General features: G+C 48.4%; 2 protein-coding genes across 5 annotated transcripts in view; both read left to right on the top strand.

The window, feature by feature from the left end:
- Positions 1–301: 301 nt before the first annotated feature.
- MXRA7 (matrix remodeling associated 7) lies at positions 302–32,874 on the top strand. 2 transcript variants are annotated; one of them, XM_043461821.1, is made up of 5 exons: positions 302–648; positions 18,459–18,522; positions 23,494–23,590; positions 24,643–24,723; positions 28,534–29,855. In XM_043461821.1, the coding sequence occupies exons 1-4, from the start codon at positions 358–360 to the stop codon at positions 24,674–24,676; spliced, it is 486 nt and encodes a 161-aa protein (XP_043317756.1). In that variant the 5' UTR covers positions 302–357; the 3' UTR covers positions 24,677–24,723; positions 28,534–29,855. The 2 variants fall into 2 exon arrangements, with proteins under 2 accessions (XP_043317756.1, XP_043317745.1); XM_043461810.1 differs by lacking the exons at positions 24,643–24,723; positions 28,534–29,855 and adding an exon at positions 31,512–32,874.
- A 26,792-nt stretch (positions 32,875–59,666) lies between these two features.
- Positions 59,667–60,948, top strand: part of ST6GALNAC1 (ST6 N-acetylgalactosaminide alpha-2,6-sialyltransferase 1) — an 18,701-nt gene continuing 17,419 nt past the window's right edge. The window contains exons 1-2 of one of the 3 annotated variants that reach the window (XM_043461762.1): positions 59,667–59,766; positions 60,071–60,948. The exon at positions 60,071–60,948 is cut by the window's right edge and continues 617 nt beyond it. The gene's annotated coding sequence lies outside the window, so the exon portion shown is untranslated. Of the gene's footprint in view, positions 59,767–59,799; positions 59,926–60,070 lie in introns of those variants that run through there. The other 2 variants (XM_043461769.1, XM_043461754.1) reach the window with 2 other exon arrangements.

The following is a 60,948-nucleotide window of genomic DNA, read 5'->3' as shown; positions in this document are numbered from 1 at the left end:
GGTCTTCCGCATTGCAGGCAGATTTTTTTTTTTTTTTACCGTCTGAGCCACCAGGGAAGCCCTGGCAATTCTAAAATGCTCAAAGATGACTTGTGCGGGGCTAAAATGATGCCAAAAGGACCCCGGAGTGCTGGGTATTTACCCTAGTTTTCAAAGGGAGTCGGGCCTACCTGGGATTCAAGGGCGCTTCCCAAGGGGCTCTTGTCCCCAGCATCTTGAGTCACCGGGGGCCGGGAAGGTCGGGGGCGGGCCGGGGGCGTGGCGCGGCGGGGACTCCGCCCCGGGGCGGGGCGAGGGCGGGGCGAGGCGGGCTCCCTCGGGGTCCCCGCGGGCGGGCACTCGGGTTGCCGCGGCGCGATGGAGGCGCCGGCCGAACTGCTGGCCGCGCTGCCCGCGCTGGCCACTGCGCTGGCCCTGCTGCTCGCCTGGCTGCTGGTGAGGCGCGGGGCGGCCGCGAGCCCGGACCCCCCGGAGCCCGCGCCCCCGGAGCCCGCGCCTCCGGCCGAGGCCAGCGTGAAGCCCGCGCCGCCCGGCCCCTGCGCCGCGGAGCCAGCGGCCGCGCCCGAGGGGCCGGGGGAGCCGGCGCCGCCCGACGAGCCCGAGGCGGCGCCGGCGGAGGCGGAGGAGCAGGCCGCCGAGGAGAGGCAGGTACGGACCCGCCCTCCCGGGCGCCCCTTCCCACCCCTGGGCCCGGTTCCCCCCGCCACTCGGCGCCCCCTGGCGCCCCCGGCCGAGCCGAGAACCGGGCCCCCAACCTCGGGCCGGGCTGCCCCGAGGAGGGCAGAGCCCTCGATCGGCAGGAAGCGAAGGTCCCGGCGTGCCGACTCTCAGCCCTCCCTCGAAGTGTGGCCGAGCCTCGGAGTTGCGGGTTGTCGCCTGGCTGGCTTTCCTCTGCTTGGCCTCTCCTCTGGCACGGGACACACCCACCCCCCTCCCACACACACACACACCCCTCCCCCCACACACACCCCCCTCACCCTCCAGCCCACGGGATTCCAAATGCACGTGTCTGTGGCTTGTTTCCAGGGCTTCAAGGATGGCGGTTGTCCTGAGAGTAATATAATAAAATAGAATACTTAAAGAAGGAAAACTGCGTTTTCTTTTTAGGCCTATTTGGAATCCGGATTCCTGAGTCATTTATGTGTGAAACCCATGGGGTGGGGCTGAAAGAAAAGTACTGGACCATTGCAATCCTTTTTGTTGTCCTTTTCAAACTGCATGGTGCTCTGCACACCTCACCTGGGGCTGCAGATAAGCCTGGCCAGTGTGCAGTGGGCAAGCAGGATAAAGCCTTCCTGCAGTGCAGCTGAGCATCCCCCAAGCCCACCCTCCTGCTTCTGCTGTCCTGCAGCTCTGTCCTGACCCCTCAGTCTTGCTTCAGGATAGCCAGAGAGGTAGTCCTTAGTAGAACTAAGAGCTTCAGGATCTTAGTTCCCCAACCAGGGATCGAACCTGGGCCCCCAGGAGTGAAAGCGCACAGAGTGCTAACCACTGGACCACCAGGGAATTCCCCGATGTACGTCTTTACATTGGAAATCTATTTGCTAGCTGCACATTCCCAGGATTTCAGCGCCCTTGGACCCTCGGGGCCAGCACCAAGGGCCCAGACCCTGATCAGAACGCCTTTTTCTGACTCACCGGCTCCTTTCCTTGCGAGGGAGGCTGGCTGGGATGGTGGAAACCATGAGCAAGAGGTTTTGGTGCGTTGTCAGCGTGCCTGCAACGCCCACTCTGAATTTTGCTGGACACAATGGTTTATACTGGAGAGAACCCTTTGACAGGAGGAGGAGGCAGCAAGGCTGGGCGGAGGCATGCTGAGTAATTGTTCCAGACCCCCTGTGAGCAGGCGCTTTGCTTGACAAGAGGGTGATGAATTGTGTCATTAGAGTGTATTCTAACCAGCTTGAGCAGAGTTGCTGTATTCTTCCCAAGGAGCACCGAGGCCCTGCTGTTCTTGCTGCCTTCACCTGTGGTGTTGGCAGGTAGGGTTTGGACGCATGCTGATGTGTTAGCTTTGCTCTCCGAGTTTAGGATTCTCTTGGGAACAGGAAACGTGTAGGGGCTATTCTCAGGCTGCCACTTGCTCTCAATCAGCCCTGGTCGTACAGTGAATACATTGGCCCCTTTTCATCCAGAGGCAGGTTCTGGACTGAAATTTAAAATGTCCTTTATGGACTTCCCTGGTGGTCCAGTGGTTAAGACTCCACATTTCCGCTGCAGGAGCCTGGATTCAATCTCTGGTCAAGGAGCCAAGATCCCGCATGCCAGGCAGTGCACTCGTGCGGTGCAGCCAAAAATTAATTAATGAAAAATTTAAAAAGTCCTTTAGTAGTGCTCAGTCATCTCCTGATCGTCCAGATTACAGCACTTCTGAAAGAAGTTTCTACAAGGCCTCTAGGCTGTCAGTAATATATCTAGGTAACGGGTTTCGTGGTGGCTTAAAAAGCAGCCCTATCTGCCTCTGTCCTGTGAGGGTGAGTAGAGGCTTTGAAGGACGAGACGCCTCATGGAGGCTCACGTGTTGGGCACAGACTTGGAGCTGAACCCAATGCACTGCCCGAGCGGATGACCGTGACAGCTGAGGCTGTGTGTCTGTCCTTCGTCTCCATGTCCTGACCTGACATGACCCAGGCAACAGGAGAATTAAGTCTGTTTTCCTCCCTTGGAGGTCTTGCCCTTCCCTTTCGGGTTCAGGTCTCCAGCCTCTTCTAAGCTATCAAGCCCCTGTCGACTCCAACTGTGCATAACGCCCGGGGCCAGGTGCTGGAGACACAGATATCAGCTGTTCCCTCTCCTCTGCCTTGCCGCCAGTGGGATTACCCTGGAAGAAGCTTCTAAGAAACTGTCCCGAAGTGGACTTGGGCATTTTCAAGAACGGGTCCCAGGGACTTCCCTGGTGAACCAGTAGCTGGGACTCCAACTCCCAATGCAGGGGGCCTGGGTTCGATCCCTGGTCAGAGAACTGGATCCCACATGCTGCAACTAGGAGTTCAAATGCTGCAACTAAGACCCAGTGCAGTCAAATAAATAAATATTAGGGGAAAAAAGAGCAGGTCCTGGCGCTTTCTTCTGATGACCATGCTGCCCCGTCTTAGAGAGCAGGCCAGAAGGCCCGCCGGGAAAAGTAACTCACGTCTGGGTTTGGGGCTGCCGTCAGCCAGCCTTGGGTCTGTCTGTCACTAAGGGAACGGCAGCAGTGGGAGAGCAGGCGGGCCCAGCCCCAGCCCAGCAGAGCAGCACTTAACTCACCTCTCCCCTCCCCCCTGCTTTTTCCGTTAACCGAGCCCCTTCTAATCCAATCATCTTCCCTCCCGGCGAGGCCTGGGAGGCCCAGGGGCAGCTGCGGCCCAGGCTCACAAAGCTGATTATTGAGAAGCATCCAGAGCCCAGGGAAGCTGCCTTCCGCTGTGGCTGTGGGTCACGGGGAAGCGACCCCGGGGTGCAGGAGAATCAAGTCGCTTGAAGGCCCTCGATGGGCTGGGAGGCTGAGCAACTGCTGAGGGAAAGGGGGTTAGATCAGGCAGGCCGGGGAGGCTGAGTGGAGAGCTGTGTCGTATTATTAAACAGCCTGTCATTTCTCTGAGGAATTAGTGTGGAAGTGGGCAGGGATGGAGGCGGCATGCCCACCCTCACAAAGAATTACGGAGAATGATGTCAAGAACAAAAGCTGGTCCCGTGTAAGGCCAGGAAGCAGCGCTTTGCGGTGCTGAGGTCGTTGTTGTCGTTTAGTTGCGTCAGTCGTGTCCAACTCTTTGCAACCCCATGAACAGTAGCCCACCAGGCTTCTCTGTCCATTGGATTTTCCAGGCAAGAATACTGGAGTGGGTTGCCATTTCCTTCTCCAGGGGATCTTCCTGTCCCAAGGATTGAACCCGTGTCTCCTGCATTGGCAGGCAAATTCTTCACCAATGAGCCACCTGGAAGCCCACAAGGTCCAGGTTAGGATTTAGGATTTGCAGACCTCTCACCTAATGGAGGCGTGGATTCCAGCAGGGCTGTATCATAGGATGCCAAACAGTGGTCATGGACAGAGGATCAATGTCACTCAGTAGAGGTGGAGTCGAATCGCTCTGTCTGAGCCAGGACTCAGACATCCTGGTGCTCAGGCCCTCAATCTGCTCAGAAATGGAGAAGGGACTTCCTCTAAGGCTGCTGGCCAATGCAGCAGGCAGGGAGATGCTTAGAGATTGAAGGAGACTAAAGAGACAGGAAAGACAAATGAAATACCTGGTCCTTGATTGGATTCTGGATGGGGTGGGAAGCTATAAAGAATATTTTAGAGATAACTGGATCATGTTTCAAATGAATGATTTATTAGATCATTTTATTGAATCAATGCTCACTTTCTTGAGCATGATGCTGGCATTGTGATTATATAGAAACATGTTCTTAGGAAGATGCACGCTGAAACATCTAGGGAGAACATGTCATGATTCAGATAGTTACACACACACACACACACGTCATGGATGTGTATGGAGAGAGAGTACAGAGATGGAAAAATGTTAACAATTGGTGAATCTAAGTGAAAGGGTGTAGGAGAGTTCATTGTATTATTCTTCTCTGTAGGTTTGGGACTTTCCAACATCCAGGGCTGGGAAAGAGGAACCTGATGGGGAATTTCTCAGGAAAGGGCTTGGTGTTTCGGGCAGTCCGCGGTGCCGATTTGATTGAGCTGCACAGCCTCCTCTGTCTGCCCTTACCATGTGGCTGGGCCCCTGTTCACCTTCCTGACATTATCTTGCTCTTAGGCCCATCTTGATAGCAGCCTTGTCACCACAGGTCTGTCCCCCAGGGAGCTGCAGAGCCCCTAGCCTTCTCAGAATGACCACGAAGGTAAATCCCATCCCCCATCATCTGCCCTGACCTTCATTAATTTTTTTTCTTTATTGTATTTTCTTTTCTTTTTTTCTCTTTTGTGTCCTGAGCTTCGTGATGTCAATGTAGCCCCACTTTCTGTTCTCCTAACAGAAGTCCGTTTAGTGGACGGCCAAACAACTGGCAGTTGTTCATACCACTTTGAGTCTTGTCCTTTGGTCCTCTCAGGCTCCTATAACACAAAGAGTACTGCTATAGATTGGCTGGCAGTCCATAGTACTACTATAGATTGGACTTCACTGGCAGTCCATTGGCTAAGAATCCATGTTTCCACCACAGGCAGTATAGGTTCGATCCCTAGTCAGGGAACTAAAACCCCGAATGCCCTGTGGAGTGGCAAAAAAAAAAAAAAATCATTAAACAACAGACATTTATTTCTGCCAGTTCTGAAGTTTGAGGAGTCCAAGATCAAGGTACCAGCAGATTCGGTTCTGGATGAGAACCCACTTCCGACCGCTGTGTCCTCACACAGCATGGAGAACACTCAGGTGTCTTCCTCTTCTTCTAAGGGCCCTAATCTCATCATGGGGGCCCCAAGGTCATGACCCCAGTAAACCTCATTGCCTCTCCTCCAAGTACCTCTCCTCTAAGTACCATCACACTGGGGGTTCAGCATATGAATTCTGGGGAATACAAAAAAAATGTGCAACAGATCTAGTGATTTTCTGGGGGTGGAGGGACAGAAATAATCCAAATGTTAGCAAATTGGTAGAAGTAAGTAAGGGAAAAAAGCTGAACACAAAACAGGAATAGTGGGACTTCCCTAGTGGTCCAGTGGCTAAGACTCCACATTCCCAATGCAGGGGGCCCAGTTTCCATCCTTGGTCAGGGAACTAGATTTACCGTGCACAACGAAGATCAAAGATCCAGCATGCCACACGCAACTAAGACCCAGCACAGCCAAATAAATAAACATAAATATTAAAAAAAAAAGGGGGGGGGGAATATTTTCTTCACAATAACTACAACAATGTACATCAACAGAGGATGAGGTGGTTGGATGGCATCACCAACTCAGTGGACATGAGTTTGAGTCAACTCCGGGAGTTGGTGATGGACAGGGAAGCTTGGAATGCTGCAGTCCATGGGCTCACAAAGAGTTGGACACGACTGAGCAACTGAACTGAACATCAACTAAACAAGATGACGAAAAGGGCTGCAAGCAGAGTTCAGCATTTAGTCATGTCAAAGGGTATGTTTTGCAAAGTTCTTTGAAAGTGAAAGTGAAAGTCGCTCAGTCCCGTTGGACTCTTTACAACCTCACAGACCGCAGCAGGCCAGGCTCCTCTGTCCATGGGATTCTCCAGGCAAGAATACTGGAGTGGGTAGCCATTCCCTTCTCCAGGGGATCTTCCAGACCCAGGGATCAAACCCAGGTCTTCTGCATTGCAAGTGGATTCTTTACTGTCTGAGCCACCAGGGAAACCCAAAGTTCTTTAAGCCCATAATTTAATTTTTTTCTTATGAGAAAGAAATTGGGGCTTTCCTAATAGCTAAATTTTGCTCTTTCTTTCAGTGATAGAGTTTTGTTTGCATGTGGAAAATGTAGCTGTCAGTTAAAATTTTTCTGCTTAGTGGGAAAAGGAAATTCCTAAAGAACATACCCTAAGGGGAAAAAAAAGTGCCTGGTTTCAGAGAGTTAGAAATAAAACACTGAGCGTGCTCACTTTTAGACAGCTTCTCTTCTGTAGCCCTTTCCTTCCCAGACCACAACGTGGGAGGGCTGAGACCAACTTAGACCTCCGGTGGACATTTTTTTCTGAGAAATGCCAAGTCCCTGGTGGCCAGAGCATTTCTGGAACAACCTGACTCTGACCGCACTCGGTTTTGCCCTTGTTGAGAACAGATAAATGAAACAGGAGTCCGGAAACCTCCTCCTATCAGGCCCTGATGCACAGACAGAGCTGCTGGCTGCCCTTCTGATAGCTCAATGCTTGGTCCAAACCAAAAAGGAAGGCTGGAATGCTAATAGCAATCATTCCTTGTCTCTCTCCAGGGAGGTGGGTGCATGGGTCCCTTTCTCCTTACAGTGAATAGCTAAAGAATAGCCAATGAGATTGAATGGTCTGAAGGAAGTCCAAATGTAAGAATTCAGGGAACTTGCTTATCTAAGATTTTTGCCTCTGAATAGCCTTGGAGACTTGGGGAAGCCATTTAACTTTGGGTCTGAGTTTTCCCATCTACAAAACGGAGGGATTGAGCTAAAAGGAGGTCTGCAATCCGGGACTATTTGCTTTCTAGCCATCAGCTCTTGTTTCATGACCTGGGTAGCGAGCATGTGTGTGTGTGCACACATGTGTTTATTTGGCAGTGTTGAGTCTTAGTTCTGGCATTCAGAGTCTTCGTTAGTCACGTGGGATCTTTCGTTGCGGCACGCAGACTCTCTAGTCGTGGCGTGTGGGCTCACTAGTTGTGGCACTCGGGCTTGCTTACTCTGCTACTTGTGGGATCTTAGTTCCCCGACCAAGGATGGAACCCAAGTCCCCTGGCATTGCACGGCAGATTCTTAACCACTGGACCACCAGTGGTGGTCCCTGTTTAGTATTCTCAAGTTAGAAATCCTTGCAGACATTGCTAACCATCTGGTCGAGACAGCCCTGAGCCTGGTCTCAGCAAGGGCCTAATTCTGTGACCTTGGCATTAACACTCTCCCGGCCAAGTTCTTATTTGCTGAACACTCAGAGTCTGAGATCAATCTCATGACAAGAATATCCCTCCGGCCCAGTGGCCTCCTATGAAAATCAATAAGCCTACTCTAGGGTCAGACCGTCCTTTATCTTTATTCCTCATGATCTAAAACTGGTTTCCCTTCCTTGGGTAGAGATCTTAAATTCTGGCCATCTGTGTTCTGTTATTATCCTTGGAGTTAGTCATGCTCAAAATTCTTCAGCCTGGCTTTCCCCAACACAATGATCTCATTTCTTCTGACCCTCTCAGATTTGGTCAGTCTGATTTAGTCAGACGGATTTGATCAGTCCCTTGGTTTTCCTCCCTGTCCTTGACCTTCTCTGTTAATCCTGAAATGTAGAGAGGAGAATTCAACCTAATTCTCACTGATTGAGGGTCTAGTAGATGCCTGATTGCTGCCTCAGGGTTTTTTTTTTTTTTTTTTAATGAAGCTTTTGATGTCCTCTAAATCCTATTTGTAGGAACAGTGCCAAAACCCGTTAATCTGATAGGATTGAATCTGGCAGGCTGATGTCTGAGCCAGACAGAGTGGCTTAGGGTTAGGGTTTGGGGCTTGTGAATGTGCCCTCAATTGGGATCTAAGGTCAGAGTCCAGGATGGTCCTTTTAGTCTGGACGTTTGACCACACCATCCTGCGGGCTGACTCCTGGTGCCCTGGGGCGATGTGCAAGTTCTCAATCTCTCTCCCCTCTCCTCCAACCCCTGCCCCTTGAGTCCGAGGATTACCAGGTGCTTTCCTTTTGCTAGAAAAGCTCATGCTCATAGTATCAAGTGGAGGACTCACATCTGGGCCCAGGCCACCCCTGCCGCCTCCCAGAACACATTGTCCAACATGGGCTTCCCGGTCAATAACGCTGATGCAGGACTTCCCTGGTGTTCCAGTGGTTCAGAATCCACCTTCCACTGCACGGGGGGCTTGTGTTCTGTCCTTGGTCAGGGAACTAAGATCCCACATATGCCACAGGCAACTAGAGAACTCATGTGTGTGTGTGTGCGCGTGCTCACTCAGTCATGTCTGACTCTTTGCGACCCTATGGACTCTAGCCCGCCAGGCTACTCTGTCCTTGGTGATTCTGCAGACAAGAATACTGGAGTGGGTTCCTGTTTCCTTCTCCAGGGGATCTTCCTGACCCAGGGATCGAACCCGAGTGTCTTGTGTCTCCTGCGTTGGCAGGCTGATTCTTTACCACTGTGCCGCCCCCCCCCCGACACCGCAGCAAAGACCCAGTGCAGTCAAAAATTAAAGTTAATTAATTAATTTTAAAATAGCTAAGGATATCAAAATATATGCACCCAGCCCAGCACCATCCCAGCAGTTTCTTGGACATCTCCCTTGCCCTCTCTAATGAGCACCGCAGATAGCAAATCCGTTCTCCTGCATAAAGCCCCTCAGTGGCTGATAGAGTAAACCTCACCCTCTTACCCAGGCCCCTGAGGCCCAGCAGGACCCCACTTCAGCCTTTTCTTCAGCCGCCCCCCTCTGCCCAGCCCACACGCCAGGCCTGGCGGACCCTCCCCGGCCTACATCTTCACAATTGCTCCTCCTCCCCATCAAGTCTCTGTGTCCTTGACCACCTTGGTGGATATGAAATCCCCCAACACGTCGTACCCTCTGGGCTGACTTCCTTCTCAGCTCTCAGCATGGGCTGAGGTCATCTTTTGTTTCAGCCTGCGCTGTTGGCTGCGGCAGAATGTCAGTGCGTGAGAACAGGGTCCTTGCCTGCCACGTCCAGGGCCACATCCGCAGCTCCTAAACAGACTTGGCGGACACTGGCACCACCAAAGTACCTGCTGAATGAATAAGCTGCAATAATAACAAAAAGACAGGAAAACTCTGTCAGTTCCTGCTGACAGGCAGGCTCTGCCTCCCGGCAGAACCGCCCTGGGCAGCAGGAGTCTACTTCTCTATGTGCCCAAGGCCTTGCGTGTTGCCCGCCTGCAGAGCATCCCTAAAGTCGCGTATTATGCTCCAAAGAGGCAGGCGGCTCTGTAAACTAGTGATCTCTCCGACGTAAGATGAGTTCAAACACAGACTGGATAACTGGCAATTCATCAAAGATTTGATCAGCGGGCGTTTTCTACTGGGTAGAAGCCACATTAAATCAGTGGCCTCCTAACATTTTTGAAAAAGAGTTATTCATTTACTTTTGGCTATGCTAGGTCTTCCTTGCTGCACGCGGGCTTCCTCTAGTTGTAGGGAGTGGGGGCTTCTCTCCGTGGCAGTGCGCAGGCTTCTCTTGCTATGGAGCACAGGCCCTAGAGCTGGAGGGCTTCTGTAGTTGCGGCTCGTGGGCTTTAGAGCTTGGGCTCATTAGTTGTGATGCATGACAGGCTTAGTTACGCCATGGCTTGTGGGATCTTCCTGGACCAGGGTTCGAACCCTTGTCCCCTGCATTGGTAGGGGGACTCTTAACCACTAGGCCACCAGCGAAGCCTGCCTTCTAAGGTTTTTTAAAAGCCTTGATACCTTTTACCCTCTTCAGTCTTCTGCAGAAGGAAATCCAGTGCATGGAGGAAAAGTGGAACTGCTCTGGGTTGGGGCGGGGTGGGGAGGGGGCGGTGGTCTCAGCCCCTTGGCTCCTCCCTCTCCCCTTGCAGTGGTCCCTGCAGCAGTTTCACATGGCTCCAGGGCTCAACCGACTGAGGGTAGAATAACTGAGCTCAAGATCATCCAAGTTGGATCCAGTGATCTCAGAAGACCCTGTTCAGAGGAAGGAGGGGGGCTCAGGGGTGAACAGCCAAGGACAGATCTGTGCCTGAGGCTGTGGTCCCAAGGATGACCCTGTGTTCCAGCCCACCCTCTCCCCACCAGCCATGCATGGTGGGTGGGAGGGGACAGCACTTCCCAGGAAGCTCTTAGACACTGACCTCACTGAGTCTGGAAGCCAGAGAGCTTCAAAAGCCAGGGGATTTTTGGATTGAACGTGGCAACCACCATTATGGGGCTTTGAGAAGGAAAAGCATGATAAAGTCATCATTTTAAGATATCCTCAGAAGAGATGATTGCAGGAGAGTGGAATGCCTCTGGTGCCTATGAAGGTACTGAGTGATTGAGGCAGGAGCAGGGAGAAGGAAGGGGTGGATCCCAGACGGCTTTCAAAAGCAGGGAGAACGGGTTCAATCCCTGGTTAGGGAACTAAGATCCCACTTGCCACGTGTCATGGCCCAATAGAAAGGAAACGGCAGGTTGGCATCAACATTCCCAGGCCATGATGAAGAGTCAAGATGCTGTGACCGCAGGGGAAAATTGGACAGGTTGAGAAGGGCCAGTTTGAAACATGAGATGTAAGTTCCTTGTCACAGGGGATGAGCCTTTTCCAGCTGCACCTGTGGAGCTGGCCTGAGTGGCCTCAGCTTGGAGCTCTCATCTGGAGGCAGGGATGGCAGAGTTGTTTTGATGGTGCAAGCAGAGAGCAGTCTGGCTATGACCTCTGCCGGCCCATCCTCCCCACCCAGTACCCGCCCAGCACCAACGCCCCGGGCACTGGCGCCGGCTTGGCTCACCCCACAGCCAACGCTCCCCTCTGAGTGCCGAAGATGAGCAGCCTGACTGCCTGATGAAATCCTCCTGCAAGGACTGCCAGCAGTGTCGAATCCACTCCAGCCTGAGTGGGAGCCGGGAGGCAGCCCCTGAGCCTTGCCTGTTCGCGGGGCCCCTCTCAGAAACCTTCTCCAGAGACCGGGCCATTGATTGGCCTGTCCCAGGCTGCGGGTGTGGGCAAGGGATGCTGTGGGCCCCTGAGAGCTTCCTGTTATCTCCGTCTTTGCCTCCGCAGGGGAGCTGGGCCTCCTAGATGCCTGCCTGGTGGAGCCCTGGTCCTCCAGGTTTAAAATCAGTCTGGAGGGCATATCAGTAGACCTCACCTTGCTATGTCTTGGCTTGGTGAGGGGGACAGCATATGCCAGAGGAAATGTGGAGAATGTGGAATGACTGTCAGATGCAGCCAGCAGAATAAGTGGTTTTGGCTGAACTGTCTTACTCCCACATCCTTCCCCAGGGATCATTGGATTTGAACCTCTCCTTTATCTGTTTGGGGTTGGGGATCTCTTCAGCAGTTTGGGCATTGCCTCCTATTGCCCTGGGTCACACAGGGTCGGTATATCTTTTGTTGTTTTAAAATTTTTGTTGTTTTTCCTTTGGGTTGTGTACATTATGTTAATCCTTCTGTTAACTTGCAGAATTTCTCTGAAAGAAATTGGTTGGCAAAAATTAAACTGAGTCAGTGTACTAACCTAAAAAAAAAAATCAGTCTGGATTAACTGGGAGGGGGGTGGGGATGGGGGTGTTGGTGCAGCTCAGGTGGGTGGTCTCAGGGTCCAACCGACCCTGTTTGCAGGACCCCAAGGCAGACTCACCTCCTTAGGCAGAAAGACAGACAGACAGACCAAAAAACACCTGTCTCGGCAGCCATTTCTTCCCATCTCTGCTCCACTTCAGCCTGTGTATCAGCCAGGGCAGCCATAAATGGCAATGAGCTGTCTGCAGCGTGTGCCTCTGGCTCCTGGGGGCTCCAAGAAGCCTCCTTCCGAGCCCCTCTGTGCCCTGCAGCCTCCTACCTGCCCCCTCTGACACCCCTCCCCTCTTGGCCTCTGGGGGACCCCCGTCTTGGGCTCCTGGCCTTGGCGAGACTGTCAGGAGGCCATCCCTCCACTCACCTCCACTGATGGAAAAGCTGAATTAGATAAGTAGCCCAGGGACTTCTCTGGTGGTCCAGTGGTTAAGACTGCATGCTCCCAAAGCAGGGGGCATGGGTTCAATGCCTGGTTCGGGAACTAGATATATAGGCTTTGGTATTTGGTCACCTGATGCAAACAGCTGACTCATTGGAAAAGTCCCTGATGCTGGGAAGGATTGAGGGTAGAAAGAAAAGAGGGTGTCAGAGGATGAGATGGCTGGATGTTATCACTGATGCCCTGGACATGAACTTGGGTAAATTCTAGGAGATGGTGAGGGACACGGAGGCCTGGCGTGCTGCAGTCCATCGGCATGGGGTCACAAAAAGTCGGACATGACTAAGCGACTGAACAACAACTATATATATATAAACTAGTCTCTAAGACACTGGTTGGTGAGCTGACTGGGGTGTGGTCTCAGCCTCGGGCGTGCTGTGGGGGACCAGCATGGATGAACCTCTGCACTCAGTCCTTCCTGCCTCCTGTCTTGCCAGCGCGTTCCCATATACTGCTCCCAACTGCAGCTCTTATCTTCTTTCTCCCCATTTTTAAATTCCTGGTGGCTCCTCAGTACCTTGTCCCATGTGAGTTCTCTGGTCCCGGCCCTGCTTTCCTGGCCTCCCACACCCTCCCTGCGGTCACAGCAGATGCCAAGGAGTCACTGAAAAAGCCGTGATGTTCCAGGCCTGGCCAGCTCTTCTCAGACCCAGCTTAGGATTCTCATCCCTCCTGGGGCCTCCCCCCGCACCACTCCGGCTCAGCTGAGCTCTGCTCCTTAGCCCCCACCCAGGGATCAAACTTGGGCCCAGAAGTGAGCGTGCTGAGTCTCAACCGCTGGACCACCGGGGAATTCCCAATAAAATCCTTACTGAAACAAAACCCTCGACAGTTTGCACACGGTCTCACATTATTCTTTTCATTCGCTGTTAGGCACACAGCTCACCATCTTGAAGCGCAGAGCTCTGGACTGAGGCTAAGAACTCCCACCTCCAGAAGGGCTTCCATCCTTGTCTCAATCGCTCTCTTTCTGAAACCTACCCCTCTTATTGTCTGTATCAGCTCTTTTGGTTTTTTGGGTTTGCTCTGTTTGTTTGGGGTTATTTTTTGGCCACACGGCATGGTTTGCAGGATCTTAAGTTTTCCAACCAGGAATTGAACCTGCACCCTCCGCAGTGAAAGCGCTGAGTTCTAACTGTTGGACCACTTGGGAAGGCCCCAGCACTTTTGTTTTTCTGCTGGGTACACACTTTTTATAAACTAAGGGCAAAATGCAACTGAATGGTATTTTTTTAACTTTTCTTTTTTTTTTTAAATAATGGAAGCCTTTCCATTATTCTGTTATCTAAAAGTCCAGTAAGTAACCACCTCCCGGAGCAACCCCCCACTCCCCATCCCCGGCTGCTGAGCAGCTGGTATGTCAAACAGGCAACAGCCTCCTGGCAGAACTTGAGATGTTCTGGGCTTGCAGAGCAGGATGTGAGTGGACAGTGATAGTGGTCAGGACTTTGGCTGTTGGTGACAGAAATGCAGCTCAGGTGAGCTTTCGGGGAACCAGGATTTGAGTCCCTCACATACAGGGGAGGCTGGGGTAGAATGACCTTGGGGCAAATCACAGCCAGGGACTCTCCACCCGGTGACCCTGGGTCACCCCCAGCTCCCAAGCTCTCAGCTCTGGGACCAGAGGTTCCTTGTGCCCAAGCTGAAATCGGGCCCATGGTTCATATCCGCCTGTCAAATCCATCACAGGGCATGGAGGGGGTGGGGTGGTCTGACTGCCTCTCTAGCAGTTCCCACCAGGACCACAGGCTTCAAGGAACACCTTTTGAAAGAAGAGGGTTTTTGTGCAGGCAGAAAACAGTAAATGGCCAATTCAGCAGTGTTTTCCAAACGTCAAGTCTCACCATAAGAAATCTATTTAAATTGCACCCACGTTTATACAGTCACAGAAGATTTTTAAAACGGTATCTACCTCTACCACACATACACACACACCACTATTTGTCTTTAATTTAATTCTGGGATACAGGGTGCCCCCAAAGTCTTGTACAGTTTTAAGTCTTAATAACTTAAGAAGTGTAAATGCTACAAACCTACAAAACACATTGGTTGAGTATTTACTTATTTAAATTCCTTTTATACTTAGTTTCCTGACATTTGAATGCTGTGTTTTTCATTTTAAGTCTTTGTAAGTGGCAGAATCCAGACAGACAGGGCAGCTAGAGGAGTCTCCTCTGGGCACCTCAGACACCAGGTCAACCTCCCTTGAGGTCACATCCAAACTGTCACGTGTGCATCCAATCCCATAAGATCACAGGGCTGAAATCACAAAGGCAATCCCATTAGTCACTGATCATCCGCCCATGAATGTTTTTTCAAAGTCTGGAAATCAACTAGAGCCACTGGATGGTGGTATTATATGAGTTTGGATAAGAAACATCAATATATTTTAAATGTAAATAACTTTTCAAATGTCATTTTGGGATATGTTTGGAGCACTTGTGCTCCTAAAGTTATTAAATTTTAAAACCACACTGAGACACTGGCTGCACATTTTTAAAATACTAGTAGCAACCTCTAAATTGCTTTCATGACCCACCAATGGGTCACAGCCAGTTTTTTTTAGATTTTTTTTTTTTTTTTACATGGGCCATTTTTAACGCCTTTATTGAATATGTTACAGTATTGCTTCTGTTGTTTATGTTCTGGCTTTTTGGTCGTGGAGCATGTGGGATCTTAGGTCCCCAACCAGGGATTGAACCCGCACCCCTTGCATTGGAAGATGAAGTCTTAACCACTGAACTGCCAGGGAAGTCCAGTTTTGAAAAGCAGCACACTTCAAAAGTCAAGAGCAAAATTCAAATGTAGACCAGCCTTTCCCTAAGGGAGTGTTGGCAGGTCAAGTGACGCTGCGTCCCTTTGGACTAAAGAGGTCTGCATCAGTTCTTGAATTTCCCCTCTTGCATGGCAATTATCTAGGTTTATATCTTTCCTACTGGATGGTGAGTTCCTTCACAAAGGGAGTGTGCTTGCTTTTTTGTTGTTTTTCCTTTAACCTTCGTGTCCTTCTCACACAATAGGAGAATTGGCCTCCTCTCTAGTCTTGATATTGGGCTTATTTCTGGGCTCCAGCTCTTAGATTCATCGTTTTTTTTTTCTTTTTCCCTTCTTTCTTTTCTTAGAGGAAAATATAGGTATAATAGCCTCAAGCTCACTGTTCAGCGATCCCTATGTAGCATTTTTAAAGTGCAGTTCATGTGTATTATTAGAAAATCCAAATTATACCGAAATGGGTAAGATGGAAGGAAAGGCTGCCCCCACCAGCTCCTCTCTCCAGAGGCAGTCTCAGTTAATGGCATCTTGCATGTGCTTCTGGAAAACATTTTCTCCGCATTTATGAGTGTATGTATGTGTGTCAGTCACGTCTGACTCTTTGCGACCTCATGGACTGTACCCGGCCAGGCTCCTCTGTCCATGGAATTTTCCAGGCAAGAATACTGGAGTGAGTTGCCATTTCCTTCTCCAGGGGACCTTTCTGACCCAGGGATCGAACCCATGTCTCCTGCTTGGCAGCCGGATTCTTCACCACTGAGCCACCTGGGAAGCCCCCGATGGTGCTGAGCTGCATGTAAACTGCTAAGTGGAGAAGAACCAGCTCCCACCTCCCAACCTGATCCTCCTAGAGGCATCTTGTGGGGTCCATCAAGAGAGAAAGTTACAACAAGAGACCCAAGGGAAACCTTTTGAGTTTGCCACTTACAACTGGCTTTTTTTTTTTTTTTTTAATATTAATTATTTTGTCTGTGCTGGGTCTTAGTTGCAGCATGCGGGATCTTTTAGTTGAGGTACATGGGGTCTAGTTCCCTGACCAGGCATTGAACCCGCTTCCCCCAGAGCATGGCGTCTTAGCCACTGGACCACCAGGGGAGTCCCATGACTTGCTGCTGGGCTTGTGCAAACTTTGTCTCCCAGCTTAGCTTGCTCTGATTTGTCAGGGAGCCTGCCTGCCCAGTTTGCAGAGGCTGTGGACCACTGGACCCCCAGGACTCAAAGCCTGAAGGCCTGGGTCTGGTTTGTCAGCTGTGCTGCCTCGTCCCCTGTGGGGCTGCCGTTCACGTCTGCGCTCCCCTCTCCTACACCTGCCTGCTCTGCCCTGTCTGCCGCTGGGCTTACTGGGTCCTCTCGCCGAGCCCTTCAGTCCCTCAGCTCCACCACCTCCCTCTCATCCTCCAACATTCCTGCAAGTTGAAGTCACTCCTTCCTCTCCACCAAGGCCATCCCGGGACATTCCTTCCAGCCTGCTGTTTATTTTGTCCGTGCGTCCATGGGAGAGAACTGGGCTGAGGGAAGTGGAGTTCCAATTTTGGGAAAATGTGATCTGAAATGGTCAGGGACGGAGAAGAGGTTGGAGGAAGCAGAGATGGAGACTGTGAGTGCAAACACGGCTGCTCTGTGACGCTCGGCAAGGCCTGGATTCCAGAGACCCCACCAGCTTTCCTCTCTTGCCTTTTGGGTTTTGTTTGGTTGGTTGGTTGGTTTTTTTTTTTTTTTTTTTTGCTGCACTGGCTCTTTGTTGTGGCATGTGGGCTTTCTCTAGTTGTGGCACACAGGGACTTCTCTCTAGTTTTGGCACACCAGCTTCAGAACGTACAAGCTTAGTTGTTCTGCAGCATGTGGGATCTTAGTTTCTGGACCAGGGATCAAACCGGCATCCCCTGCATTAGAAGGTGGATGCTTAACCACTGGACCACCAGGGAAGTCCCATGTGCCTTTTGTTCTACTCACTATAGTGGGAGGTGGGAGGTGCCCAGTCCATTTATCAAAGTGGCACCCACCACTTGACCCACTTGGAAAAGGTAAAGGAGCCAAAGTGTCAAGGTCAAAAACATGGGTCCTTGGCCTAGAGCCTCCCCCCCATCATCTCGGACAACTGACACTCACACTGACATCCCTGTTTCCACCTGCTGTTGACCGTGGCCCCTTCTCAGGAAGGACCTCCCAACGACGCTCAAAGGACAGTGTGGGTGCTGTGTGTGATCAGGCTGTCCCTGGGCGGCCCTTGCCTCTCCCAGAGATGTCCTGTCCATCACTGCCCCACATCTCTCCTAACAGCAGATCCAGGGGTCAGGTTGCTTTGACCGAGGGGTCAAACACTGAATGATGGTCAGTTCAGTTCAGTTCAGTTCAGTCGCTCAGTTGTGTCCGACTCTTTGCGACCCCATGAACTGCAGCACGCCAGGCCTCCCTGTCCATCACCAACTCCCGGAGTCCACCCAATCCCATGTCCATTGTGTCGGTGATGCCATCCAACCATCTCATCCTCTGTCGTCCCCTTCCCCTCCTGCCCCCAACCTTTCCCACCATCAGGGTCTTTTCAAATAAGTCAGCTCTCCGTATCAGGTGGCCAAAATATTGGAGTTTCAGCTTCAGCATCAGTCCTTCCAATGAACACCCAGGACTGATTTCCTTTAGGATGGATTGGTTGGATCTCCTTGCAGTCCAAGGGACTCTCAAGAGTCTTCTCCAACACCACAATTCAAAAGCATCAATTCTTTCTAGTCCAACTCTCACACTCATACATAACTACTGGAAAAACCATAGCCTTGACTAGATGGACCTTTGTTGACAAAGCAATTTCTCTGCTTTTTAATATGCTGTCTAGGTTGGTCATAACTTTCCTTCCAAGGAGCAAGCGTCTTTTAATTTCATGGCTGCAGTCACCATCCACAGTGATTTTGGAGCCCAGAAAAATAAAGTCAGCCACTATTTCCACTGTTTCCCCGTCTATTTCCCATGAAGTGATGGGACCAGATGCCATGATCTTAGTGTTCTGAATGTTGAGTTTTAAGCCAACTTTTTCACTCTCCTCTTTCACTTTCATCAAGAGGCTCTTTAGTTCCTCTTCACTTTCTGCCGTAAGGGTGGTGTCATCTGCATATCTGAGGTTATTGATATTTCTCCCGACAATCTTGATTCCAGCTTGTGCTACTTCCAGCCCAGCGTTTCTCATGATGTACTCTGCATATAAGTTAAATAAGCAGGGTGACAATATACAGCCTTGACGTACTCCTTTTCCTATTTGGAACCAGTCTGTTGTTCATGTCCAGTTCTAACTGTTGCTTCCTGACCTGTATACAGGTTTCTCAAGAGGCAGGTCAGGGGGTCTGGCATCAAAGAGTAAGCCGGGTGCCTGGGCACTGACCCTTCTCCTTGTCTTGCAGGAAGAGGAGCAGGAGCTGGACAGTGAGGAGGGTCCACCGCAGGCAGGGCCTGAAGAAGAAGACGGTGAGTGGGACCCGGCCTCCAGGCTGCACATTGCTGCCACCCCCCCCCCCAGGGCGGCATTATCGCCTCTGGCTGTGGGGGCTGGGCTTTGCCATGGACCATTGGATTCCCCAGATGAGGATTCAAGTGGCCAGATGAAGGGGAGTGGATGGTGGAGGGGGAGAGGTGGGGGAGAAGGACTGAGAAGTTGGAGAACACTGAGGTCGGAGCCTGCTCCTCTCTGACCCCTGCCTTCTCACCCATCTCCCTGCCCACCCGCTTTGCTCTTTTGGCCATCGATTTTCCATCTGTACAGTATGCGTGCATGGATGCTGAGTTACTTCAGTCGTATCTGACTCTTTGTGACCCTGTGGACTGTAGTCCATGGGATTCTCCAGGCAAGAATACTGGAGTGGGTTGCCATGCCCTCCTCCAGGGGATCTTCCCGACCCAGGGATCAAACCCGAGTCTTTTATGTCTCCTGCATTGGCAGGCAGGTTCTTTACCACTAGCACCACCTGGGAAGCCCATCTATACAATATGAGTTATCTGCAAATACGGATGGCCCATCACTGACCTTCTATTTCCTGTGGTGCCTAACTCCATTCTCATCCTCACTTTGTGCATTTCATGTTTCTCTCAAATGCCTCGGACCTATTTTACAGAGACTAAAGCCACTTTCAGGGCCGCCTCTTGGGTTCTGCAGGTTCAAGTTCCCTGGAGAGGAAACGTCTGATTTCCAAGCAGCTCTAGCTGACCAGCCAGACCTGTGTGGCCATCGGATCCAAGGTGGCCAGGGGAAGAGACACGGGGTGACTGGGAGCCTCAAGGAAATGGAACAATTCAGACTTAACTAGGTGGAAACAATGTGTTTGCTCTGGGCACCCACAGGGACCAGCGCCCCAGACAGATGGGACCCAACACGGCGGAGGGGGGGGCCTCTGCTGGATCTGTCATGTTTTATTTCTTTATTTAAAAAGAAAAGGAAGAAGAAGAAACTGAAGCAAAAATAGCAAAGTGTCAGCACTGGTCAAATCTATATGGCATGTCCCCGGAGGACTTATTACTTTCTGGACTTTTGTGTACATTTGAAATATTTCAAGATTTTTTAAAAGGGGTACTGTTGTTGTGATTTTTAAGTCAACAGCTGGCAGGGGCCCCAGAAAGAGAGGGCTTCAGGAATGCAGTAACCAGGGCTGGTGGTGTGGGCCAGGCGGCCAGGGTTGGGCTGGGGCTGGGGGAGGGGGTGTGTGAGGAGGCTTCCCCCACCAGGAGGCCCGGCAGGAAAGGGCCTTGGGTTTCTATCCAGACAGCTTTAGAGGAAGGGGGGGTGGGGCAGAAGGCTGCGGGGGACGGGGCTTGGGTGGGGGTGGACATCAGCCCCTTGGCAGGGGCTCCCCTTCCGCTGCTGTCCTGTCCCTGCCACGTCACTGGATCCTATTAGTGATTTGGGAATGCAGAAGGCAAAAGCTGAGGCTGCTGGTGGCCCCGGGGGGCCAGGACACGGGGAGGCTCCGCAGACCCCTCTTCTGGAACACTGTCAGACATTCCGCCCCACACCCAGCCGTGTGCAGGGTCGCCGGGGGCCCTCCCTCCCTATCCGACTGCTGCTCCTGGACCTTGCCTGTCCCCCAGGCCACCTCCCGGCAGCCCTCTGGAGGCCGAGGCAGGAGAGGCCCCCGGCCCTCTGCAGTGAGCAGTTCCGCTTGCTAATTAATTAGCGTTTGCCAAGGCGCCTTCCCTAAGTGACTGGGCGGATTCACAGAAGACGGCCCACGAGGAAGTTCCCCTCCCCGGGGGGCTCTCACGTTGAACCCCTCCCTGGTCTAGCCGCCTTGGATGTGGCTGTGTGTCCCTCGATCACCATATGGGATTAAGCGAAAGCCTTTTCAAGTGGTTTGTTCTCTCCAGCTCGGGAGAAGCATCATCAGACCCGCCCCACAGATTGAAACCTTCAGCAGTACCCAGCTGGCAGCATTTTTCTGCTTTATGTTTCTAAAACATAGCAACATTATGACCTTGACGTCGAGGTTAATCAGTTTTCTTTGTCCGTTGCCCCTTCCTGAGGTCCAGAAGCCAGCATGGCTGCGAGCTTGTTCTGATAATAGCTCCATGTGATTCTGCCCCTTGGCAGGTTCTTTCCTGACCACCAAAGACCCCTGGCCCCTCAAACGGTGGCCCCGAATTGCTCAGCTTGGCTCCCAGATCCCCAGATGTCGCAGTCCAAGCCCTGAGCTGTTGGAAGCTCCCAATGCTGCGGGCCCTTGGCTCATCAGCCTGAGGGGAGAGCAGCTGATGGGAGCGGGGTCTCCAGGGAGAGGGACGGGCTCATCCGGTCTCAGCACCAAGCCCCAGGCCCAGCTCACCAAGAGGAAGAATGTGCTCTTGAATTCTGCAGTACTTGCTGAATGAATGAAGAGCCAAGTGCAGAGTGAAGAGCAAAAAATATTCAGCTGGTCTCTGCATTTCCCATACTCAATTCTTTATACCTTAACAGAAATGTAATAAGCCCCCCCCCACCCCGCCCCGGCGCCTCGGCTGCTCATCTTGTGTCCCCCTGTCCCCTAGCTCCCTGCCACCCGGCCTCACTGGCTTCCTTGCTTTGCTAGATCCGTCTCCCCAGACCTGCAGCTTCACCTGAAAAGCCCTCCCTGACAGCCTTCCCTCTGCCATTAAACTTCCAAGCAGCGCCCTCCCCACCTTCCTCTCCCCTCCCACTGTCCTTTGCTGAAGAGCTCTCAGGACCTACTGAAAACTCTGCTATTCTGATTACTCATCTTTGCCCGCTCTATACTTTCTTCCCTGCTAAGCCCCCAGCACCGAGCAGAGTGCTCACTGAATATCAATATTTGCTGAATGAATGAAGAGCAAATTAATCCCTGTCCAGACGTGGGGTGAGGGGAGTGCTCAGCCCTGGGGGCCAGATTCTCCTGCAAAGTCAGTCAGGTTGTGGTGAGAGCAAACACCACCCCCACGACAACCCCCGGGTTCTGAATTTGCATCCAGAACCTTCTTCCTTTGGCCGAGAGAGAACGCGAGGCTCAGAGGCTGCAGCCCTTTCCTGCCTGGAGCCCCGGCCAGCCTGTCTGATCACTGGGGACAACCGCCAGCTGGAGACCGTCTGGGTGGCCCCAGGGCAGGATGTGGAGGTGTTTGAGATCCCTGACATTTGAGTGACATAGAACAGAACTGAAAAATAAGACATCTGTGTGGGAAGGCGATTTGCTGGTCTCTGCGTTTCCCATACTCAATTCTTTATACATTAACGGAAATTAGATAGGACAAGCTGTTCAGCCTCGGTCCCCCAGGCTGGCTGGAGGCTGTCTGCCCCTCACCTGCTGAGCTGAAGGACCATGTAAGGGCACTGCTTCCCGAGGGAATGCTCTCCACTGGACACCCGGCCAGGAGAATGCTCACAGCTCTTTCCTTTTCTACCCTGCAGCCTTCTCCCCACATCACACATGCCTGTTTTTCTCTGTCCAGACCCCCTGGTACACCCTCCCAGGCCTCTAGAACTGCCCTTCTGTACATTCCAAAGCAGCTACAAGGTCTTACAAAGGCTGCTCTGGGTTTGGCAAGCCTGGGAACACCCATTCAGTAATAAGTACTTTAAAATATATATGAAAATGAAAGTCGTTCAGTCGTGTCCAACTCTTTGCGACCCCGTGGACTATACAGTCCATGGAATACAGTTCATGGAATTCTCCAGGCAAGAATACTGGGGTGGGTAGCTGTTCCCTTCTCCAGGGGATCTTCCCAACCCAGGGATCAAACCCAGGTCTCCCACATTGCAGGTGGATTCTTTGCCAGCCACCTGGGAAGCCCAAAATATATATATATTGTGTGTATATATATATATATATATATGTATTTGGTGGTGCCAGGCCTTAGTCGCAGCGTGTGGGATCTAGTTCCATGACCAGGGATTGAACCCAGGCCCCTCTGCATTGGGAGCTCAGAGTCTTAGCCACTGGACCACCAGGGAGGTCCCCCTAAGTACTGGTTTTAATGACCTATTTAAACACGCCATGGACAAGCCCACATCATCCCTTGTCCCATTGTGGGCTGGATGCATTTGTTTTTTTTTTAATCACCGGTGGGAGGAGGGGCATAGAAGGCGCCTGCCGACATGAGGCTCCTAGAGGGCAGGGTGGACATCCTCAAGCCCAGAAGACCCAGGACCCCGGCAGGAGGGTCGCCGGTCCCTGTTGCAGGTCCTTGTTACCCGGGACCCAGGGAGAGGCAGGGAACGCAGCACCCAGGCACAGCCTGCTTCCCAGAGATAAGTGCCCTCTGTCTGACCGTGTAATGAGCACAGCAGCACTGGGGAGGAAGGATCAGGATGGGGGGAGAAAAGCCCCGGGGACAGCTGTCTGGCCAGAGCCCTTAAGGGAGAGGGGCCGACAGGCAGCTCGGAGGCCCAGCCTGGTCTTGGGAGAATGCCTGTGTGCCGGCCAAGTCGCTGCAGTCGTGACCAGCTCTGCGACCCCGTGGACTGTTAGCCCGCCAGGCTCCTCTGTCCATGGGATTCTCCAGGCAAGAATACTGGAGTGGGTTGCCATGCCCTCCTCCCGGGGATCTTCCCTACCCAGGGATCCTACCAGAGTCTCCTGCATTGGCAGGCAGATTCTTTAACACTAGCCTGGGAAGCCCCTTGGGAGAATGGATGGAACCAAATGGCCTGGGGGGGCTGGTGTGTGTGTGTGTGTGTGTGTGCGTGCGCGCGCGCGCGCATGCGCGCGCGCACAGGTTTCATTCTGGCTATCTCATCCCCGGTTCAAGTTCCTAAAAAGAGTTCCTGAGTGGAAAGGATGTGGGGAGATCCTTCCAGACGCAGGCCTGGGGTGGGCATGGGGCCCCGTCTGCCCCTCTTCCAAGCGGGGAGCCCTCTCTGGCCCACATGGTTCTTTGGAAACTAAGGAAGGGAAAGGGGACTAAATTTACCAGAGAGCCCGGCACGCTAACCGGCTCTACTGGGTGTCGTCTCTGCAGGGGGCGAGGCCTTCTCCTTCAAATACAGCCCTGGGAAGCTGCGGGGAAACCAGTACAAGAAGATGATGACCAAGGAGGAGCTGGAGGAGGAACAGAGGTAGGCCGCCCGGCCCTCCTCCGGGCTGCTCAGCTTTCTGGGGTTCCGGCGAGCGAGCGGGAAGAGGAGGCGGGCCTCCCACAAGCCACGCCCCCACTGCCCCATTTCCGTTTTAGGGTTTTTTTCCCCCCTGTCCTGGCTCCATTTCCCCCAACAGTACCCTTGGGAAACTGGAGGAGCGGGTGACAGGGAGGAGGGAGGGAGGCAGAGCCCTTTCTTGCCCCCCCCCCGCCCCCACCGAAAGGGGGAAAGCAAGATGCTTGGGAAGAGCCTGGAGCAGATCCGGCTGTTCACAGTACACGGAGAGTTCATGACAAAACCAATCCATCACTTCAGGACAGAGCACGATTCTTTCTGCTCATCCGCCTGGCAGCCAAGCGCCCCCGCCCTACCCCGCCAGCACCCTCCAGCTCCCCCATTCCCACCCTCTCCCCAGCACGGGGCCAGCAGTCCTTTTTTATCTGTTCTGCTCCATGGAGCTCTGAGGCAGCTGCAGCCACGGCAGCAACTCATTTTTAGAACTGGGTTCTTCCCCCGCCCGTCGCCAGCCGGACACCCACGCTGACGCATGGGCTTCCCTCCTAAGGGGCAGCGGGACAGCGGGGACGGGTCAGGGGAAGAACCGGTGGTCTGACAAAGGCCAGCCTGTGGCCTGGGGTCCTTTTGGTTCAGGCACACATCTCTATTAACAAATGGGGGCGTGTTTCCTGAGCCCAGTAACCCGGAGGGGCTGGGCGATCACTCCCCACTGGCTACCGCAAGCTGGATTCTAGGGTCAGGAATGGAGGCTCTGTTATTCCAGGATCTAGATTCTATTATTTCCAACCCACCCAGCATCACTCAGGAGTCAAGAAGGTGCTCTGCCCACGAGAACCCCTTTTCCCCTCCTGGAGCTGCCGCCAATCCTTCCAAACCTGACCTGGAAGGCTCTTCACCCCGGGGTGGAGGGGTGGCAGGGTGAGCCCGGCCTGGGGGAGGTGTCCCCCCCACTCCTTGGTGCCCATGCGCCGCGGCCTCTGGGTGTGACCCGGTTTGCTGCCTTTATATTTCAGGATTGAGCTGACTTCTGACCTCACTTCCCTGTAGCAAGTTCCTTAGGTCCTGAGCCACAAATATTCTTGCAAATCCTTTTGGTAAGGAGATTGACTTCTTAGATTAGTGGTGCCTCCTTCATCCTGTCTGTGACTGTCCCCATCACGACTGTGATCTAAATCTCTCCTCCTCCGCCGCCTTCATAACCGATTAATTCATTTCTGTGCACCCGGGCCGGCTCATTCTCATCTAGCTCAGGGCTCCTGGGCCAGGAGGCCTCTTTCCCACGGCCCAGGGATTCTTGGAGGCCCAAGTCCCTCCTGGACCTAATGAACCAGCTGCTTGGAGGACCAGCGCCCCCTTGTGAGCCTGGGGGGAAACTGTCCTCCCGACAACGTGGTGTTCACCCCTGCAGCCTTAGTCCTACCCTAAGAAAGCTCCAATACTTTGGCCACCTGATGCAAAGAACCGACTCATTGGAAAAGACCCTGATGCTGGAAAAGATTGAGGGCAAGGGGAGAAGGGGGCGACAGAGGATGAGATATTAGATGGTATCACTGACTCAATGGACATGAGTTTGAGCAAACTCCGGGAGACAGTGAAGGACAGGGAAGCCTGATGTGCTGCAGTCCACGGAGTCACAAAGAGTTGGGCACCTCTTAGCGACTGAACAACAACAAAAGAAAGAACAGTGCCCAGCAGAAACCCTGTGCCAAGTTGTGGGTCAGGCAGGTGGTTATGATCAGAGCAAGGGTTGGCAGAGGACTACGGCCCTGTTTTTGTAAATCCAGTGTGACTGGAACCCGGCTGCGTTCATTTGTTTTTCTGTGGTCTGTGGCAGCTTTTGCACTGCAGGGGCTGAACTGAGCAGTGTCAGAGGGACCGTGGGGCCCATAAAGCCTAAAAGAGTCAGAACCTGGCCCTTTCCAGAAAAGGTGTGCAGCCCAGCGTTAAGGATGGAGGGGGCTTGACGTGCCTGTGGGTCCCTCGAAGGCCCCTGTGGGCAGAGGCTGTGGCCAGAACCCCGGCCTTATTCTGTGTCTGCTGCAGATGTGAGGGACCATTAGAAAGGGAAAGGCCAGTTAGCCGACTGGATGGCAGGATCAGGCTGGGGTCAGACTGCCACCGTCTCTGGGTTCACAGCTGGGACGTCGGGCAGGAAGAAGGAAAGTCCTTCCTCCATGGTGTCCAGAGAGCAGACTGTGTTGGCCGGGGGGCGGTGGAGGGGGGGTGGTTCTTTCCCGGCTGGATCTTTGGGGCTCTCCAGATAAGTGCTGTTCTGTGGGAGTGGAGACTGCCCGAGTACGGCTGTTGGGGTGAAGGTTTCTCACCTCCTCACCTGCAGGCTTGGTTATCACAGCCCTGCCCAAGCTGAGAAGGAGGGACTGGGGGACTTAGTGGCCCGTGAACACGGTCCTCCCAGGACGGGGCTGGAGTTCATGTTCATTTTCATTACCGCCCCTCCCAGCATGCTCCCGGGGCTGCCCCACACATCTGCCTGTGGGGCCTGCTTGCTGTCTCCCTGCACGTGGTCAGCTGCACGTGGTCCCTGCACGTGGTCAGCCCCCTCAGTGCTGCACGGGGCCCCATGACACCCACCCTTCTCACATGGTCCTCGCATGGTGATGCTTGGGGTTGCAGAGGCTGGCAAGTGTGGCTTTGTCTTTCCATCTACAGCGAGATAGATCCTCTGGGGACCAGGAGAGCTGATGGGAGTGAGACAGCTCTGGTCCTGGTTAGGTTCAGAAAACTGCCTTGGGATTGTCAGGGTGAAAAATACCGTGAAACCACTAAAACCACAGGCCAGTGAAAAGTGTGTGCTCTTCTTTGACTGTCAAATTCTAGTCAACCAAACTCTGCTTGTTTCTAATTCCTTTCCTGGCATTCAGGGTCCCCATCACGTGGCAAGCGGGTTAAAAGCCCATGCTGCAAATTCTTGACTTTAAATTCACTAAGCCGACCAACAGAGTAGTATGGGTCCCCCCGCAGCTCTTCTGGGAGGTGCCACAGGCAGCCTCAGAACGTGGCTGGGGTGGGGGACTTGCAGGTTGAGACTGCTCCCCACAGCAAGACACTGCCACTCACCCCCAAGGCTAGTGAAACTGGCGAGCTTGACTGGCTTCTAGCTTGGCAGCAAAAAAAGAAAAAAGGGACCATTGGGCACTCTTTTTGTTGTACACCATCCCTTCTTCCCATCTTCTGGACCAGGGAAAAGTGGAACCCAGGGGGTAGACCAGCTGGCTCTGATAATCAGGACCCAGGACTCAAGCACCCACTCCATTCTGAATGTCCCCAGGACTGGCCTGACCCTTTTGGAAGTGAACACCACTCTAGTAGATGATGTTTTGAAATGCATAACTGGCAAGGGTGAATGGATCTTCTGTTCTCTACCTCCTGACGTGTCTGTGAGTCATCCACCAGCATGAATTTCTAGAAACACGTGCTGGCTCAGGTCCACATGAGGGCGCCAGAGGGATAAAGTTGGATTCCCCCCGGGCTCCCTCAGCGCTCACCTGGGTAAAGGAGTGCTTGACTTGTCCTTTAGAAAAGGTGCACACGCCATTTGCCTCATCTGGGGAGTACATGTCCTTAGAAGCCACTGCCCCCAGAAGGGAAAAAACCCACCTAGCAAGGACAGGAAATAATCCTTGGTGAGAGGACCAGGTTAGCACGGCACAGAGCCAAGAATCTGACCCTGGCAGTCTGACCTGCCTAACTAAATACAGGTGAGGCCTCAGCCCACCCACCTACATATGGCTGCCCGGCTCATTGACACTTGGGGGACCCTCCCCGCCAACTACCTGCTAAGGGACCCTCCCTGTTAAACAAGTGAGCCCCAATCTGCCCAGCTACCTAATTGAGGACCCAACCTGCTCAACCGCCTACATGTGAGATCCAAACTGCGCAAATACCCAGTGTGGGACCCTCCCTGCCAACTACCTACAAGTGGGCTTCAACCTGCTCAGCTACCCACATGGGTACCTGAACCCCCCAAATATCTAAGTGAGGGACCCTACCTGACCAACTAAAGTCTGACACTCACTGCCAACACTCTGCAAGTGGGACCTGCCTAACTGTCTACTTGTGCAACTCGACCCGCCCAGCTCCTGCCTGTAGGACCCAACCTGAATGAGGGCCCTGTCCTGCTCAGCTACCAGTGTGAGCAACCCCTACCTGCTCAATTACCCACGGGTAGCACCCAACCTGCCCAGCTACCTACACATGGACCCCAACTTGCTCAACTACCCACAAAGGGACCCGACCTGCCCAGCTACTCAAGTGAGGGATCTAACCTGCCTAATTACCCACATGTGGGTCCCAGTCTGCCAACTACCTACAACTGGGCCCTTGACCTGCTCAACTATCGGTGTGTGGGCCCTGACCTGCCCAATTATCTAACTGAAGGTCCACCATGACCGACTACCTACAGGTGGAAACTTAGCTGCGAAACTACCAACCCGTGGGCCCCTATCCGCCCTACTGCCTAATTGAGGACCCTCCCTGCCTAACTACCCATGTGTGGGACCCCCAACCTGCTCGGTCCCCCACACTTGGGACCCTCTTTGGGACTGCTTAACTGCCCGTTTGTGGGACCTGAACTAAATACATACATGAAGGACTCGATCTGCCTACTGACCTACAAGTGGGACCTGTTGGCCTAACTACCCACACATGGGGCCTGACCCTCTTCCCGGTAGGCCTGGCGGAGGGTCTCAGGCTGGCTTTGGTTAGAGGGCCATCCTGCTGCCGGTGACGAGAGGCAAACTCCCCTGGGGTCTGAATCCTAGCGTCTGGGCTGGCTTCTGCAATTCCAAACGTTCCCCTTCCTCACCCTATTTCCCCCCTTCTTTTCCTGCCATAGGATGGTATGAGTGAAATCAATGATCTTTTCCCCTTATTTCTCTTTACAGAACCGAGGAATAATGAAGTTATCCTTAGGCTCCTCCTAAAGGCTTTTCCTTTTGGCATCTTAAAACTTGAGCGATACAGTGGAAGCCCCAGAGAGGAGCAAGTGGGCTCCTGGGGTGCATTTTCCTACATAAATCTGCCAGGAGTCGACCCCCCCTCCAGGACTTTCCTTGGCTGGGAGGGTCCACAGTGCCTGGGGTGATCCCTTGCAGAAGCATTCCTCCCTGTCTGCGTGGATTGCTTTGTTTAGCTGAAGGATTTTCCTGGACTTTTATTTTCCTTGTCACTCAATGTTCCTGTTGTCCACACACCCTTTACACCTGAGATATTACCAGTGTCACCAATGCCATCATTTTAAAATCAGTATAGTTTCATCCCAGCCCTTCTGCTTTTCATCAGCGAAGCCAAACCAAGAGAGACATTGAGGTGTGATAGACACATGATGGGGCGCTGCCTGGGCCCACTGGGTGCTCAGGGGGGTCGACTGCCCTGCTCCCCGTTAAGGCCCGCTTCCCCTCTGTCTTTAGCTGGCTGGATTGGGGGGTGAGGGAGACGATGGTTGATGCGTGGGCAGCAAAGCACCAGAACCAGCTGTTGATTTCCTCTGGCCCTTGCCCTCCACTTAGAGCAGGCTTGGATCCAGCCCTCTTGTTGCCAAGAGGCCTTTTCACCATGTTCTTACCAGCTCAGCTGCATCTTCACCTTCACTTTAACAGAAGCAATAATGATAGTGTTCGCTTAAAATAGACGTTTCAGTTCTGCCTTTTCCTCGGTTTCATAGATGAGTTAGAACTTCACCAGATCATCAGATGGGGTCCGAGATCCGTTTCTTGGAATTTTATATTGGACGATATTTATACTATACCAAAAACTAATCTGCAGTTTTTAGATTTATTGGTTAAAACATTTTTTAAAGCACTAAGTTTATAGGAAAATTTCTTTTTTTATCTAATGCAAGGCTGGGAAATGTTCAATGTCAGTTTCCAGGGCATGTTACATTCCCAGGGACCTTCTCCTCCAGGTCTAGTACTTTAGGTTCATGGGTTTAGGACAGAATAGGGAACAAAGGAAGAGCCACACAGAACCACGTAACAAATAGCAGATGTGCTCCTGTGAGCGGCCCCTGCCCCACACAGCGGTAGTAAGAGATGTCATTGTCCAGGCCAGTGTCTGATTAAAAAAATAGGTGACTCTCTCCAGGTTATGAAGTTTGTCTGGACACTTTCTGAATGTGGCTTGCAGGCACCAAACCTCATGTACTCCTTATGGCTTGGATTTCTGTATTCAGCCTTTGGTCCAATAAACTTTGAGTAGATGGTCTTGATTACTGCGTGTTTATTTCCATTTTGCTTTGTCTTTCAAAAATAATCTTTTTGAACCCATTAAAATTCGAGCTCGCTCTCTCTCAATTGGTGCCTGTTACTCTCCAGCAAAGTACAACATCCTAGAGACACATGGGAGGATTTGTGTTCCTTTGGGGGGTGCCCACTTGTACATCTGAATTCCATCCAAGGAGCTCAACTCACAGCCTCTTGACCCATCGTATTCCTTTCTTCAGGCAGTAGGGTACCGCAGACTTCCCACAGGTTCCTTCTCCTCTGGATAGGAAAGTGGATTGTAGAAATAACTTCTCTAGGGTGAGTGAGAGAGGCTTGGATGTGGGACTTCAGTATTTCAGCTTCTAGCTGCTGCTCTAGTCAGAAAACCAACGACTTGCTGTTTGGAGATAAGGGGTTATTGCAGAAAGAATATGTTAGGACAAGTGTAAGACCAGACATGGAGTGGGAGCCCCCTCTAGGCAGGATAGAGGTGCCGGCTGGGCAGTGCTGTGCCCTGCAAAGCCAGGGTGCCCAGAGCCTGTGCTGAGGCCCTGCGTCCTGGTGGGTCTGCAGGGACCAGAGCAGACCTGCTGTTTGCTTGACACCCTCTGAAGGTGGCCTGTGCCGATCTGCCGGTAGAGTGTGGAGGGAGGAATAACAGAAGCCTGAAACTGGCGTGGTGAGCCCGTGCCAGCAGGCAGGGCCAAGCCAGGCTGACGGCACAGCAGGGCAGAACCAAGAAGAAAGCAGCCCGCGGCAGCCGACCGTCTCCCCGCCCTTTCATGTTTGCGCTGCTGGGAGGTGTCCTGTGCTGGTCAGATGACATGGCCCGGCTTCACAGAGATGACAGACATCACTCCCAGCCCCCAGCCCCCCAGCCCAGGTGCAGTGAACATAAAGCTGATCTCCAGCCAGGCCTGTTCCCTGGTAGGAGGGGCAGAGCCCCTGGAAAAAGGCGCCCCTTCCTCTGGGCAGTGAGACCCCACACCCCCACTTGCCCCTGGGCCAAGCACCCTGTGCACACATCTATATGCTCCCCTGTTTCCCAGCCAATTGTGTTGTATCTTCCTCCACTTTTGGCTCAGCCGTCTAAACTAGCAGCCCCCAACCTTTTTGGCACCAGAAACTGGTTTCGCGGAAGACAGTTTTCCCATGGACGGGGGCCGGGGGTGGGAGGAAGTGGTTTCAGAACGGTTCAAGCACATTACATTTATTGTGCACTTGACTTCTATTATTATTACATCAGCCCCACCTCAGATCATCAGATCCTGGAGGTTGGGGACCCCTGCTAAACGAAGGCTGTTTCTAACATGTCTCTTCCCAGGCTCTCCAGTCACCTGTGGAACACCTCTCCTTCCTTGTGGCCCACCCCCCAGGAGATGTGCAGTCAACATTAAAGGGAGGCCCATGGGGAAGTGCAGTGACAAGAACCTCAGTGATAACCTGGGGTCCCCAAATCTCCAGGGCAGACCCCAAGACTTAGTTTCCAGTTAATAGAAGGCTCTTTTCTTTTTTTTTTTTTAAGACCAAAAGAGCTCCTGTGTTAAGAGCGGGTTTTGTCTTTGTTTCATTTCCTTATTCTGACTCTACGGGAGGCACAAGCCTCTGTCTCTCCCTGGCTTGGGAGCATCTTTTTCCTCTTTATCCTTTCTTCTTGACAGAGTTCAGAAGGAACAGCTGGCTGCCATCTTCAAGCTCATGAAGGACAACAAGGAGACGTTTGGCGAGATGTCCGATGGTGATGTGCAGGAACAGCTCCGGCTCTACGACATGTAGGCCGCCTCCGCCCGGCAGGACGCCGTGACAGCCGGGTTGCGAGAGCTGAGCCGTGACAGCTGGGCCACGACTCTGCCCCCACCTGGGACCCACACCCTTGCTATTCTCAGACTTTTGTAGGCTTCCCTTTATCTTATGTACATAGATGTAGAGATGTAGCATATACAGAGTTTCTCAGTTCTTGCAGCTTAGATATCATGTTACAGGAGTCAGGATAGTTGTCCTCAAAGGAGAAGAAAACATCCCTGAGTCCTTTGGCTTCTGTTTGCTGGGGAGGGCCCAGCTGTGACATGGGTTCCCCTTTGAAACTGTCATCTGATCCAAATTAGATCCTAGGCAAGCAGCTGCCCAGAAGGGCTGGCTCGAAGCCTCAGCTCCCCACCCTGCCCGCCCCCCCAACCCAGCACACAGTGTGGAAAAGATTCAGGGATGCTGTAAGGAGGAAGAGTATCAGGTCCCGCTGCCCGAGTATCACGGCTATTAACACTACACCTTCCTCTGCCTTGGAAGAATTTCTGGAAGCTTCTGTCACTGTTTGGGAGCAAGCCATAGGGGAGCATCTCTAAAAAAGTAAAAAAAAGTCTGATTCAAAGACTCACCTTCCATCCTGGAACAAAGCAACGGTATCAGAGTTGGGACCCTCTAATAGTATCTCTTATTTAACCATGACACTTACTTTATATATAATTAAGATTTCTGTGAGGGCTCATCACGCACCTAGACCTGTGCTAGACACTGTCAATAGAAATAAAATACGCAGCACAGTCTCTACCTTTAGAGAAATTAAAGTCCTATGGAGGAGAATTCCCTGCTGGTCCAGTGGTTAAGAGCCGGTGCTTTTACTGCCGAGGATGTGGGTTTAATCCCTGGTCAGGGAACTAAGATCCTGGAAGCTGTGAGGTACAGCCATAAACAAACAAATAAAAATCAAGACCTTTGGAGAAGCCAGGTGCACATGCAGGAGAAGAAAACCTCACCAGTTAGCATTCAATAAAATGCCAAAATGACCTCATGAAGAGTGTCTGGACCACCTTAGCACATCAATAAAGTTCTGTGAGTCAGTGAATGCACAATGATGACAATAAGAGCGGTTCTTTAATGCTGTCCAGATCCTGCTTCTGATCACCCCACTGGCTGAAAAATCCATAGCCAATTGAGTTAAGGTGGGATTGCTAAAAGGATAACCTAAGAAAGTTCTTGAAAATATTTTTTATTTGCTGAAATAAAACTAAACACATGAAAGTAAAAGCAGCAGTGGCGTTTTACGAACCTCAATTTAATAATTATCACGGGGAACACAGTGAACTTTCCTTCCCCCTCTCTTGCTTTTTAGAGTTTTTCCCAGACCCCTTCCCCCATCTGTCACAGTAATTGCTTTAGCTTCTTTGCTGACAGTTCACAACAGGAGGGTTTGCTCTCTGTGTTTGTTGTTATATCCAAATGTCAGTATTTTTTTCTTTTTTAAAATATTATTTTTATCTTTTGTGTCACTGCTGTTTTAAAATGTTATGACTTAAGTATTGTTTGTTTCCTCTCTCGTGTCCCAGGGACCACCCCCGCCCCTCCACAACCAGGTTGTTTTCTACCTTCCTGCCCGCCCTAAATGCATGTCAGCAGAACTTGCACTGCCATGCAGCCACTTTATGTCTCTTTCCTCGCTTCCTTCTTCCAGTCCTTCTCTCATTTTATCAAACAAACAAATGAGTTGTGGGTACTTGAGTCAAAATTCTTATGACTACAGAAAAAGTACATTGAAGGAAATTGTCTATACTTGGTTCGGCTAAGATATTCCAACTGCAAAGAACTGAAAAGTCCAACTCAGTTATCTTAAATAAGAGGAGAACCAGGGCATGAGAGGAGTCCAAAAGCAGAATGGCTTCAGGTCCAGAAGAGACAGGGCCCAAGTTATAACTCTCTTAGCTTGGACTTCCTTGCACTGTGGGCTTTTGTCACAAACCAGCTCTCTTCATGGTTGCAAGATGGCTGTAGGAGTTCAGATATCACGTTCAGAAGCAGGAAAAGGTACATTTCTTGCTTGTGTCTCTAGGAGTAAGGAGTAAGGCACCTGAATCAGGTGCACCAACTGGCCAGAATGTCATGTGTCCATTCCCTCATCAATCACTAGCAAGGAGATGGGACCACCATGGTTGGCTGAGATGCCTGGGACTGGAACCAGCATCCCCTAAGCACATAGTCATGCAGAGGAGCGGGTCACTGAACCTCACTGGGGCTCTGTGAGAAAGGGGTAGTGTACAGATAGACAGGATCACTCTGTCACCTGATGGTGACTTGGAAGCCAGTGTCTGAGTGCCCAGCATACGTGACACTCCTGGGTAGTGGTTCTGTTGCCCAGGCTCTGCGCCTCTGATGTTCTGCAGAGGCACTGCAGGCTTGTTACCATCATTGGGTGACTTTGATGCCATTTCCAGATAAGACCTGGCTTCTGTTTATATGATTTCTGTCACTTCATCTGCTTCACTGGGACACCACTGGCCAGAAGAGTCCACTTAAACCCATTTTCAATTGACATCCATATGTCCTACCAGATATCAATATTGCTATAGATCAGGAAAATCGAAGCCCCTTCAGGAAAATGTACTTGCAGAATCAGAACTTGTTCTTAGAAGCTTCTGGGAGTCAGTGCAACAAACACATGGCCTTCTCTGCAAGCTGAAAGCAAAAGGAAACAACCATAAGCGTCTGGAGGAAGAAAATTAGATTCCATCAGGGCCATTGCATTGTCCTTAACAGAGAACCTTGCTGAATTTTGGACTTCTGCCAATCTCATAGGTCATAATGTTAGCTCAATAAAATTTTAATTTGCATTTTTTTTTATTATGAAAAAGTTTGCACGTCCATTTTCCCTGGGGCACAATTTCATCCGGTCGCTAATCGCCTACATTATATACTCTGAGAAACCACACGCCCGCAGATTGGACCAATCACTTTCCAGGGCCAATATCCCTTGCGGCGCCTCAGTGGCTCAAGCATCTGCTAATCTATAGCGAAAGGCGGAGCCCTTGATTGCCATTGGGTACCGCACCCTCCCGTCGCTCCCCGCCTCCCTCTGAGGCGGGAAGTCCCGTAAACCTGGTCGCATCCCGTCGGGTTTCCTCAATGATTGACAAGAGTCTTTGTCCAATAAGGCGCGCAGGCTGCCACATCCCGCCCGCACGAGGCCTTGCCTTGCTCCTCGGCGGCGGAGGCTGCCTGGGGCCCGTTCGCGGACCGGGTCTCCGCAGAGTGCGCGCCCACAGGGCTAACTTGTCGTCCAGCGCCTCTCGGTGGCCGCGCCCACTGGGCTCAAGTCAGAAGATCCGTCCCCTCACCGAGTTCCCTGACGCTTAGGAGTGCGACCTGGCGACATGTCCCGCCTAGGGCCGCTTTCCAGTTCCCTCCTGAGGCCAGGCTCCGGCAAGTGAGCAAGCCGACCACCATGTTAGACCCATAATTCGAAGATGAATTCGAGCCGGTCCCTGCACCCCAGTGACTCTCCAAGCCCGCCCTGGACTCCCAGGCCACGGTCCTGCCTCTGAATCCAACACACCCTTTAACCCCCTTCGGTGTTTAGGCAAAATCCAACAAATCCTCCGATCAGGCAACTCTACACACCCATATATTCTCACCAAGGTATCTGGTATTAGGCTGACCTTCAAGAAAGGGCAAAGTGAAATGAGTCACACCTTCTTTCCTCTGTGCTCGCCCTTTCACATTATGCCCCAGGCGCTTAAGCTGAGGTTTACCAAAGCAAGCTCTGAGTTCAGTGTGAGATCAAGTTGGACTCAGCCTCTCTGAATGAATGGTCAAATTGTTTCCATTCTGACACTTAAGTCGGGCCCACTGGAGGCTCCACAGCGCTAGAGGAGGTTCCACCGACATCGAATCTTTGGGCCTGATGGCGCCTGGGTCCTCTACAAAATGAAAAAGAGACCCATACTCCAGAGCATGCCGAGTCATCAGAGGTTACTGAGCTGTTAAGTAATCCTCAGTCTGCAATCAGGTTTGTTAAGTAATCCTCAGTCTGCAATCAGGATTTCTTTATAAATTTCTTTTTTTCCCCCCTCACCTCTTTAGGTGCCTGAATTACCTTTTGTGAGGGCTCCAACAGGGGACAGGTTAAATTGACAGGCTGTCAGTTATTTAGCTTCTTCAAAGGTTGATCACACTCACTTCAGAACTGTGTGAGGTGGTGTCTTTGGTTCTCTTGTAATTAGCGTCAATGATGCTGCAAGTTCAGTTTTAGGAGAGGAAGCAGCTGGCAAGGGGAATAAAATTAACAAAATTGTTCCAGGAAGAATGGCGGAAATGAGAGCAAGGGAGTCAAAGCACATAGGATTCAGATCTGAATATTGAGTGATGTGAATTGGCACATTTACCCTCTCAGACATTTATTGAGTCTGGCTTCAAGCACAAACGCTATGCTAGGTGATGTAATGCAAAATGCCTCGCTGAGATCAGGCAAGGTGAGAGGGAGGTTCCCTAACTTTTCAGAACACTTGCTGAATGCCGAAAACTATGTGCCTTGCCAGTGTTCTCTCACGAATCTTCACAACTCTGTGAAGGACATAACATTCTCCTACAGAAGAAAACAGGATTCAAAAAAGATTGATGATCCAGTTTTTAAAAATGAGCAAAGGATCTTAATAGACTTTTCTGCAAAGAAAATATACAAACGGCCAATGAGCACATGAAAAGATGTTCAACATGCAAATGACATGTAAATCAAAACCACAAGGAGACATCACTTCAGGACCACTAGAATGACCATAATTTAAAAAGACAAAAAATAAATAAATAAATAAAAAGACAATAACAAGTGTCGGTGAGGATGTGGGAAAATTGGAACTGCCACATACTTTTTTTTTTTAATTTTATTTCTTTTTAAACTTTAGTTCCCTGACCAGGGATTAAACCCACACCCCCTGCAGTGGAAGCGCAGAGTCTGCCAGGGAAGTCCCCTGCCCCACACTCTTGATAGGAATGTAAAATGATATGGCTACTTTGGAAAACAGTGGCAGTTCCACCCAGTATTAAACAAAGAATTGCCATGTGACTTCACAATTCTACATATATACCTGAGTGACATGAAAACATACCCTTACACTCACCACAGAAAAAGAAACAGCAACTATATGATGTGATGAGGTGGAAAATTACGTGACATGATGGAGGTAGAAATAATTTTGCAATATATACATATATTAAATCAACACATCATACTTCTTAAACTTACACACTTTTATATGTCAATCATATCTCAATAAAGTTGGAGAAAAACAAAAGATATGTCCATACAAAAACTTATAAATGAATGTTCATGGAAACATTATTTATCAGGGCTAAAATGTGGAAACAACCCAAATATCCATCAACTGATGTATGGACAAGTAAAATGTGGTAAATCAAAATAATGGAATATTATTCAGTGATAAAAAGGAATGAGGTAGTTACTTGCTACAGCATGGATGAACCCTGAAGCTTTAATGCTAAATGAGAAAAGTCAGATACAAGAAAAACACACTTTGGGACTTCCCTGGTGATCCAGTGGTTAAGAATCTGCCTTCCCATGCAGGGGAATGCCTGTTCCATCCCTGACTGGGGAACTAAAATCTCAGATGCCACAGGGCAATTAAACCTGAGCGCCACAACTAGAGAGAAGCCCCCATGCACCACAACTAGAAAAAGCCCATGCCCTGTAACAAAGATCCAGTGCAGCAAAAAAAGAAACCCCACATATTGCTTCATCCAGTTTATATGAAATGTCCTGAGTAGGTAAATTTATGGGGCTTTCTTTTTTTTAGGGGGGGGGGGGTGGGGGCTTTCTTTTTGACTCAGAGGTAAAGAATCTGAATCTGCCTGCAATGCAGAAGACTCGAGTTCGATCCCTGGGTGGAGAGGATCCCCTGGAGAAGGAAATGGCAACTCATTCCAGTATTCCTGCCTGGAGAATCCCGTGGACAGAGGAGACTGGTGGGCTACAGTCCATGGAGTCACAAAGGAGTCAGACATGTCTTAGCGACTACAACAGGCACATGTATAGACACAGGAAGGAGATTAGCGGTTGGTTGCCTGCGGCTGAGAATTGGCTCAGGAGGAAGACGGTATTTGGGGGAAGAGATGAAAGCACTCAAAATTGATTGTGATGATGTTTGCACAACTCCGTGTATATACTAAATAGATGAATGACATGGTATATGAATCATGGTATATGAAATATTTATTTTTTTGATTCTGATATATATAGTTTTTGCTTTTGTTTGTGTTTGGTGGCATTCCAGCCCAAATGGCAACATGAGCACATATTGTGAATGCCTCTTTAATCTTTTGGGTTTTTTTGTTTTTTTTTTAATCTATAACCATAAGGGGGAAAAAAAGACATGCCTTGGGTGTGTAACAATTTACAACTAATGTTTCTTATGAGCTTGTGCCTGGCTCTGTGATGAGAACTTGATGTCCTGTGTGATATAGTCCTTATGGAAAAAGTGGTGTGTGGTAGCTTGGGCCACTGGGAAACCAACTCTAAAGTGGAGATTATCATAAAAGAGGTTCATTAGGAAGTCCTCCTGGAGTCAACACCCGTGGTGAGAAGGGAAGGGGGCAGGACTGGATTGAGGGAGAATTCAAGTCCAACACAATCTCCGTAGAGGCCAAAACAGACTCTGTGGGGAGTTTTCAAGATGGGATGACCCTTCAGAGCCTATGGAGTGTGAGGACCAGCGTTTAATACTGCTTTGCCCATCAGTCATTAGATGCTGGCTACCCTGAGAAGAAGCTTGTTCTCGCCGATGAGGCAGCTCACCATAGGGAGGGAGCTTTACTTTATTGTTTTATGTGAACAAGTTATAGCATTTGGTAATAGATTTCTGGGCTTCCCTGATGGCTAAAGTTTTTTTTTTTTTTTAAGTAATTTTATGTGGAAAATTTCAAACATATGCAAATATAGCGAGAACCATGTCATAAAACCCTCCATATAAACTGCTATAAAGGTCCTACTGTATAGAATATTCAATATCTTATAATAAACCATAATGGGAAAGAATATGAAAAAAGATATATATATAACTGAATCACTTTGCTGCACACCAGAAACTAATACAACATTGTAAATCAACTATATTAAAAAAATAAATTACAGAAACAAAACAAAACCCTCTGCACTAATCACTCAGCTTCAACAATTACCAATGTTTTGCCAATCTTATTTCATTTCCTCTCCTCACCCCAGCCAGTCTTTTTCAGCCAAACACAGACATTATGTCATTTTACCCATAAATACATCAACATGCATTTTTAATGAGTATTTGAAAAAAAATGTGCAACTGTTCCACTTAATAAAATTAATAATTCCTCAGTATCATCTAATCTGATTGCTTAGCTGTTTGTTTGGGTTTTTTTTTCAGATCAGAATCCAAACCAGGGCTACACATTACATTTAATGATTGTGCCTCTAATTATTTACATAATAATCTTTCCTCCATTTAAAAAAAAATCACATTGATTTGCTAAAGAAACCAGGTCATTCATATGTCTTATAAAATCTTCCACCTTCCAGATTTGGCAGGTGGGGACCTCGTGGTATAGTTTTCCCTAGTTCGTTACACCCCGTGTTTCCTGTGACTTGGTGGTTAGCCCCGGGGGCTTGTCATATTCAAGTGCGTTGGTTTTGGCCAGAACTCTTCACAGGTGGTACCACGTTTAGCGGTGCCAGGACCAGCCAGTGAACCTGGGTGGAGGCAGTCTTATCCCTCCAGGATCCCACCTCATGGCTTCAGCACTGATGCTTATTGCCTTAGGGCTTGCTAAGGGTGGTGGTTTTCTAATTCTGTTATCCCTCCTGCACTTGTTACTGAAATTCTACAAATAACTTTCTTTTATCAGTTCTTTCCTTTCACTAAAATACAGTTTGAACAGGACAGAAAATATTTTACATCGGCTCCTGTGAGCCTTTTTCCCCTTTGGTAAGTTTTTTAAATTTTGAAATAATGTTTGATTTACAAAATAGTTACAAGAGTAGGACAAAGAACTCCCACAGACTTTTCATGTAGATTCCCCAATTGTTTGCATCTCACCACTTTTGCGTAATCATTTTCTCTTTCATATATACAACTTTAAAAAATTTTTTATTGCAAGACATTTGCTTTACAATATTATGTTGGTTTCTGCCACACATCAACACAAATCAGCCACAGGTATTCATATGTCCCCTCCATATTGAACCCCCCTCCCATCTGCATGTATAATGTTTCTTTACCTGCTAATACAACAGTATATAGGGGCTTCCCGGGTGGCTCAAGTGGTAAAGAACCTGCCCGCCAATGCAGGAGACACAGGAGACATGAGTTCGATCCTTAGGACAGGATGATCCCCTGGAGGAGGAATTGGCAACCCACTCCAGTATTCTTGCCTGGAAAATCCCATGAACAGAGGAGCCTGGCGAGCTACAGTCCAGGAGGTCCCAAAGAGTCAAGACGGGGTGACGGAGCAGCCACACATGATAGTGTACATTTCCTAAGAACAAGGACATGCTCTGAAATAACTACGAACAATGGTCAATACCAGAAAATTAACATCAATACATGCTATTCTTCAGTCTATGATCTTATTCAAGATTTGCCAGTCATCCCAAGTCTTTTATTTAAAAAAAAAATTCTACTTGAAGATCCAATTCGGGGTTAAGCATTGCATTTAATTATCCTGTCTCTTTAGTCTCCCGTAATTTGGAATGGCTTCCAAGTCTCTTGATCTTTCGCAACCTTGACATTTTTGAAGAGCACAGGCCAATTATTTAGTAGATTCTGTGATCTGCTAACACAATTAGTCTTTGATAGCTTCCTTGCTTTCTGGCAAAACAAGATGTCCCAAGTTCATCTGTACCTTAACTATTCCTTATCCTAATGACCATTTCTCTGAAGATCCCTGGTTTCTTTCCATGGGAACCAGGGCTTTGAGATGGAAACTGAATTCTGATGATGCTGCTGTTGATGGGGAATGAGAAGTGAGTGGGGGCAGCAGGTGGGTGAGCAGCACCCACTGGAGCAGGGCTTCCCCCGCCACGACCGTGCCCCATCCCCCTTGTCTGGGGGAACAGCAGTTTCAGATTGGCCTTTGCGGATCAGTTTTTCTGACCAGGAAAATCTGGGAGGAACATATGGCTCTTGTCCACTGGCGTGGCTTAGGATATGGTTTAGCCAGTATAATCCCTGAGTACACTCATTTTTCATGTTTTGTTTGATGGCCTGGAAGGTTTCTTTGTCTTTTTTTATCTAACACTAATTTATTGTAGTCAACTGGAGGTACAAACACAGACCTGGGGCATCCGAAGTCTGTCAAGGAAGGGTCAGAACACCTGTATAAACATTAGGTAATTGAGCAAAACAGGGCTCCAGCCATAAACACACACAGTGCCTCAGAGGAGTTGCTTTGTCCCAGTTCCGTCAGCCCGCCTGTGCATCTCTGGAGACCATTGTTCTTGGTTAGGGTCCTGCCCGCTGTGGTTTAGAAGGGCTCCACAATGGGGAATGGCTATTCTATCAGCCATCCTCTCTCTTGCTCTCATGAATTATCTGAAAGAACAAACGTCTTAAGTGATATGCAGTCCTGGGTGCTGGGTTTCTACTATTCCCCTGTCCTAAGGACCACAGCTCCCAGGGAAAAATGGGAAGTCTGGAGTCAAAGGAAAGAGGTTGCCTTCCCTTGGGATGCTAAGGAGGCTGCACATTTGACTGCTAAGTTTTCCAAATGGAAGCATAGCAGAAAATGCTCCAGGGCTGTCTCAGGACACTACTGCAGGTATCAGAGAGGAGGGGGATTGGGGAGGAGGGGGAACTGTGGTCCAGACAAGAATCTAAGTGCAGCCTTTCCAGTGAACCTCAGCTCAGTTCTCTATTTTCTAAGCACCGCTTCCCCACCATTCTACGCCAGTTGCCTTTCCTGTCCCTTGCAATGTCTTGGGCAGGTTCAGTCACTTAGGCTGTTGAAACTCAAGTCAGCTGTTTCAAATTCCACTTGCATATCTGAAGCAGAGCTTCATCAGCTCCTCTCCCAGGCACAAGCTGGGGTATTGACTCTGGTAGCTGGGAGAACAGGGGAGACTGGACGTGGGTGTGGTCTGATTCTATGGCACCTCTCACTCCGTCTCTTTTCAAGGCCTAACTTCCTAGCTTCCCTGGTGTGGAGAGCATGAAATGGAAATCCCTGGGTTGGGAATTAAGGGGGAACCAGGTGGCACAGTGGTAAAGAATCTGCCTGCCAATGCAGGAGACGTGGGTTCATCCCCTGGATTGGGAAGATCCCCTGGAGAAGGAAATGGCAACCCACTCCAGTATTCTTGCCTGGAAAAGTTCCATGGACAGAGGAGCCTGGTGGGCTACAGTCCATGGGGTCTCAAAGAGTCAGATAACAACATGGAGCATATGATTATCTTTTGGAATAAATATTGGTATGGTTATTGTTGTACAATTGTGATCAGACATTTAAAATACTATGTATGACAAAGCCAGTAGCTGATGCAATAATGAAAGGTGAGTCTATTCCTTCTCTTTATGCACTCTTCCACATGAAGAGTGATGCTTTGCATGGAGGGGGTACAACCACAGAGATCATGGTCTCACAACACTGCCTCAAAACACAGGTAGTTTGTTTGGGGTAAATGGATTGTCCAACTGTGCCTTATAAACTGGAGGGTACTTCTGGTCATTTCTTCTGAGACATTTTGGAAAATTAAAATTTACCGAATCTTTCTGTTTACCTTTAGGTTAAAATTTTTTAAGGTTTACGGATCGTACTCGGCAGTCTGCTTGACAGCATCTGACTTGCAAACACAAAATAGTTGAATTCTTCCTTATGTGTTATTTCTGGTAAAGGATCTAGTTATACTGGTGCATATTTAATTATCTGCTGCTCCTGCCTAGTCCCCTCAGTCGTGTTGTTGTGGAATCCAGAGTCGCAAAACACACCTCGGAGGACACTCAAGACAGTGGAGTGCAGTTTATTACGCCAGCGGGTCCAAGGGGAATCAGTTCCCAACAAGGACCCTGATGTTTCTGAGAGGCCCGGTTTTATACCCCCCATGACATGACTGGTTACATGTTAGCAACCTCTTTGTTGTATATGATTGAGTTTTACAAGTGGGTGCTAGGAGAAAAAACAATTAAGGTTAGAGGGGAGAAATGATGATTATGCATCAAGGGGGGGATGTCTCCATGGTTAATCTAACAGGGGCAGCCTGACCTCAACTACAATCTCCGTTTGCCATCTGTAGGGGGGGAAGTCTCCAGGAGAACTGGTTTTCACTAGCAATGGTTTCCTCACTCTTGGGCAGGGTTCAGGCCCCATTCACATCCTGTCTTTAAGATGGATGACAGGCTTCAAGATGGAGTCTCTCCTGCTTTCCTCACACTGGCCCCAACAGTATCTGACTCTGTGCAACCCTACAGACTGCAGCCCACAGGCTCCTCTGTTCATGGGATTCTCTGGGCAAGAGTACTGGAGTGGGTTGCCATGTCCTTCTCCAGGGCATCTTCTGGCACCAGGGATTGAATCTGGCTTCCTGAATTGCAGGCAGATTCTTTACCGCTGAACCACCAGGGAAGCCCATTTAATTATCTAGCTTTTATCACTTAAATTGTTTTTAAGTTTCAAGCATCATGTGTTCATATGCATTTTAATTTGCTATCAGAGCCAAAACTTGAATTTTTTTCATCTACCCTTTATGGCTAAAATTGATATCCCACACCAAAGAATTTTAGCTATGACCTTGCAGAATTCAACACTTGTGATGGTGAAAATTCAAAATAAAGTAAAAGCATCTTTTGTTGAGTTGTGCAATCATTTATCAGTGTCTCTATCTTTTTAAAGTTTATTTATTTAGCTGCACCAGTCCTTAGTTGTTGCATGCAGGATCTAGCTGCCTGACCAGGGATCAAACTTGGGCCCCTTGCATTGGCAGCATGGAATCTTAGCCCCCAGACCACCAGGAAAGTCTCTATCAGTCTCTTTTCGACCTTTAAAACAGGAATTCTCAAGAAACCGTTCCTTTTTTTTTTTTTAAGACTTTGTGTGTGTGTGTGTGGACCAGTTTTACAGTCTTTATTGAATTTGTTAACAACATTGTTTCTGTTCTATATTTTGCTATTTGGCTGTGAGGCATGTGGGGTCTTAGCTCCCCAACCAGGGATTGAACACACACCCCCTGCATTGGATGTTGAAGTCTTAACCATTAGACTGCTAGGGAGGTCCCCCATTGTCTTTTTAAAGGGTAATATTTCTAGATTCAGCATTCTGAAAGGGAGAAAGAAAGAATTGTTAGGAAGAAGATCTGAATTCATGACAGAACTCCAGGAAATGCTACTTGGAAATGCTAACTAATATACTTACTGTCAGACCCAACACTTACAGGAGTGTTAAGATCAGTCACTGGAGTCAGTGGGAAGCCAGGAAGGCATGGTAGAAAGGCCCAGATGACCAGGCTTGAGTAAGGAAGAAAGACACCAACGTCAAGAGTGAAGGGGGACAGAGAGCTAAGACTGACCGTCAGAGAAAAGGCTGAAGAACATAGAAAAATTGCAGAGGGTATCCTGGGGAGAGCTGAAAGGGGAGACAAAATATTTGACAATGTCCAAAGGAGCAGAAGGCAATCGGAGAAAGCAAAGTATAGGCCCTGTGAACACACAGATCTCAAAGTTCCCTTTATGAGAATCTAAAGAATGAGACACTGAATGGAAGAGTCGATTCGCCCTTAAGGAGGACATCACTATCAATGCGAATCACACTAGCTCACGGTGATGGAGAACCAGGGCTGGACATGCTATATTCCTGACAGTGAGCTCTCTGGAGGCAGGCCTGCTGCCGCCTTGTTTTTTGTTTGTTTGTTCATAATTTTGTTTAGTTATTTTGGCCATGCTGGGTCTTTGTTGCTGTGAGTGAGCTTTCTCTAGTTGCAGAGAGCAGGAGCTACGCTCTAGGTGTGGTGCTCAGGGCTCTCATTGCAGTGGCTTCTCTTCTTGCGGAGCGCAGGCTTAGTGGCTCCAAGGCACATGGGTTCCTTCCAGATCAGGGATCGAACCTATGTCTCCTGCCTTGGCAGGTGGATTCTTTACCACTGAGCCACCAGGAAAGCCCCTGTTTTTGTTGTTTTTGCCATGCCATGCAGCCTATGGGATCTCAGTTCCCCAACCAGGGATTGAACTCTTATCTTGAGTCTTAACCACTGGAGAATCAGGGAAGTCCCCTTGTAAATCACTCTTATCATATGATCTGGTCAGCAGTTGCCTTTATTGATGGCAATGATGCAATTAGGTGATAAAAGTTTCCATTGAAAAGCCACTATAAACCCATGTACTATGTACAATTAAAGAGTCAAGGCCAGGCTAAAGCTTAAGAACAAAACACAATAAATCTTCCTTTAGAGGCAGAGAAAAGATTCCATTAACTTCTTGTTTCTGAAAAGCCAGCTGGTCAGAGAAAGGGTCAGTGCTCTAAAATAAACACCAACACTCGCACCAAACAGCCAAAAACAAGCCAAAGCACGTGATACACCCAGGTGGGGCCTGAACTCCAAGGACCAGGTGGTTCTCAGCCAGCGAGAATGAGCTCCGAGCCTGGAAGCCAGAGCTGTCGGTTTTAATACTGTGTTGTGGAGTTGATGCTGCAAGCATGAAAGAAACTGTATGCAATTCAGTTGCAATTTCCTTGCAAAAAGTTCCTTCTTTTCAGAGAGCTGTTTAAATGGCATATTCTACTGGCAAGTGGTTACATAAATGACGGCGCAGCACAAAGGACCCAGGTGGGAAACTGGATAAAACTCGATCAGAGGATCGAGGTACTGTCCCTCTTCGCCTGCTTTTTCAGGCTCTGGGCACAGTCAAAACCTTCCCTGGTGGTCCTGACAACACGAATTACTGTCTTTCTTGGCATGACTTTGCTGCACCAAGGTTCCCATTAGCATTTTCTTGTTCTGCATGCTTTGAGCTTTAATTTTTTTTTTTCTTAAAACATCAAAAATATAACTCCTTAGGGGATTTCCATGGTGGGCCAGTGTCTAAGACTCCACGCTCCCAATGGATTCGATCCCCGATCAGGGAACTAGATCCCACCTGCTGCAACTAAAGATCCCACATGCCCCAGCTAGGACCCAGCACAGCCAAATAAGAGAATTTTTTTTTTAATTAACTGCTCAGAATTTATTTCCCAAAGCTTTCTACTTCACTTCCACCTTTTACAAGAAGCTTGAGTTGTGTGAGACAAGTTGTTCTGGAGAAATACCAGAAACGTGGAAGAAAGATGGATGTGTTCCCTAGTGACCACATGACACTCATCATACAGCAGTCCAAACAAGAAACAGAAGCACATGTGTTTATCACCACAAGTGCTGTGTTAAGCAGACTTTTCGGATTATCTAGCACAAACCATGAAGGGAATCAGCACCACCCACAACCTTCTGGAGCTCCCGTCATCTCCTCCTGGCCAAACCTGAGGGCCAAGTCTCTGCCGAACACCCCCACCCCACCTTTAGAACCTGCTCCAGATCAACACCCTCCGTGGCTTCTCTTCACACGTAGAATAAATTGCATGTTCTGCTTTTCTAGGATAAGGACATATACAAGGAAAAAATGAGAGACTCAATTCCCCTGTTGAAAGTAAAGGAAGAGATACCCTTTCTCCCCCACTTTTCATTTTTTAATTTTTTTTTTAAATGTAGATCATTTTTAATGCCTTTTCCTGGTGGGTCAGCTGGTAAAGAATCCCACATGCAATGCAGGAGACCCTGGTTCAATTCCTGGGTCAGGAAGATCCCCTGGAGAAGGGATAGACTACCCACCCCAGTATTCTTGGGCTTCCCTGGTGGCTCAGACTATAAAGAATCCACCTGCAATGCAAGAGACCTGGGTTTGATCCCTGGGTTGGGAAGATCCCCTGGAGGAGGGCATGGCAACCCACTCCAGTATTCTTTTCTGCAGAATCACCATGGACAGAAGAGCCTGGCAGGTTACAGTCCATAGGGTCGCAGAGAGTCAGACATGACTGAGCGGCTAAGCATAGCATAGCATTGGACTTGTTACAATGCCGCTTCTGTTGTTTATGTTCTGGTTTTTTGGCCATGAGGCATGTGAGATATGACCTCCCTGACTAGGGATCGAACCCCTATTGCCTGCCTTACGAGGTGAAGTCTTAACCCTGGGCCACCAGGGAAGTCCTTCCTCCCTTTTCTTAGAGCGTTTGCTTTGGAAAACACTTAGATTCTTTGTCTCTTTGAAATGTATGTGACTTCTTAAAGCTAAATAATCTTCTCACCAGACCTGGGAAATCTCCTTTTTTAAACTAATTAATTAATTCATTTTATTTTTGGCTGCACTGGGTCTTCGTTGCTGTGTGAGGGCTTTTCTCTAGTTGCAGTGGGCAGGCTTCTCATTGAGGTGGCTTTTCTTATTGTGGATCACAGGCTCTAGGGCTGTGAGCTCGGTAGCTGTGGCCTGCTGGCTTTGTTGCTCCATGACATGTGGGATCTCCCCAGACCAGGGCTCGAACCCACGTCTCCTGCATTGGCGGGTGGATTCTTAACCACTGGGCCACCAGGGAAGTCTCTTGGAAATGTCACCCTCAAGGATGAGTGAGAGCCACCCATCTCCCAGTTTCTCTGGGAGCTCAGAAGCCTGCATGTATTTCTCTCTGGATAAAGTCAATTAGTGAATGCACTGATGGTCCAGGGGTTAAAACCCCATGCTCCCACTGCGGAGGATACAGGTTCAGTCCCTTGTTGGATAAGTTTCTCGTGCTGCAAAGTATGGCCAAAAAAAGAGAGGGCCAACTAGTGAACTCAGGTGGCCTCTCCAGCCACCAAGGGCAGTTAGGATGAGGGCTGTGACAAATGGTGCTGCCAGGGCCTCTTGATTGAGAAGCAGTCACTGTTTATCATGCAAACATGTTTTCGATGAGATGTATCTGCTCGCCTGTAGGAAAGGGCGGGATGTCTTTCTGTCTGCCACTTCTTGGTGGGTGGCCTCTGATACACAGCACATTCTGGTTTAATGCTTATTTGACAATGAAATTATTTTCTTTCTCGCCTGCCTTTGTGGGGAGGTTTTCTGGGTCAGGAGAAGGAGATTTTGTTTTTAGTTCCCCCTACCCTTATTTCCCTTCCTACTCAGCTCCAGCCATGGCCACACTGGCTGACCTTTGCTCGCATCTTACAGAGTGCTGAGCATGCTCCTGACTCAGGGCCCTACATTTCTAGTTCTATTGGTTCAGCCCAGTTTCTGCCCATAGATTTCTCGTGACTTGGCTTCCTTCCTTTACCTGGTCACTCCCCAGAGAGCCTGTCCCTAATCACAGCTCTCACCCCTCCGTTTCTTCATTTTCCCTGATAGCACTGACCACTATCTGTTCATTGACTCATCTCTGCTGTGGAAAGTTAATCTCCATGAGGTCAGGTCTTGATCTGTGTTGCTCATCACTGTACCTGCACATCGAAGGTGCTTGACATTTATTTTTGTTTGGTGGCTAACTAGAGTCTGACTCTTTGTGACCTATGGTCTGCAGCACACCAGGCTCCTCCGTCCTCCACTGTCTCCTGAAGTTTGCTCATATTCATGTCCATTGAGTCAATGATGCTACCTAACTATCTCATCCTCTGCCACTCACTTCTCCATTTGCCTTCAGTCTTATCCAGCATCCAAGTCTTTTTCAATGAGTCAGCTCTTGGCATCAGGGGGCCAAAGTATTAGAGTTTCAGCTTCAGCATCAGTCCTTCCACTGATGGGAGGGGAAGTAATAATTAAAAATAAGTCTCCTGCGAATTCCCTGGTGATCGAGTGGTTAAGACTCTGTGCTTTCATTGCCAAGGGCCCAGGTCCAGTTCCTGTTCAGGGAGATAAGATCCCACAAGCCTCAAGGTGTGGCCAAAAAAAAAAAAAAAGTCTTCTGCCAATCCTGAAAAAGTGTAAATGTTAGCTGCTGAGTCATGTCTGACTCTTTGTGACCCCATGGACTGTAGCCCACCAAGCTGTTCTGTCCATGGGATTCTCCAGGCAGGAATACTGGAGTGGTTTGCCTTTCCCTTCTCCAGGGGATCTTCCTGACTCAGGGATCAAATCCGGGTCTCCCATATTGCAGGCAGATTCTTTACCATCTGAGCCACCATCCTGAAAACCTCTCCACAAAGGCATTTTCAACACAATTATTAACATTGCAGGTGGCCTGTCGTGCAATTTGGCCATTAATTCTCAACCCTTCTTCTCTAGGTCCTGGTGGAAATCTGGGCTAGATGTGGCTAGGGTAGAATTTTCCTGCTAGAGTCTTGTCCCCAGCCTTCCTGGTGCTGCCTTTTGAGAGTCTGTCCCAGCTCATTCTGTGGGTCTCACTGGCCATGATGGGAACAAGGCCTGGGGAGCCCTGCTGTCCTTGTGCTGGTTAGGCCTCCTCCTCTGTGGCTCCAGTGGACCCGCGTGTCTTCTGCCACATGGTGACATGCCAGCTTACAGCTCCTTAGCAGTCCAGTGTTTAGTAATCACTCAACAAACGCAAGTTAAATGAATCCACCAGCAAAAACTTTGATTTTGAGTCATGTTGTTTTTAAGAATTAAACAAATAAATGCATTTATTGGCTGTGCCAGGCGTTAGTTGCAGCACAGGATCTTCACTGCAGCATGCCTATGGGGTCTTTTATTTTTGGCATATGGGGTTGTTAGTTGTAGCATGTGTGATCTAGTCCCCTGACCAGGGGATCGAACCCGGGCCCCACGCACTGGGAGCTTGGAGTCTTAGCCACTGGACTACCAAGGAAGTCCCCATGTCATGTAGCTTTTAGATACCCGATGACACTGGGCCCCCAGTGTCTATCAGACAGTTATTCCTCCAAAAGGAGAAGCAATGAAATGGTAGATGACCTCCAAAGCCCTGGGGAATGGTAAACTGTGATCTTAGAAAATGAATGAGAGTTCTATTGTTGATATTGGAGCCTTACGAGAACAAGAAATACCGTAGTTGTGTCCAGAGACTGAAGACCCATCATCACACAAGTCTATTAGTGTCTGCCTGGCCTTTCCAGCAGCCCAGAGGGCTCACAACAGGCCATTTGATCCAGTTCAGTGTCCAAGATAAGCACACTTGCTGTGTGTGACCATCCAGGAGGTAGAACATTCTGTATGGAAGAAAGGCTAGCAAGCCAACTTAATATTGAATCCTTGCCTAGGGCACCCTTAATCATTGACTCCTTCATTAAACAGCAAAGATTCATGAATGAAAGTTCCATTTTTTTTTTCCCATTTGCACCAAATTACATTATTTTTGCCTTGGTCTTCCTATGAGAAAACTCTAAGAAATGGATATACCCATTACTAAGAAAAATACTGTGGTTTTGGGAACCAGAAGCATTCTAGCTAGAAAAAAAAAGGAAATTTTGGCCAAAGGGGAGTATAGAATGGTCTCACCTTCAGACGTGGACAAGAAGGGCCTCTTCCTTGGACCCCATATGGTAGAAGGCCTCACCTCACAAACATACATGTACAGACTTAAAGACCAGTGAGCACATATGCCACTTTTCTGGTGCTCATAGCTGCCATGGCATGACCCATTACCATCAACATACAGTTTTGTTTTGTTTTGTTTTCCACTGTGCTGACTCTTCATCACGACACACAGTCTTTCTTTAGTTGCAGTGAGCAGGGGCTACTCTCTAGGTGCAGGGCATGGACTTCTCTCGTTGCAGAGCACGGCTCTAGGTCGTGTGGACCCGGTAGTTCTGGCTTGAGGGCTCACTTGCCCCACAGCACGTGGATCTTCCCTGAGCAGGACATGGGAAGTCAGGTTAAAAGATTTTTGTTCTAATTTTTTAAGAAAAAACAATTTTTTAGCAATGACGACCCAGCACAGCCAAGAATAAATAAGTAAATAAAGCAATGTGTATCCCCCCAAAAGAAATCTAAGGGAGAAAAGAATCTGAGCAGAGACATCAGAAGATGCACACTCTATACAAATCAGGAAACAGAATTAGTTAAGGATTAAATAAAAAGGGACTTTTCTGGTGGTTCAGTGGCTAAGACCCCGCACTCCCAAATGCAAGGTTCATGGTCAAGGAACTAGATCTTGCATGCCTTAATGAAAATCGAAGATCATACGTGCTGCAGCTAAGACCTGGCACAGCCAAATAAATATTATTAAAATATTAAATATTAAATAAATAAATATTAAATATATAAATAAATAGTAAATATTTATAAATGTTTAAATAAATAAATATTAAAAATAAAACAAAATAAACACATAGTTGACATACAACTCGGCATAATCCTGTGTATCTATCCAAGAGAAGCAAAACTATATAACCACACAAAAGCTTGTACACTGTTGGTCCTTTATTGGACCGGATTCCGGTGGTCCAGAGTTGATGATGAGAGAGTGAAAGAAGGAAAGAGGCTAATATTCCCTGGGTTATGCAGCCGGCTTTCACGCTCCAGGGAATCAGCCAGAAATAGAGAGATAGAGAGAGAGAGAAAGAAAGAAAGAAAGACACAGGGACCCAAGCTCTGATGGAGCAAAGGTGTTTTAATCAACATGGCGTGGGCATATATACTATCTTATAAGGTAGTTATTCTCAGCAAAGATAAAGATTAAAATTCCAGACTTACAAAACACAAGGCGATCCCTATGGAAGAGAGAAGAGGGCATTTATCACCATAATGAGAAACTAACAAGGGAAATGCCTGGATTCCTCAGCCCTGGGAAAGGCGTGCCTCTCCTCTTTAATTCCTAAATATTCAGGAATTAATAAGTGCCAGAGGATTCCTGACAGATCCAAAAAAGCACACAGGAAGCCTCCTGTTAAATGCTTCCTGACAATTCCCCCTATTTTATTATATTTGTAAAAAAGGTCCTGACCAAATGAGTTTGGTTAGTATTAACCAACCTTATAGAAAGGCGACGATAAACAACAAATATGATTATCAAGACAATCACCAAAGTTACAGTTCCAGACCAGATGCTGTGGGTAATATTTTGAAACTATCCTCGTGGGTCTAGCCCAGATAATTTGTTCAGCTAAAGTTTCCAAATTAGTGGAAGAGGGCAGACGTTTAGAAAAAGTTTCAAAGATTTTCTTTTGCAGTAATTGTACATTCAGAGAGGCATTATCATGTAAATGAAATTTGATTTGTTCCCAGTTGCAGGTACTATGATTGAATTGAACAAGAGTAACACAAAATTGGCAACTAATACAAGTTACAGAATGTAAAGTCTTATTAAATTGTAAATTTCCTATGGCTATAACAAAAGGAAGTGGGACACAGGCCTGTATAAAATATGACTGATTATAGCAAAAGAAATAGTTACTAGGACCACGACTGGTCACTGTGAAATGTCTAGTCCAAGTTTCAAGCTCTTTGGTGCTGGCAGCAAGTTTCCCGATGTCCCATTGTTTAGGCCCAATTTGTTTATCAAGGATGATTCGAGGAGGAGGTGCCATTCCATCATCAAGCCAGCCAAGAAGTCCTTTGTCATGGTAAGGTTTCAACGTAGTGTTAGTAACCTTTTACGTAGTGGTTTTTGTTCTTTCCCTCTTTTCCTAAAGTTTCAGTAGTATAAACATGGTTCACAGACAGAGAAAGGGCAGCAATGTCCGAAAGTCTTCTTTTGGAGGCAGGATGAAAGACCAAGTTTGTTGGCCAACGTTATGCATAATTTTCTTGGGCCCAGGCACGGTGAAGGCCTAAAGAAATGTTAATTAGTTTTTCCTCTTCCCCAGGGTGTGAGGGTTCCAGGGAGGGGGCATATGGGTGGAGTCATTGGTTGATACGATGGGTCTTTTCTCCGTCCATTTTATGACCTGTAATAAAGGGGGTTGGGTAAGTAAGTGAGTTAATCCGGCTCAGCTCGAGTGGGGGTCCCACAAGCCAACAGGGCATAGCGATAGGAAGGTTTTCAGGACTCTGAGGCATTTCCTGTTGAGAAATCAGATTTTTAACTTTATTAGTGAGGGGTTTTTATTTATCCCCAAGTGGGGAGATCATAGGGTTGAGGTTGCCGAGGGCTGTGCTTTCTGGAGATCTTTAGAGCCACCACGGCCCATATTGGAATTTCTTCCTCCTGGGGTTCTTGTTTCGTCTCCATTTTGAATGTTGGGGGCACCCTTGGGTCGAATTTTCTGAGGAAAAAGTTTGTTGGATCCATCTTGGGAAATACAAGCATATCCCTTTCCCCTTTTCCAGATCTCTATTGATTATTGAACCCAAATGGTACCAAATGGGCAGAGGAAGAGAAGTGTCCTTCAATTCCTTGAAATGTCTTTCTGCTCGTGTTAAGATATCTCTCTGTAGTAAGTTTAAAAAATTTTAAACAAATAAAGCTGTATTAGCAATAGTTACAGGTTTAGAAAATATCTTATGTTGGAATCTAGTAAAGTCTGCTTTAGATAAGGAAGACAGTAGTGTACCTGTGTATTCTCCCTTCTTCAATTTTTTTTATTTGTAACTTTAGTGTGTGATGTGTTCGTTCGACTATGTCTTGTGTCTGTGGATTATAAGGCATACCTGTAATATGTTTAATAGAAAAAGATTGTAAAAATTGTTTAAAGTGTCCAGAAATATAGGCAGGGCCATTGTCTGCTGTAATAGAACTAGGAGTGTATGGTGGAGGTTTTTATATTTTTTAATACAAAAACTGAATATATAGAATCAGAGACTATATTAATGGGGTAAGGATGTAGGCAAATAACTTGAATAAGAGCATATAATTCATTTCGTTGAGCAGAATGAAATTTAGTATAAAAGACTTTATATTTTTTAAGAGACCAGAATGAAGCTTTGGCGGTTTTAGTCCCATCTGTATAAAAGAAATGCGAGAAATAATAAATTCAGTGTTTTTGAAGAAATTCCACAGCTTACCAGAAGGATAATGAAATGAAATTTCTCCAAAATATTTTAGAAAAACTATTTGGAAATTGGTAGAAGTTTGTAATGTGTTCTCAAATTGAGATTTATTTGTAATAAAGTTTTATTAAAGTATAAAGGAGACAGAGAAAGTTTCTGACATAGGCATCAGAAGGGGGCAGAAAGAGTGCCCCCTGGCTAATCTTTAGCCAGGTGTCATATAACTATTAGCAGTCTGCTAATTAGAGAAAGGAAATGTCTCAAAACTGAAGAGAATAGTACCAGGCCCCTCACCCACAACTTGCATTTTGAGATAACCTTGGCACCAGGTGAGTTGTTCCTGGCCACAAAATGATTAACATGAATCTTGAAGAAAGGCAGGTTTCCAAGCAAATACAGTTTCATTAACATAGCTTAAGAGAATATTTGCATGAGTAAAACATACTGGTTTGTCCAGTGGGTTCTGAGCCTTAAGCAGAACTGACTAGAAGAAAGAATCTAGGGTAAATACATAGTTCATTAACATAGCTTAAGACAAACATTTCCATAAGAAAAATGCATTGGCTAACTCAGGATTTGAGAATAGTTAACTTCAAGTGAAACCAGGTGTCATTATGGCAACACAGTATTTTAAGAGAAACCTCTTTTTAAATTTGTATAGAGAAGAAAAAATATATATATATATATATCGCTAGTTTGTTTCCTCTTGCCACTTAAGAGAGATAAAAATGTCTGACACTTGCAGCCTATTTTCTCCATTTGGAGACCCCTGGCCTTCCTGCCTATTAAGTCAAACTAGATCAGCCAAGTAAAAGACTGAAGGTTTGTGGGGACAGGGGCCCAAAAAGTCCAGTAGGTATTCTAGAGGGGACTGCTTGAAGGTAAAGGAGTTTAGGGCTGGTATATAGACGGCAGCACTGCCGGATGTTGAGGGTTTGAGGGAAAAGATGGAATTTGCCTCTGGTTTTTGTTGAAGGGGACCTGGGGGGTCTCCTGCTTGGAGTTCTCCGGAATAGGTTTCCCTTCAAGATCAAATTTAGATTTAGACTCTTTGGCCCAATGCATTCCTCTACAGCAGCAAGGGCAGATTTTTGTAGGTTTTTATTAGCTTTCTTAGGACAGTCCCTTTTTAAATGGTTTTTAACTCCACATGTAAAGCATCCTTCATTTTCTTTTCTTAAGGCAGCAACCATTGTTTCAGCTAGCATTTCCATCTTTTGAGTTTCTGATGTTATATGGCGACAAGGCTTCAAATAATCAAAAATAGTCCCTGTCTCATGAATAGGAGCCTTTTGACATACTTGATTTGCATTTTCATAAGCAAGTAATTTTTTTAGTTGCCTTTTAGCTTCTTCTCCAATTACTGTACGGGAAATAGCAGTTTCTAATCTAGCTAAGAAATCAGCATACGTTTCATTAGGTCCCTGCAATATTTTAGTGTAGCTACCTGTAGGCTCCCCTTGAGGAGTAATTCGATCCCAAGCTTCAGGGGCCACTGTTTTTAATTGATCATGCAACAAAGGAGGGCATCATATTTGAGCTTCTATGGCGTCAAATTGTCCGGTGCCAGTTAGCATCTCAAAAGTAATTTGATTTCGGGGAGCGCCAGCTCGAGCATTTCTGTTAGCATGATCTCTGGCTGTATCTTGAAACCACATTGTCCACTGAAGATACTATCCTGGTTTAAGGAGAGCTTTTATTAAAATTCACCAATATAGGGAATAAAGGTTCCAATAGAAGACGCCATAGCATGTAGAATCTCTCTAGTAAAAGGCGGATGTGGGCCATACATAGTTACAGCCTTTTTCATTTGTTGCATGTGAAAAAAGTTAATACCTTCATATTGAGGTATTATCTGCCCTTGAGCGTCAGCATTTCTTAAAACTGGAAATACAGAAAAACCATTGGCTTCAGAGACTTGTGATTGCAAAGCCAGCAATTCAGACAACCTCTGTCGTGAAGGGGGTAGATTATTTTTATTCAGAAAGGTGTTATTGGTTTTAATGTTAAAAGGTGTCTTAAGGGAGTCGTTGCCAAAATCATTAGGTTCTATCAAGGGAGAGACTTTGGGATTTGTGCCTGCTGGCAGGGGAGGAGTGCTTGGAGCAACTGGAGCTGGGTTAGTAGGAAAATTATGAAATATCTTATGTTGTTCTAATTGGGCCTTTTGTAAGGTATCATCGTCTAATTCATATTCATGTAATAAGTATTCTGCCTGTTGCCGAATATCAGGAAGGCTAGAATTACCTTGAAATGGCAGAATCACAGCTTCAGTGAGAGCCCATAGGGACCAGAAATCTATTGGAACTACCTTCATTAGGGAACCAAGGGTTACATTCAATCACTGTCTGAAGGCAAGCCTCTATTCGCTGGCGTGAAACCAAAAATCCCTGAACTTTAAATAAGTGCTGAAGTAAAAGTAGAAAGTGAGAGAGCTTTCCAGCCAATTGACCCGTCTTATTACTTACCGGCCTCAACAGGCCCTGGGGGTCACTCCGTCTGAATCTGCCACGTGTACCAGAATCCCTGTCTCTGGTCACCACTTGCTGGTCCTTTATTGGACCGGAAGCTGGTGGTCCGGAGTTGATGATGAGAGAGTGAAAGAAGGAAAGAGGCTAATATTCCCTGGGTTATGCAGCCGGCTTTCACGCTCCAGGGAATCAGCCAGAAATAGAGAGAGAGAGAGAGAGAGAGAGAAAGAAAGACACAGGGACCCAAGCTCTGATGGAGCAAAAGTGTTTTAATCAACATGGTGTGGGCATATATACTGTCTTACAAGGTAGTTATTCTCAGCAAAGATAAAGATTAAAATTCCAGACTTACAAAACACAAGGCGATCCCTATGGAAGAGAGAAGAGGGCATTTATCACCATAATGAGAAACTAACAAGGGAAATGCCTGGATTCCTCAGCCCTGGGAAAGGCGTGCCTCTCCTCTTTAATTACTAAATATTCAGGAATTAATAAGGGTCAGAGGATTCCCGGCAGATCCAAAAAAGCACACAGGAAGCCTCCTGTTAAATGCTTCCTGACAGTACACTGAATGTTCAGAGCTGTATTATTCATAATAGCCAAAAAGTGTGTGTGGGGGGGACCCACTATCCATGAACTGACGAATGGAAAAACAAAATGCAGTGTCTCCATACAATGGAGTATTATTATTCGGGAATAAAAAGGAAGGACTCATTGACTCCTACTACCACGTGGGTAAACCTTGAAAACATTATGCTAAGTGATAGAAGACAGCCACAAGAGACCATATGATCTGATATGATCTCGGGCTTTCCTGGTGGCTCAGTGGTAAAGAATCTGCCTGCAAGATGTGGGTTTGATCCCTGGGTCGGGAAGATCCCCTGGAGGAGGGCATGGAAACCCACTCCAGTGTTCTTGCCTGGAGAAGCCCATGGACAGAAGAACCTGGCGGGCTACAGTCCACAGGGTCACAAAGGGTCAGACACAACTGAAGCAACTTAGCATGCATGCACATGGTATGATCTCATTTACATGTAATGTCCGGAATAGGCAAATCTCCAAAGACTTAAAATAGATTCGTTGTTGCCTCCAGCTGGCAGGGGAAGGAAGAGAGTTGGGGGAGGGGTCACCATTCATGAGAATAAAATTTCCTGAGGGCATGACGAAAATGCTTCAAAATTAGATTATGGTATGGTTGCACAACTCTATACTAAAATCCATTGAATTGTGCACTTAAATGGGTGAGCTGTATAGTATATAAGTTATATCTCAGGCTGTTAAAAAAAAAAAGTTAGGGGTGGGCCTGGCACAGAAAACAGAATTAGAGAAGACAGGACATATAGTGGGAGCATTGAAGGCAGTTTTCCACCGTCCCTGACAAGGTGACTTCTAGAAAGTTGAACCTCTTTCCATTTAGTCCAGCTTCCTCTAAACCATAAAGTGTATCTTACAGCAGAGGGCATCCAATGACTGACATTTTTCAAGAATTCCAATCCTGGGACTTCCCTGGTGGTTGAGTGGTTAACACTCTTTTTTGTTGTTGTTCTTCATCCTTATGTATTTTTAAAAATTAATTATTTTAATAGGAGGCTAATCATTTTACAATATTGTAGTGGTTTTTGCCACACATTGACATGAATCAGCCATGGGTGTACATGTGTCCCCCATCCTGAACTCCCCTCCTACCTCCCTCCCCATTCCATCCCTCAGGGTTTGTCCCAGTGCACTGGCTTTGAAATGCACACTCACTCTTGAAAACGGTTGTGCTTCATGGAAAAACATATGCTCTCTAGAGGACACCCCTCCAAGTTAGCTGACTTGAGTTTTCCATCATCTTTGAACAACTTTACAATCTTTGGATTGTGGGCTGTTGATAACCAGGCAAATCATGCCCTGGCTGTGACTTCCCTCCTGCCTAGGGAAAAACCCATTTTGCCCCATTTAATTCATTTTCACAGTCCTTTCTCTGTATGAGTGTGTGCTTCTGCATTTCTGTTTTGAATCAGTTATTACATCTGCCTGGTTTTCTCATGAGTGGAATAAAATCTGTAATACATTCTCATGTTTCATACCCATATGAGAGTTATGATTTTGCCTTTTGCTGAAAACAATTTTTTATTGTTTTTTTATTATGGAAAAAGTCACATTATATGGGCTTCCCTGATAGCTCAGTCAGTAAAGAATCCACCTGCAATGCAGGAGACCTCAGTTCAATTCCTGGGTCAGGAAGATCCGCTGGAGAAGGGAAGGGCTACCCACTCCAGTATTCTGGCCTGGAGAATTCCATGGACTGTATAGCCCATGGGATCACAAAGAGTTGGACACGACTGAGCGACTTTCACTTTCACAAAGTATAAAGCATACTATTTTCAGCATATTTAACTGTACACTTTAGTGGCACTAAATACATTCACATTGTTGTGAAACTCCCACCATCTTCCATCTCTCAGATTTTTCACCTTCCTAAACTGAAACTCTGTCCCCACTAAACATTAACTCCCCACTTCCCCTTCTCCCTACCCCCAGCCCTGACATCTACCAATGTACTTTCTGATACTGAAGTGAGAGAGTTACTCTGTCGATGAAATTCTCCAGGCCAGAATACTGGAGTGGGTTGCCATTCTCTTTTCCAGGCCATCTTCCGGACCCAGGGATCAAACCCAGGTCTCCAGCATGGCAGGCAGATTCTCTACCTTCTGGGCCATCAGGGAAGCCCTTCTGGCACTATGAATTTGACTATTCCAAGTACCTCATATAAGTGGAATCAAATAGTCTTTGTCTGCACCTAATGTATACTGGAATGTATTTTTAAAGTTAATATATGTCCTACAAACAGATTGTGCCTTCTTTCTTCCCACTGCTGCTTCCCACTGCGCAGGTTCTCCTTAGTTATCTGTTTTATTTATAGTAGTATAGCTATGTCAATCCCAGTCTCCCAATTTATCCCACCCCCGCTTTCCCCTCTTGGTGTCTATATGTTTGTTCCCTATGTCTGTGCCTCTATTTCTGCTTTGAAAATCATCTTTTTAAAAATTTATTTATTTTTGGCTGGGCTGGGTCTTCATTGCTGCGAGGGCTTCTCTCTAGCTGTAGCGAGTAGGGGCTGCTCTCTAGTTGCAGTGGGCAGGCTTCTCATTGTGGTGGCTTCTCCTGTCACGGGGCAGGGGCTCAGGGCACTCGGGCTTCAGCAGCTGTGAGATGTGGCTCAGTAGTTGCGGCTCATGGGCTCTAGAGCACAGGCTTAATGGTTGTGGCACAGGGGCTTAGTTGCTCTGCAGCATGGGGGGGTCTTCCAGTATTGGGGATCAAACCCGTGTCTCCTGCATTGGCAGGTGAATTCTTCACCACTGAGCCACAGGGAAGCCCTGAAAATAACCTTTTAACAAGTCATATCTGCATGGGAGGTCCCACACATCCTATGGGCTGGTGTATAAAGAAGATTAATGTCAAAAACCTTTGCTTAAACAGGAGAGAAAAAGGAGACTGTGCTGAGCACAAACATCGTGATATGTGAAAAACTTTTGGCAAGCCCGTTTCCATGAAAATTCATACTTCTCTGGATCTCCCATTGGGCCCAGGCACACACAGAGAAGCACATTGGACTGGAATCTGAGAACCAGGAAGTGAGAATGCTGAATGAACCCGCCCCTACCAACTGGCTTTGAGAACTCTAAGTTCAACCCACCCCTAAGGTGATGAGAGGGACAGGCTGTATACAGTAGCTCAGCTGGTGCCCAGGAGCTCAACTAGATCGCCACACTCTGGGGAAGCCAGAAAGAACACTGATAGCCAGTGCCTTCTGCAAAACAGAGGTGAGGTGAAAGAGACACTGCATTTAGGCAAATCCACGCTGTGGGTAAGAAAGCCCCTTCCCACTGTGCAGGGCATTTGCCTGGCATTGCAAACAGGCACCAGGATGTCGGGGGGCTGCCTGTGCCAAGTACATAGGCGAACCCAGGGCCAAGTGTCAGGTAAGGCGAAGAGCTATGAGTGGACATGGGTCTATAAAGAACATGTTTATTATGGAGTCGGTGTTTGAGCACTTACAGGTTAGGCGCGCAGAGATAGACAAGAGACGGAATCAGTACTAAAAGGATTTTCTCTCCTTGCTTCTAGTCCATCCGCTGGAATAGTACAACGAGTTACAGTATCATGTTTGTACCTTTTTCATCCTCCCTGGGGAAGGCGATTCAAGCATCTATTGGCACATCACCTGGATGAAAACCAAGAACTTTAGGTGAAGAATTGGACTCTGTGCATTCGGGGAGTGCACGCTGTGAAGACTAAGCAGGGAACCTAGGTCCCAAGTTCTTCAAAGCCCAGTTGTTCCAAGCTCCACCTCTCCCACTTCGACTGCACTGATTGACCTTACTGCCAGAAGTCATTTTAAAAAACGGAAAATCCACAGTACTTTAGGAAGGGTGGCGTCTCTGAATTTTCTGTTTTCTACCACTGATCTTGATATTATTCCTCTGAGTTGTACCTTTTCCCCGTATCCTGTGGTTTTGTGCTTTCCATATCGAGGCTCAGAGACGCTGCTGTGCAGTAAGAATACAGTCTATGGGTCAGTTGGATCCAGTCCCCCAAGCCAGTGGCTCACTCCGTGATCTTGGGCAAGCTGCCCCTGCACAGAGGCAGTTTCCTCGACTGTAAAACGAGGTGGATAATACAGTGTTCCGCTCCTGGAGTGGCTGCGAGGGTTGCATTCATGCATGCGAAGCACCCCACGTTGCATGAGAAACAGTGAAGACTGAACAGAATGGCTGCACATCAGTGGTTCTCAATGTGGCCACACACCGGAATCATCTGGGGTAAAGAATACCCATGCATAGAAATTAGCTCTCCACGGAGATTCAGGCTTGACTCGTTGAGGTGTAGCTTGAGCATCAGGATGTTTTAAAGCTTCCCAGATGATTCTAATGGGCAACCAAGATTGAGAGCCACCCTTCAAAATAACTAGGGAAACAAGGTGTTCTGAGAGCTCCCGTCCAAGG

Source organism: Cervus canadensis, chromosome 1 (assembly GCF_019320065.1).
Source record: "Cervus canadensis isolate Bull #8, Minnesota chromosome 1, ASM1932006v1, whole genome shotgun sequence".
In the NCBI taxonomy this organism is placed as follows: Eukaryota; Metazoa; Chordata; class Mammalia; order Artiodactyla; family Cervidae; genus Cervus; species Cervus canadensis.
The sequence above is the reverse complement of the archived record's forward strand: the minus strand, read 5'-3'. Positions and strand labels throughout refer to the sequence as shown.

Coding starts and splice junctions, on each gene's coding strand:
- MXRA7 (XM_043461810.1), top strand. CDS start 358: ATGGAGGCGCCGGCCGAACTGCTGGCCGCGCTGCCCGCGCTGGCCACT. Junction 18,523..23,493: donor AGGGCCTGAAGAAGAAGACG/GTGAGTGGGACC, acceptor TCGTCTCTGCAG/GGGGCGAGGCCTTCTCCTTC. Junction 23,591..31,511: donor GAGCTGGAGGAGGAACAGAG/GTAGGCCGCCCG, acceptor TCTTCTTGACAG/AGTTCAGAAGGAACAGCTGG.